The sequence below is a fragment of the Phoca vitulina genome, unplaced genomic scaffold, assembly GCF_004348235.1.
Source record: "Phoca vitulina isolate PV1807 unplaced genomic scaffold, GSC_HSeal_1.0 scaffold25, whole genome shotgun sequence".
Lineage (NCBI taxonomy): Eukaryota > Metazoa > Chordata > Mammalia > Carnivora > Phocidae > Phoca > Phoca vitulina.
The window spans coordinates 46,080,699-46,141,646 of record NW_022589728.1 but is presented as its reverse complement, the minus strand read 5'-3'; the positions used below and the strand labels follow the sequence as shown (position 1 = coordinate 46,141,646).

The 60,948-nt window shown below is 41.3% G+C and overlaps 1 protein-coding gene across 2 annotated transcripts; it reads left to right on the top strand.

The window, feature by feature from the left end:
- The first annotated feature begins 801 nt into the window (after positions 1–801).
- Positions 802–36,667, top strand: ANKRD46 (ankyrin repeat domain 46). 2 transcript variants are annotated; one of them, XM_032421677.1, is made up of 5 exons: positions 858–880; positions 18,255–18,361; positions 28,584–28,921; positions 30,097–30,255; positions 34,442–36,667. In XM_032421677.1, the coding sequence occupies exons 3-5, from the start codon at positions 28,611–28,613 to the stop codon at positions 34,656–34,658; spliced, it is 687 nt and encodes a 228-aa protein (XP_032277568.1). In that variant the 5' UTR covers positions 858–880; positions 18,255–18,361; positions 28,584–28,610; the 3' UTR covers positions 34,659–36,667. The 2 variants fall into 2 exon arrangements, with proteins under 2 accessions (XP_032277567.1, XP_032277568.1); XM_032421676.1 differs by lacking the exon at positions 18,255–18,361 and having other exon boundaries at positions 802–880.
- Positions 36,668–60,948: the final 24,281 nt, after the last annotated feature.

The window sequence follows — 60,948 nt, the reverse complement described above, 5'->3', positions numbered from 1 at the left end:
ATCGGGACTCAGATGCTCTACCAACTGAGCCACCCAGGTGTCCCCTGAAATCATAATTCTTAATGAAATAAATTTGAGAGAGATTCTCTTGAATTTGACAATCATCCCAAACACTTACATGACTTTACCAAGAACAAACTGTTAGACTGAATGATAGCGCTTGAGTGGATGGACATGAGACATCCCAGAGGGTGGCCTGGTTGAGCCAGTGGTACTAGAATTCAGAGAAGGGATAATCACTGTGCAGAGGATGTCTGTAGGAACAATATATATATATATAGAATTTTATGTTTCCAGTAAATGAACTTATACCACCCCACTACCCACCACATTTCTAGTGAGTTTTGGCTGTATACATGTTGCATTTAGTCCAGGAATCCTAAAATATGGGATGTAAATATCCAAACCATTAAAAAAAGACCTTTGCATCATATTTTAGAATTAGAGCAGTTACTATTATGAATATGTCCATTTGGGTTATATATTAGCCTTACCTAGAGACCAGTGACTATTAATTGATGCCTACAGCTCTTAATAAAACGGTCCTTGCTTTGAAGCCTTCATTTAGCTGACGGGGTGGGATGTATATTTAGAAAAGGATGTGAATAGTGCAAAGTGCTCCTGGACTCAGGTCGGAGAAACCTCTTTCTAGGCTGTCATTCTTTTCTCCCCACGCCAGGTTTGGTCCTTGCCCTCATTCTTGAGTTTCCAGTTCTGGGCAAGCAGAGCAGCCGCTTGGGCCTCCCGCCTCCAGGGGGCGCGCCGTCCGCCGCGGCGTGAGGCCGCTCTAGCCCGGGGAGAGCTCTGCCTGTCTCTATGGCCTCTCCTTCCCTCCGCCTGCTGCCGCCGCCGCTGCTTCCTCTGCTCCACCGTGTCGAAGGTACTTGGGCCGGGGCCCGTGGGCGGCCCTAGGACTGAGCCGCTGACACTTCCCCTGGCGGCCCTGACGCACCGGAGAGGCCCGGGCCGGGGCCTGGCCGAGGGGCCAGGGGACCCCCCCACCCCCGCACCTACTCGGCGGCGGGAGGGAGCCCGACTGGGCGTCGCGGGTCCAGGGCTCTGCCGCTCGTGAGGGCTGGGAAAGGGCCTGCGAGGGTTCTTGTTTGTTTTTGCGGCCAAAGGCCGTGGTCGCTCGCAGGAGGGGGCCAGCCCGGGTTTGCGGGCCGCGGCGGGGCGGGCCCGGGGCGGGGCGCGCTCGCGGTTAATCGGGAGGTCTGAGCCGCAACCCTCCGCCGGCGCTCTGTTGTTGCGCCCGGACCGAGCATGTGCTTTCGCGGCAGCAACGGGGCAGTCCGTGGCCGATCGTAAGGAGCCCGCAGTCTAGGTGTAAACAGCTGTTGCGGTGTGACTGAACAGTCCAGAATGGCACATGGCCCCGTGTTTTAAAGAGCCATTTGTCTCTTAATGTGCAATGCTAGGAAGCGGGTGGTTTACCCGCCAGGTTTTCCAATACAGCGCCCTGCCTCGAGGAAAAGATATATTTATTCTTTAAAATTGGCTACTGAACATAATTAGGAAAAAAAAAAATATACCCCTGAATAGTGACACCTCTCACTCTTTAAAAAAATAACAATGGTACCAAGGAGCTCCTAGCTTAAACAGCTGTAATACCAGTGGTATAGGAATTATAGTAATAACTATTTTCAGTGCTTACTCTGTGTCAGACATGGGGCTGAGTGTTTGAAATACCTAATACCTCTATTTAATCCTTGCAGCAACCCTGTGAGGTTCCATTTCCATTTTACAGATAAGGAAAACTGAGCACGGAGAGTCTGAGTTAACTAGTCGAAGGTCAGACAGCTAGCAGAGGGTGAGCTGGGATTTGAGCTTCATCTGCCTTACTGCGGTGTTCTTGCTTCTGTTACCTGTCCATACATGTTCTAGAGATTTTTGTTTGTTTGTTTAATTTGATTGTAGCCTGAACTGATTTCTCTCAGGCTTAATTTTCATGGTTATATGCAAGAACCCTATACCAACTTCTTTTTAGTTTTTAAGGAGTGTAATGAGAAAAATGTTTGCTCATTAAAGATTAAAATGGATAATAAGCTTGGACTAAGGCCCTCACCACTACCAATGCAGTTTGATTTGAAATAAGAGTTGGGTTTATTTGGTTGTTTGTATGCTTCATTACTATTCTTCATTATTTGTGTTTCGATACCATTTTTAGTGAGTTCACTTTGCCTTTGCAATATGATGACAGTAGTACTGAAGGGAAATGAAAGATTTTTCAATGACAATAAGTTAATATTTTACTGGATATAGAAAAGGCACTGGAGAGAGACTGAAGTAAAAAGGAATGAAGAGACTTTTGGCATGTTGTTTAGAGCAAATTGAGTTACTTACTATGAAGGATAAAGAATTTCCACTGTTCCTATGAACATCAGAAGGGAAGTCCTATTTCCCATGAGGAAAGAGGTTGGATACTAGAATCTCCCAAATCTCTTAGCCTTATCAGGATATAAGAATTTCCATATTCAACATTCTTGTAGCAAATGTATATTGAATGCCTTTCATGGTCGGGCACTGTTCTACACATTGGGAATGCAGGGGTGGGAAAAAAAAAATCTTTGTCTTCATGGAGCACTGGAGGAGTGGGTACAATAAACAAAATCATTTGAAAAAATTAAAATATATCCAGTCAGATGGTAACTTGCTAAGAAGAAAAATAAAGCATCTAAGGGGGATAGAAGACCCAGAGAAGAAGCAGATGCAGTTTTAAAATAAAGAACAGCGTCATGGAGAAGATTCTTGAACAAAACTGGAGGGAGTGAAGGACAGCCATGGAGCTACCTAGGGGAATAGTGTACCAGGCAGGTGCAGAAGCCCAGAAACTGCCAGTCTTACTGGAGGACCAGCAAGGAGGCCAGCAGGTTTGAGCAGAGTAAGGGAGCGCAGAATGGGGTCTGAGAGCTAACTGGTCCTGGTAAAGACCTTGGCTTTTTCTCTGAATAAAGAGGGGAATGGGTGGAAGGTTTTGAGCAGAGGAGTTGGGGGATCTTACAACGTTTTAAAGAGTCGCTCTGGCTGCTGTGTTCAAAATCGACTGTGGGGGCAAGGATGGAAGAGGGGAGACTGGTTAGGAGGTTGGTTCAGGAATCCAAGGGAAAGATGATGGGGGCTTAGACCAGCTGGTAGCTGCCAGGGTTTATTGATGGATTGGATGTGGAGTGGACGGGTAAAAGAATGAAGCATGACTCTAAGGCCTTTCTTTGGCCTGCTGTTGGAAGGATGGATTTGCTGTTTACTGAGATGGGGAAGATTTAAGGGTGGAGAGATAAGGGGAGGTGGGTAGAGTGGGAATTAAGAGTTAGTTTTAGATGTGTCCGGTTTGAGATGCCTGTTCACATGGGGTTATAGGAGACTGGAGTTGATGGGAAAGATTGCAACTTGAAATCGAAATTTAGGAGTCTTTAACAAGTAGATAGTATTTAAAACCATGAGCTTGTATGAGATCTGGTCTAAAGAACTGAGGATTGAGCTCTAGGCTTTCCACATTCAGTGGTTGGAGAGATTAAGAACCTCAAAGACTGAGGAGGAAAAAAAAGCCTTTGAAGGTAGGAATGTGGAGTGCTGGAAGCCAAGTGAAGAGAGTGTTTCAGGAAGGAGAAAGTGATCATCTGTGTCTCCTGCTCAGTTGACAAGTCATGTAAGATGAGGACTGTGAAATGGCCATTGGATTTAGCAACGTGAAGGTCCTTGGGGACTGCGCAAGAGCACTTTTGGGAGAATAGTGGGGGAGAAAACCTGGGGGAAAACCTGGTTTTACAGAGAGAATAGGAGAGGAATTGGAGTCTACAAGTATAGACAACTCTAGAAAAAGTTAGCTGTAAATTTTTTTCATATATAAATTAAATGAAACACTTGTCATTTTTTTTTTTGTTTCAAAGTCTTTTTTATTTTTTTATTATGTTATGTTAATCACCATACATTACATCATTAGTTTTTGATGTAGTGTTCCATGATTCATTGTTTGCATATATCACCCAGTGCTCCATGCAGTACGTGCCCTCTTTAATACCCATCACCAGGCTAACCCATCCCCCCACCCCCCTCCCCTCTAGAACCCTCAGTTTGTTTCTCAGAGTCCATAGTCTCTCATGGTGTCGTCATTTTCATGGTGACTAATTTTATTTCCAGCTTCACTTACTTAGCAACTAGGCTTGGATTATTTTATCAATGGCTGGTGGAAGTAAATAACTATACTACTACTACGGATAATAATAATGTGTTATTAATTAACCTTCAAAACCAATACACCAGGAAGCTTGTCCTTTTTATATAACACATTTCAGGACTCATAAAAGTGCTTGGGTTGGAGTGTGTTCTTTTGCTACTTTGTTCTTACCTTAGGTTAAAAAATTAATTTACAAGTGTTACAGCTGTGCATTTAAAATCAAAAATACATGCATCCAGAAATTGAGAACTAGGATTTATTTTGGAGTATGTTGTCTCAGTAGTAGTAAGAACTGACTGTGCTGATATACATCATTTCTGTTATAAGAATTAATTGATAAGTAACAAAATACACTTGGCCTTTTTTATTTATGAAGTGTGAAGACTTAATACTTCATTGCAAGTGAATAATAATATAAGACAGCATGTTTTAAAAAGGGAGTAAATGTAAAAAAAAAAAAAAAGTACAATTTTTATTTGAAGACACCAGTTTAGGTTCTTGTGTTTGCCCTGAGTAACTTAATGCCCACATACAAATACAAAGTAATCAGTGAGATACACAGCTTATGGCATATTTACACCATCTTAGCTGTGGATATAAGCTCTTTCCATGATCTTGTGTACTGTTTCCATGGTAGGTACAGCCATTGGTTGCATTGTAAAGATTTAGAGTGATTAAAATATTTCAAAGTTTAGTGTTATAGCTACTGATTTTTTTAATCCATTAATCCTATCTGGAAGATGACAGCTTCTTCAATCTTTTTTTTTAGTGAGGGAAGTAGTTTCTTAAGTTTGTGCCTTTTGTTTTGTTTTTTCATTTTTTTTCTGTGGGAATTTTTCATGGGTTAGCTCTGGTTTCAACTTGTATTAATCATGTCACACAGCCTTAACTTTTTTCTTTTCTTTTCTTTTTTTTTTTTTTAAAGATTTTATTTATTTATTTGACAGAGAGAGACATAGCGAGAGCAGGAACACAAGCAGGGGGAGTGGGAGAGGGAGAAGCAGGCTTCCCGCAGAGCAGGGAGCCTGATGCGGGGCTCGATCCCATGACCCTGGGATCATGACCTGAGCGGAAGGCAGATGCTTAACGACTGAGCCACCCAGGTGCCCTTTTCTTTTCTTTTGTACCGCTTCTTAAGCAGGCCTTTCTGTCCCGGATTTGATTTTCTGCAGTATTTCTTCTGTTTCTTACTGCTCACAAATTGGATTTTAAATTTCTTTTATGTTTTTATTTTACTTGCAGTTTTGTTTTATCCCAATCTCCTTCTAATACTGTTTTTTTTCCCTCACCCTGAGTTCTTAATTTTTTGCATATTCCTAAAGCACATTTTTTTCTGGATTTTTTTTTTCAATTTCTTACTTTAAATAATTGTCAGTGGTATGCTTTTCTTCATGTAGAGCTGATGAATCTCTTCTGGTGCAGAATTTTTCATTGACTCCATGTTGACTTTGTTTTGTTATTCATCCTTTAAAAATGAACTTTTGAGATTGTCACTATACTATTGAATTGTCATGCCAAATTTGCTTAGTACCATTCTACTGAAGACTTTTTCTAGATTTCTTGCAAGGAAAATAATTAGAGAATTGGATTGTGTGTAGGCATTCCATAAAGAACTCTGTTGTGGTGTGGGCAAAGAATTTACCTATTTAAAATAATTTTTGCTATTATTAAAACTTAAGTTTATAGTTATATCTTTGTAATAAAGTCCCTTTTTAATGATTCAGTAAGTAGACATAAGAATGATCAATTTAGCTTAAACTTCTATGTACAAAAATAAAATCAGTGACAAAGGAACAGCTAATTTCCAGATTAAAAGTATGCTTGTTCCTTTTTCTTCCAGCTTTATTGAGGTATTAGTGACAAATAAAATTGTATATATTTAGGTTGGACAACATGATTTTTTAAGGGGTACAACATGATGATTTAGTATTCTTTTTTTTTTTTTTTAAGATTTTATTTATTTGACAGCGAGAGAGCTAACACAAGCAGGGGGAGTGGGAGAGGGAGAAGCAGGCTTCCCACTGAGTAGAGAGCCTGATGCAGGGCTTGATCCCAGGACCCTGGGATCATGACCTGAGCCGAAGGCAGAAGCTTAATGACTGAGCCACCCAGGCGCCCCGATGATTTAGTAATGTTTGCCACAGTCAGGTTAATTAGCACATGCATTACCTCACATAGTTAACTTTGTGTGTGTGTGTGTTGAAACACTTAAGATCTACTCAGCAAATTTCAAGTATACAATACAGTATTACTATAATCACCATACGGTACATTTGAACTTCAGAGCTTAGTCATCTTCTAACTGAAAGTTTGTACATTTTGACCAACATTTTCCTCTACCTTTCAGTCCCAGGCAACCACCATTCTATTTTCTGGTTCTATGAGTTAGGCTTTTTAAAATTCCACATATAAATATGATCATACAGTATTTGTCTTACTGTGTCAGTATTATTTCAACTTAGCATAATGTCCTCCATGTTTAATCATGGTATTGTAAATAGCAGGATTTCCTCCTTTTTAAATATCTGAGTAGTATTCCATTGTATATATATATACACCAGATCTTCATTTTCTGTATTATTTAGCTGTCGACTGACACTTAGGTTATTTCCAAATTTTGGCTATTGTGAATAATGCTGCAATGAACATGCAGATACTTCTTCAAGAGAGTGATTTTATTTCCTTTGTTTACGTACCCAGAATTGGGAACTTGTTCTTGTTTTAGTGCTGTTCAGTTTTTCTGAAGCTTCTCTTTGTTCACTAAGATCTTTAGCAATTCCTCCAAGGCAGTGTTTAGCAACCTTAAATACTTATTTATTATCTTTATTGCCAGTAATTATTAGAGAAACAAAACAATTCTAAGACCAAAACATGTCCAATAGTAGAAATATACCCATTTGATTAAAAAATGGACAGTTTATTGTCTCTAGCTCTCTTTCATGTAACCGTAAACACATATATATCAAAAAAATAGTGATATTTGTAGGTATTTGATAAGCTATCCAATAAGTAGTACTTTTTTTCCCCTCTGGAAGTTTGTGCCTCTTAATCTCCTTCACCTATTTTGCCCATTCCCCCCCTTCCCCCCTCCCCAGAGGCAACTAGCAGTTTGTTCTCTGTATTTATTTCTATTTGTTTGTTTTAGATTCCACATATAAGTGAAATCATATGGTATTTGTCTTTCTTTGTCTGATTTATTTCACTTAGTGTAATACCCTGTAGGTCCACCCATGTTGTTGCAAATGACAAGATCTCATTCTTTTTAATAGCTAAGTAATATTCCGGTGTGTGTGTGTGTGTGTGTGTGTGTGTGTGTGTGTATACACATATACACACACCCATATCATCTTTATCCATTCATCTATGGATAAACATTTGGGCTGCTTCCATATCTTGGCTATTGTAAATAATGTAAATAATGCTGTAATAAACATAGGGTTGCATATATCTTTTCAAATTAGTGTTTTTATTTTCTTTGAGTAAATACCCAGTAGTGAAATCACTGGATCCTATGGTATTCCTATTTTTAATTTTTTGAGGAACCTCCATATTCTTTTCCATGGTGGCTGCACCAATTTCCATTCCCACCAGCAATCCTGGAGGCTTCCCTCTTCTCTATATCCTTGCCAACACTTGTTATCTCTTGTCTTTTTGTGACTAGCCATTTTGACTGGTGTGAGGTGATATCTCATTGTTTTGATTTACATTTCCCTGATGAGTGATGTTGAGAAGCTTTTCATTATTTGTCTCTGGCCATCTGTATGTCTTTGGAAAAATGTCTATTCAGCTTCTTTGCCCATTTTTTTTTTTTTTTTTTAAAGATTTTATTTATTTATTTGACAGAGAGAGAGATAGCGAGAGCAGGAACACAAGCAGGGGGAGTGGGAGAGGGAGAAGCAGGCTTCCCGCCGAGCAGGGAGCCCGATGTGGGACTCGATCCCAGGACCCTAGGATCATGACCTGAGCCGAAGGCAGACGCTTAACGACTGAGCCACCCAGGCGCCCCTTCTTTGCCCATTTTTAAACTGGATTATTTGTCTTTTTTTGGTGTTGAATTCTGTAAGTTCTGTATATATTCTGGATGTTAACCCTTTATTGGATATATCATTTGCAAATATCCTCTCCCATTCAGTAGTTGCCTTTTGTTTTGTTGATGGTTTCTTGTGTAAAAGCTTTTTATTTTGGTGTAGTCCCAAGAGTTTATTTTTTTTGTTTTTGTTTCCCTTGCCTGAGGAGATATATCCATAAATATGTTGCTAAGTACTAATAAGTAGGACTTTCCACAAATTTCTGAATATAATCACTTAAAAGATACGTGTACAATGTTATTTAGGGATGGTAGCAAGTCAGTCAGAAAGAACTGCAAGAATACAGTTTACTTAGCTACCTTTTCCACATTGGGTCTTTATGAGACTAGATACTTCGCTGCATTTTACATTTTAAACTAAATATATTAGGGGCGCCTGGGCTCAGTCGTTAAGCATCTGCCTTTGGCTCAGGTCATTGAGCCCCGCATCGGGCTTCCTGCTCGGCGGGAAGTCTGCTTCTCCCTCTCCCACTCCCCCTGTTTGTGTTCCCTCTCTCGCTGTGTCTCTCTCTGTCAGATAAATAAATAAAATCTTTAAAAAACAAAATAAATATATTAAAACTAGTCAAATAACCTATGTATTTTCTCTTACTAATTACAATGTCTTTTTTTCCTTTAACATAAGCTTAATTTTTTTTTTTAAGTAGGCTCCACACCCAGCATGGAGCCCAATGTGGGGCTTGAATTCAGAGCCTTGAGATCAAGACCTGAGCTGAGATCAAGAGTTGGACGCTTAACCAGCTGAGCCACCCAGGCATCCCAACCTAAGTTTAATTTTAAAATGAAATGTCCTGGGGCGCCTGGGTGGCTCAGTCGTTAAGCGTCTGCCTTCGGCTCATGTCATGATCCCAGGGTCCTGGGATCGAGCCCCCATTGGGCTCCCTGCTCTGCGGGAAGCCTGCTTCTCCCTCTCCCACTCCCCCCTGCTTGTGTTCCCTCTCTCGCTGTGTCTCTATAAAATGTCCTGAGTGTGACATTGTTGGAAGAGTTTAGGCATTTGTAACTTTGGTGGCATTTTTAGTTCTAAAGTCAAGTCAGTCACTTTTTTCCCAATTGCCAGATGGCACTGCTTCTTTCATTTAAATCTTTCTCTGCCCCTTCCCCATCTTTTGGCTGTGTTTTACTGTTACGTTGATTTTTTTTTTTTTTTTTTTTTTTTAAAGATTTTATTTATTTATTTGAGAGAGAGAGAATGAGAGAGAGAGCACATGAGAGGGGGGAGGGTCAGAGGGAGGAGCAGACTCCCTGCAGAGCAGGGAGCCCGATGCGGGACTCGATCCCGGGACTCCAGGATCATGACCTGAGCCGAAGGCAGTCGCTTAACCAACTGAGCCACCCAGGCGCCCTACGTTGATTTTTTTCTTAAAAACAAAAACTGGTATTGCCTGTAAAAAAGAGTATCTTTTCAACTTCTTCTCTGGGTTATCTCCATGGTCAGTTCCTAGAATTTACCCAGCTCTCAGTCAGCATCCGATTCTTTGTGCTGTTTGTTCCATTTAAATGTGGGATTTCTTAGGCCTTAATTCATCTCATTCTTGAAGCAAGTTAGATATCATTACACCCCACCCTTCCTTTGACCTTTGTCTTTTCCTGAAACATGTAACAAAAACAATATTTTTTCCTTCTTAGAAAGCGGTGACAGGCGCAGATAGCAGTAGGTTAGGTATCAAGTAGTAATGACCACTTTAGGTTCTCTGTTAAGTATTTGGCTCTAAGTAACAGAAAACCTAATTTAAACTGTCTTAATAAAAAAATGGACTTTACTGATGCCTGTATTTAAAAAGTCCAGAGTTAATATGTGCTTCAAATGAGGTTTAATCAAGGCTTGACTCCCATTTTTCTCTCTACTCTGTGTGCTTCCTGTATGTGTGTGCACGCACGCATGTGTGTGTGTATGTGTGCACATGTATATAAAATATATGTCAAAATGACTAAAGCAATTTTAGGTGTTATTTACAGTACACCATATCTTTAGGAAAAAAGAATATCTAACTCTACCATTCCAAGCAGAGTCTTATTGGACTGGTCACATGTCTGCCTCTAAATAAACCACTACAGCTAGGGAAATGTAATTATTACATGGCTTAATATAATCAGGACTGACCCCCTCAAGGCATGTGGGCAGTGAAGAGTTACACCGTTGAGTACTATGGGGCAGAAAAACGTAGGAACAGATACTAGGTAGGCAGCCAATGTGTCCACTACAGTGGCAGTAGGTTTCTGAGGATAGAAAAACACATATAGTTGGTTTTAGATCAAAATGGTACATTAAGTGCATGTTTCAGTACATGGCAATAATTAATCAAACATAAAAAGAGGGAACCAGAAAGATGTAGTCAGAACAATACATAATATACACATATATACATATTCTCTGTAGAGTAGAAGCACAGTATGATGAGTGGAGCTGCAGCTGTTCTGGAAGTGGGCAGTGGCAGGCAAATATTTGGCTCCTGCTGGGTGATGAGGATTAAAAGTGCTCTGCATAGGACAAGAGTGGAGTAAGGTGATGGCTCAAAGTCAAGGCTTTGGGTAGAAATTCCCTAAGCAGGAAAGGAGTCCAAATAAAACAGTTCTTGACTGCTGGAATCAGATGGCTTAAAGAAGCTGGACCTAGCAAGGCAGAAGGACATGGCAGTCTCAAGGCCAGGAACTGAACTGGACTTCAGCTCAGCGACTAAATCTGTAATAGCCCCACTATCACTGAGAGGAGTTCAACTTACCTTTTGTAAGACCTGGTTCTGAACTACATTCCCAGGTGGCAAAGTGGAGGCAGCTATCAGAAGGAGTGAGCATGGGGGAGAAAGAATGGAGAACAAAAACAAACAAATAAACATTTCTCTCAAAATAAGCTTGCAGCACAAATTCCAAAAGGAATGAAGAAGATGCTAAATGCTAAGAAGAACTCATCCAATAATATTAGCATTGGAACACAAATTCAGTCCTGACATAAAAAATTTTAGGAAACCATCCAACAAAGACTTTTAATTAAGTGTCTATATGCTCAAAGAGAAAAAGGACTCACATTTATTAAAAATGAACAGTAAATTATGAAACAAAAAGTAACAGGTGGATATGAAGAATTAATTAGAACTCTTAGAAATGAAAAATGACAGTAGTTGAGAATTTTTTTTAAGTGTAATAAACTTTTAGACTCAAACCAGCCTGAGCGTAAGTGAATTAGAAGATGGAGCTGAGAACTGCACCTAGAAGTAGCACAGAAAAACTTTTTTTTTTTTAAGGTTATATTGATCTTTGAGTTTCCAACATATATTTAATAGGAAGATATGGTTGAAAAGCACTATTTGAAGAGAATTTGCCAGAATACAAGAAAGGGATGAGTACTTAGATTACAAATACATTCTGAATTCCAAGCAGGATAAATAAATCCTCCTAAATAGATCCCAGTAAAACTGTAGAACATTAAGGATAAAGTGAAAAATTTTAAATGAAATAAAGAAAAATACATTCCTACACAAGAACAACAATTAGACTGAAGCAGACATCTCCTGGCAGTAATAGATGCCTGGAAGCATCAGAGTGAGAGCTTGAAGGTACTGAGGGAAAACTGGCAACTACAACCTCATGATCAACTGAACTGTTATTCAGGAATAACATCAAATCAAGTCATTTGCAAATTTGCAGACTGAAAGAATGTACTTCTCACAGATCCTCACTAAAAGAAGTGGAGAGTGAACTTCAGCCAGAAGAGTGAATCCAGAAGAGAGGCATGGGATTTTTTGAAAAAGAGTGATCTGATTGATAAGATGTTGATAAATTTAGGTAATTTTTTTTTTTTTAAGTTTTAGGGGTTTGGGAGAGGTATTTTTTAAAGGTAAAGCTAAAACTCTTAGCAATCATGGAGTGGTCTGTGGTGGTTATAGTGCATTCTGGTCATTGTGTTCAGAATAAAATTCTAGATAATCTTAGACTTTAAGAAACATTAGCATGTATGTCAACATTTTTAAATAACTAGTCGAAGGAAAAAAATAGAGGAAAAAGATAACAGAAAACGAAAAAAGATGATCAACAGAAGACACACAAAGAAGAAAAAGATGATAAACAGAAAACATAAAATAGATGATAAACAGAAAAAACACAAAATAGGTGGAAATCAGTCCAAATAGGTTAGAAATCATAGAAAATATAAGTTGATTAAATTCACCTATGGGAAAAAAATCTTCAGAACTGTTAAAAAGCCATCTAGTTTCCTGTTTAGCGGACATACACCTAAAACAAAACTATACATAAAGGTTGAAATAGGAAAATATCCCCCCAAAGTTATAACCATAGAAAGGTAATACAATAATGTCAATATCATTAATGTCAAATGTTGAGGCAAGAAACATTAATAGGAATAAAGAAGCACACTAATAAAAGAAACAGTCTTCCGGGAAGATCCATGTACCTAAACATAGTCTCAAAATGTAACTCCAAATTAGATGGGATTACAGAAAGAATCCATAAATTCACAATCAGACATTAAAACTGTTAACATTACTTTCAGAAACCAATATATCATATCACAAAAAACTGGAAAAATACAGAATTAACAAGAATTGATCAAATGTATGTATATAGAGAGTAGAATTCTATCTTCAACTAATGCTTCATACATTCTTTTCACATACGCATGGCACATTAACCAAAAGAAAGTCTGTAAATTTTAATAAATTCTTGCCCCAAAGACCATTTTCTTTTGCCACAGTGCAAATAAATTAGAAATTAACAAAAAAGGTTTTCAAATCCCTTACGTGGGTATTTAAAATATAATTAATAGGCTTAAAAGGGGACATCACAGAAATTATATAATTAAACAACAATGTGAAATACTGCGTGTGAAAACCAGTGGAGTCCAGTTGACACTTCAATGTAAATTTATAGATTTTTTTCTTTTTTTTAGATTTAAATAAATTTGTTAAAAGGTAAGATTAAAAGTGAGTTAAGGATACAAATCAAGAAGGTAAAAAAAAGAAACCACATAAAAAACTTAAAGTAGAAGAAATGAAGAGAAACCAGAAGCAGTAAAACAGCAGAACTGGTTCTTTTTTTTTTTTTTTTAAGATTATTTATTTGAGAGAGAGCAAGCACACCCATGCAGGGAGAGGGGCAAAGGGAGAGGGAGACATACTGTATTGGCACAGTAACCTGACCTTCCTGTCCTTTTTTTTTTAAGTTAATTTTTTTTAGTAATCTGTACATTCAACATGGGGCTCAAACCCAACCCTGAGATCGAGTCGCATGCTCTTCGACTGAGCCAGCCAGGTCCCCCAGTGCCCTCCTTGTCTTTATTATCTTACAGATGTCATCCTACCAAACTCCCAATCACCATCTACACTGCAACCAGATACGGATTCTTTGATTCAAGGCCCCTTTGCCATTAGGCTTCAAGCAGTCTTCCTTAGCTTAATTTCCCTGATACTGCTCTCTTCATTCTCCTAAGGATCTGGCACACCTTACCCCGCTCCCCAACTCCCATCTTTTTAAGACCAGTTTAAATATACATGCTTCATTCAACAAATAGAGTGCTGGTTGTGTGCAAAAAGAACCCTCAAGCAGACTCCCCACTGAACTTGGAAACGGATGGGGATGCAGGGCTCAATGCCAGGACTGAGATCATGACCTGAGCCGAAATCAAGAGTTGGCCGCTTAACCAACTGAGCTACCCAGGCACCCCAGAACTGGTTCTTTAAAAAACTAAATATACAGACTTCTCCCAATAATGATCTAGGAAAGAAAAAACAAGAAAAAACACAAACAGCATCGGAAACAATGCAGATATAATAGAGATTTGTTTTTTAGTCATGAGCGTATGTAATGAATAACTTATGCCAATAAATTGGAAAAGTTTAAAATAATAATGTCTGTGGGTCAGGAATTGGAAAGTGGCTTAGCTGAATGGTTCAGGCTCAGAGTATTTCAGTCAATATCTCAGCCAGGGCTAGCCATGTGAAGGCTTGGCTGGCTGGGTCTGGAGGATCTTTCCCAAGGTGGCTCACTCACAAGACTGTTAGCAAAAAGCTTAGGTTCCTTGCTGTCTACTAGCAATGCTTCATCACAGGAACCTCTATAGTACTGCTTGGGTGCCCTCATGACATGGCAGCTGGCTTGTTTCAGAGTGAGTAATCCGTGAGAGAGTAAGGAGGAGGCCGCAATGTCTAATTTATGACCTGTCTTACAAGCCACTTCTACTATATCCTATTTGTTAGTAGTGAATTAGTAAGCCCATACTCAGGGGGAGGGTATTTTAACTCAAGCTCTTGAAGAAAGATGTAGTGAAGAATTTGCAGGCTTGTTTTTAAACTAACACACTGTACTTATGTAAGTAATACGGTAATACATAGAAAATTCAAGAGAACCTACAGATATATTAATAGAGTTAGTAAGAATTCAGCAGGGTTGCTGATGTGAGTCAGCACATATGCATCAGTTTCATTCTTTGTACTGGTAATAACCAAATTAAAACTGTAGTTAAAAAAAGACCTCAATCACAGCAGAAATAAAAACAATAAGTTTTTAAAAAATAAAATGTATAAAAGATGTACAAGACCTTCATGGGGAAAATTATAAAAATGTATTAAAAGATAGCAAAGAATATCCAGATAGTTCATCTTCAAGGGTATGACTTGGTATAGTAAACAAAATTTCCATGTCAAAATAATCCTGACACTCAGATGGGATAGAAGATTGCAAATAGGCGCACCTGGGTGGCTCAGTCGTTAAGCGTCTGCCTTCAGCTCAGGTCATGATCCCAGGGTCCTGGGATCGAGCCCTGCATCAGGCTCCCTGCTCAGTGGGAAGCCTGCTTCTCCCTCTCCCACTCTCCCTGCTTGTGCTCCTTCTCTCGCTGTCTTTCTCTCTGTCAAATAAATAAATAAAAATCTTTAAAAAAAAAGATTGCAAATAATTTTTTTTTAAAGATTTTATTTATTTGACAGAAAGACATTGTGATATTGGTACATATATATCCCACGGACTATTAGAACAGAGTAGAGAGCCAGAAACAGACATATGTAGACAGAAATTTGTTGTATATTAGAGTTACATTATCCAGTATTGTGGCTATTTAAATTTTAAATGTAAAGTGCCTAGCATTAATAACTACAGTACTGGTTTTCAACATTGTGGTGTGCTAATATTTAGTGCTATTTTTAAGTATTTTTGATGATATATCGTGGGGTTTAGAGGTATTTTTAAAACTAAGTATTTACGTCTTGGGGCATACCAAGGGAATTATATGAAGAGCCATGTAGCTGAAAACTAGAGATCCTTAGTCACTAACCACTTTTTCTCATGTTGGTCCCAATGACCTGGGAGGTCTCTGGGCAGTCTGTAAAAATAGTTCCATGGGAAACTGATACAGGGATTTGCCAGCCCTACTCCCGTTTCTGAAAGATTCCCTAGAACTCTGAGTACATAGACTTAAACCGAGCCAACTCACAGATCTGCCATTTTAACAGGAGAGGTTTTGTGGGGGCCAGGTCTCAGTCGGAAAGAAGATTGCTGGAATTCATTGTCCTTTTTACTCGGAATTACTGTTATATTGACAAAGCTATCAAGACTGCCAATTAAGCTCTGCCTCAGAATACTGGCATTTCCCACCTTGTGCCCCGCATTTTAGGTTCCTAAGTGGCAGCATGAGGAAAGCACCAGCCAAAAAATACAACTTCTCCCTGTAATTCTTATTTTTAATCCTCCTAAAATGGGCTAAAAAATTTAGGGGAAAAAGAATCCCTATTTCTCTTTTCTTGAACCTAGAGTCATTTGTATGTCATTCTCTATTTTCTTTTCTCTGGGTATCAGAAGATGCCTCCCCAAAATAGGTTGCCCCTAGTCCAAAGGGGGGGGCAACAGGCAAGGAAACAAAAGCTTCCCTTAAAGTCTCAGACGTCTACTCTTCATCTTTTACTCCCTTCCTACCAAAGGTCTTATCCTTAATTCTTAGGGAATTAAGGAAAAAGAGGAAATGTCTCACACCCCAAATGGTGGTCCTTTTGTGGCTATACATAACCATGCCATTTTTAGAGGCTATTTGGTTAAGTTGGTTCCTTAGTCCTCTCTTCAGTCATTTTTTTCATCGTATATCCTTACTTACCAGGGTCCCTAGAGGTTGGAATAAGTGAGGTAGGATGTGGGTCTAATAATGATGTGTCAGGAGTTCTTGAATTTTAAGGGTCTACATAGGACATCACTGTAAGCAGTATGGAGCTCTAGACCACAGTGATTCACATAGCTTCACATGCAATCAGAGCACACCTCAAAGAAGTCTACTAGATCCTCTGTGGGCTTGTATAGCCTAGGGAGGGCCCTTGTCCATCCTATGTCACTAGAATGGATGTTTTGTGTGAAGGATGCTGTACATTCTAGCATCCATCTGGTGCACAATTTAAAGTATTAGATGGGGACAGATGACAAGAGAATTGTTACAAACTGTTACATTGAAGATAATGTACCTTGTATTTCCACCGTGAATCATGAATGGAGCTAGAATCTTGAGGGTAAGGGGTAGTTTGCTTGTAAAGTAGCATGTTAAGTTAGAGCTTTTCTGATTCTCAGTATCTTTATATGTAAAATAAGGAGATTGGGTTGGATAATCCAAAATGGCCTTCCTGGCCATAAAAACTTTATGGAAAGTATTCAAGTTTCTCCTAAGAACAGTCTTGTGCCTTCAAACTGTTTGAGGTGAATCTGGTTTACATTTTGTGAACTATTTAGAAAATGAGTAATTTACAAAAGTTGTAGTTCCTGTATTTTTGAATAACACCAAATAAATGAATAGTAGGAATGTCATTTTTTTAGAGGGGGGAGGGGCAGAGGGAGAGAGAGAATCTTGATTTCACAACCCTGAAATCATGACCTGAGCCGAAATCAAGAGTCAGATGCTTAACTGACTGAGCCACCCAGGCATCCCAGGAATGTCATTTTTTTAGCACTTTAATTTTGTATAAATGAAGTCTGCTAAGGCGGGTTTAACGAGATTTAGATCTCCGAATAGTCCTGGAATCATTATTTATGCTATTAATTTGCTTGGTTAATTTTTTAATTGAGGTATAATCGACATACAACATTATGTTAGATAAACTTTTTTTAAGGAAAATTGAGCTTCAGCTCAACTCTGAATTTTCACTAATTAAGAATTATTGAGAATGATAATGGTAAGTAACTGAAATAAAACAAAGAGAGGAGAGCCTGGCTAGTTCATTCAGTAGAGCATTGGTCTCTTGATATCAGGATCGTGAGTTCGAGCCCCACATTGGGTGTAGAGATTACTAAAATAAGTAAGTAAGTAAGTAAACTTTAAGAACAAAAACAAAACAAAAGAAAAAAACAAAACAAAAACTTCCAAGGTGCTCCCTCCTCTTGCTGTATTCTTGTCTTGGATGCTGAAGTTGCACTTGAAGCCCAGGGAGCCCACAAGGTGGCACCATTAGTTCATAAATAAAGTGCTGCTGTTGCAGGAAAAACCTGATTTTTTTAAAAAAAAATCACTTTATTACAAAAATAATACATATGCATGAAAGACTTCAGATTGACCTTCCAGTGCTTATTTACTATCTTTATTATATAATTACGAATTATAAACTGAAGACTTCCTATGGGGGCAAGTCCCTTGCTAAGAATTTTAAACAGGCTAAAATTACACAATAAAGATTTTGGAAAATATTGAAAGGTATTAGAGTAAAATAAAATATCCACGGTACCAGTACTCCATTTGTGAACAATTAATTTTTATTTTAAGCCAATATTTTTCCAAAAGTTGAATTGAACTGTTAAAATAATGCAAAGATACAAGTAACACAAACATTGGAAGAAATATATATCAGAAATCCTTGTTTGTTTGTTTTCTGATGGAGAAAGAAAAATTTAGACAGGTGTTTTCTCACTATCCCAATGAGTAAGAAATACATGAGAATAATGACTCCAGGGATTTAGTCACTTCCTATAAAGTAGAATGTATTTCCAAATATTTTGATGTTGTTTTCTCACACTTAGAAAAGATTACTTTGAGAAGATTGCAAAGAGTTAATTCAGAATATATGACTGAATGTTTCCTGTAAACATGTGACCGGTGTTTCCTGCAAAGTAAGAAACAGTTCCAGGTATTTATTGTTTTTCTGCAGTTCGAAAAATTTACTTTGAATGAAATGATTATAAGGAGTTAATTCAGAGTGTGTGGGCTAGACTGTTTCCCTTTATGTAATCTTTGATGAAAAATTTCCTAAACTAATTCATTATATGAAAAAGAATCTTATGAAAGCAAACTTAGTGCCATTTTTTTTTTGCCCATAAAATGAGGATAATTGATAATACTTACCTTATATATAAGGCTTATCTGAGGATTAAATCAGTCATTCCAGGAAATACACTTAAATAGTGCCTGGAATATAATAACTTAATAGATGTTAAATATTATGTATCATGTTGCTAAGTAGTTGCATAGTAATAGCAGACATATAAACAAATCCTTGTTTTTTTTTCATTAAGCTTTCTTTCCTAAGAACTAAGTAATGCCTGATTAGCCTACTTTCAGTTATTATATGAACTTAAACATAATGAACTGGCCTTTAGTAGCATTCTGTAATTCACACATTTCAAATTAACCTCACCTTTATTGCTTTAATAAAGTTTTAATTATGAAGTAATTGGTAGCTTGGCATTGAAGAAATCACAACATTGAGAATTTTAAACAAATCAAGTTAGACTTGGAAATACCACAAAATGAGATGTAAAGTAAAAATGTGTCTGTAGTAGATCCAGATATATCTAAAAATTACTCTTTTTGAACTTCTGTTAATTATTTTTGAGACTTGGAAGTAAAATTCAGAAGGTTCTACTTATAAACTTCCTCCTTGGGGCGCCTGGGTGGCTCAGTCGTTAAGCGTCTGCCTTCAGCTCAGGTCATGATCCCAGGGTCCTGGGATCGAGCCCCGCATCGGGCTCCCTGCTCGGCGGGAAGTCTGCTTCTCCCTTTCCCACTCCCTCTGCTTGTATTCCCTCTCTCGCTGTGTCTCTCTCTGTCAAATAAATAAATAAAATCTTTAAAAAAAAAAAAAACTTCCTCCTTTACATGTTCTTCATGGTGCTGGAATATCCTGAAAGGATAATATTCTCAATTCTTTTTTTAAATTTACTTCCATGCTTTCAAAAAGGCGGCTACCTTTTTTCTTTTTTAAGAACTCAAAACAAATATCCACATATTTTGCCTTTATTTTGGACAGATACCTCAAAGGGTAAGAATTGAGATTCTAGACATACGATCTATGAGAATTTATTTCCCCGGCCCTTCTAAGACAATCTTCCAAAAAATCGATAAGTAAGAATTCTAAAAGGGATTCAAATTAAAGTGAACTGTAGTTTAAGATGAACTGCACATTTGACGTTTTATTGTGAGCAAAGCAAGCGTTGCATCAAGATTGCTGTCAAAGTAAAACTATTGTCCATAAAGAAATAAGACTAGGGGCATCTGGGTGACTCAGTTGGTTGAGCATCCATCCGACTCTTGATTTTGGCTCAGGTCATGATCTCAGGGTTGTGGGATCGAGCCCCAAGTGGGGCTCCGGTCTCAGCAGGGAGTCTGCTTGAGATTTCTCTCCCACTCCCTCTGTTCCTCCCCTGCCCCCCATTCTCTCTCTCTCTCAAATAAATAAATAAATCTTTAAAAAAGAAAAAAAAAAAATTCCACATCATAGGTGGATCCATCTGTGTCACATCTTTTAAATACATTGCCTGAGAATCTATTGATAGTCAGATTTTGACCAAAAATACTGTTTTAAAAGTCTCTTAGACTATGCTTTTTTTTTTAAGATTTACTTATTTTAGAGAGAGTGAGCAGGGGGAGGGGCAGAGAGAAGGGTAGACAAGCAGAGTCCCCTCTGAGCGGGGAGCCCCACGCACGGCTTGATTCCAGGACCCTGAGATCATGACCTGAGCCGAAACCAAGAGTGGTCACTTAACCAACTGAGCCACCCAGGTGCCCCTCTTAGACTATGTTTTGATTGGCTTAAAATGTCAATGAATTTAAATTCGGGTAAGAGGAAAAATGCAAAGCAAATTTTTTTAAAGTGCTAAGGAATTTAATAAGAAAATTACGGAAAATTATACAGTCTTTATAGAATACAACCATTAAAAATTGTTTTTGGAAGACTGGTAATGTGGAAGGATGTTCATGATATAGTAAGTAAAAAAGTTTAACATTTGTATTTATAGTATGAATTAAATATATATTCATATAGAAAAAAAGGCTGGAGGACCATAGCACCAAAGTAGTAATAATAGTTATTTCTAGTTGGTAGGATTATGGGTAACTTGTATTTTCTTCTCTTTGTTCATATTTATTTTCTTAATAAACTTACAATAAATTATAGAATTGGTCATAAAAAATGTTACCTTAAAATCCAGTTAAGATGGGGGTGCCTGGGTGGCTCAGTCAGTTAAGCATCTGCCTTCGGTTCAGGTCATGATCCCGGAGTCCCAGGATCGAGCCCCGCATCGGGCTCCCTGCTCAGTGGGGAGTCTGCTTCTCCCTCTGCCCCTCAACCTGCTCATGTTCAATCTCTCTTTCTCTCTCTTTCTCAAATAAATAAAATCTTAAAAAAATGAAATCTTGTTAAGATGAGCTTAATTGAGTGTATAATCCACAAAGAATTATTTGGATTCTCCTATGTCTAGATTTCAAAAAAAATGTGCCAGGCACTATGTAATCTGCAAGGATACACAGACATCTCAGACCCATTTCTTGCATTTTAGAGACAAGGTCTGGCAGGAATTTTTGCAAACAGTTGTGAATATGGAACCGAGCTTTGTATGAGCCATTTCCTGCTGATTATCTTGATAACTATGTAGAGGTGGCATGGCATATTAGAAATATTGTAGACTAAATTTGAAGCCCACTCTTAACAGCAGTGTGGCCTTAGATTCATTAACCTCTCTGAGCCTTGGAAATTATTAAGACCACTCTATTAGAGAAATACAGCTATTGAAGATAAGCAGGCTGAAAAAATATATTATTAACGTTTCGAGAAGGAATTAAATTGTTAAAATTTTTACTTCTGCAGAGCTAGATTTCTTTTAGATGTGGCTTTTTCCCCTTGCCTAATATCTGGATCTGTACAGCACTTGGATTTTAAGAACAGTAATTCTAAAGTGCTAGCAGTTAGGATTTAATGACTTCATTGGAAGTTCTTATTTTATGGTTCTTTGAGGTTATTTTTATATTTTTAAAACAACTGTATCCTTTTAAAAGGTTAAGAATAACCACATGAGGTATAGAGAATCCAGATTTGGGTTTCCATTTACTGTATATGCTCTAAGTTTTAGTACTTTTCTATGACATTAGAAAATGTAGGCAGTCCCCTCTGATAATGTGTCTCTCCAGGTATGCCATTTTTCCCTTGCATTTTGCTGAAGTGTCTGGTGCTTTGATCTCTGAAGTTGCTTGTAGGCATAGTGTCATTCCACTGGGAACCAAGAATATGGCACTTAGTCTTGCCTTTCCCAGTGGCTTTTCAAAATGAAAAGTAAATCAATACGTTATGGTTGGTGATATTAGATATAGAAGACCAATTTAAAGTTAGGTTTAATGAGTATATATTAAAATATTACAGGTTTTCTCCATTAGTTCTTAACCATCAAGAATACTATCTTAAAGTTATGTAGATATGACCCAATATTAACATAAAAGAAACATTTAAAAGAAAAAGAATATTAACTAGAACTTCCCATCAGGTCAGTGACTCACATGCTTCCACTGAAACCTCCTTATTGTTTTGTCATTTGGCCTGAGACAAGCGCTGTGTGGTGTTAGGAGCTCTTGTTACTGATATCTAGGAAACTGCTTCATCCTAAAGTATGAGTGGCTCCATCCTCATAAAGTCTTTTAGGCTGTGCCAGCCCTCCAAGACGTGACCTCCCGGAGTTCTCCTTTTAACAGTCCCATGGAATTGGCCTCTGAAGTAGTCACCGTCCCTCATGGACACTGTCCCTTAGGAACATGGTGAACAAGGAGAGGATTTTCTGGGGCTTGACTGTTCCCACAATTGACTGTTCTTGTGGGTTTTCCTCTGCCGGGAACCAGTTCTCTTTTCCTTTCTTGGACTTCTTTACTCTCCACTAGAGGTCACCCCATTGCTAGATGCTGCTCTGTTAGCAGGGGATCAGTGCTCAATGTTCCACGCAGGCTATCTTCAATACATAAACAACTGTCTCCCCAGAGCTGTGCCCATCCTCAGGAAGGTAGTAACTATTAATTTTTGAGTACTTAAATCACACAGCTAAGTAGCTGAACCGGTGTTCAAACCCCAGCAGTCTAGCTCCAGATACATTCTGGGTGAGGTAGCCAAGCTCTTTCTAGTGTCTTCTGACACTAGAAAAACTGCGTTTCTGGAGTATTGTACGCTCCTGAAAGTAGTCCCTCAGGAAGTCAGACCATATCTTATCTCTCTGTCTCCTGCTCTTCCTACCTTGAAAACCAGTCTTCGCTATGCTTAGCTTTTATGTTCATTTACAGGGGAACAGACTCAGCCCTCTGTGAATCTTGAAAGATACCAGGTCAGTGTTCATAATCACACATTAATGTTTCTAACTCTACTTGTGGAATGGTTCTTACTACACACTACCTTTGGTAAATACTAGGGCCCTTATTAATGCTTACTCCAACAAACTCTTCCATAAATAACCTCTTACTGTCCTGGTTGCCTGAGCCATCCAGACAGATGATCCCAAAGAAGACCTTACTTTCTCTTTTCTTTCCTTTCCTTTCCCTCTTCTTTTTTTGCATGGGGACAGTAGGCACCTTCAGACTTGACTCTCTCTCCTTTTTTTTTTTTTTTTAAGATTTTTATTTATTTGAGAGAGAGAGCATGAGAGAGCACAGGTAGGGGGAAGGGCAGAGGGACAAGTGGACTCTCTGCTGAGTAGGGAGCCGGATGCAGGGCTCAAACCCAAGACCCTGGGATGAGGACCTGAGCTGAAGGCAGACACTTAACCGACTGAGCCACCCATGCGCCCCGTCAACTGTCCTTCAGTCCAAACCTTTAAGCATCCGTACCAGCAATTGCACTTCTGGCCATTTGTCCTAGAGCAATGAAGACGTTCGTTCACATAAAAATATGTACCTGAATGTTTTAGAAGCTTTAACATAACACCCCCAAACTGCAGACAACCACATGTCCTTCAAAAGGTGAATGGCTAACCAAGCTGTGGTACATTCATACCATGGAACACTACTCCGCAGTAGAAAAAATGATACTATTGATATACACAACAACCTGAATGAATCCTCAGAGAATTATGTTGAGTGAAAAAAAATAAAAGGTTACATACTGTATGGTTCCATTTATATAACATTCTTGAAATGACAGAATTCTAGAAATGGAAGACAGGATAGTGGTTTCCAGGGGATAAGGTGGGGTGGGGGTGGGAGGGAAGTAGGTGTGGCTGTAAAAGGGCAATATGAGAGAGCTCTGTGGTAATGGAAATGTTCTAGATCTTAATTAGCAATGTCAGTATCCTAGTTGTGATATTATAGTTTTGTGAGATATTAACATCAGGGGAAACTGGGTAAAAGTACATAGGATCTCTGTGTACTATTTCTTTCAACTTCGTGTGAATCTATAATTATCTCAAAACGTTTAATTTAAAAATCTTTAGTCCTCTTCACTCTTTGAACCATAGTTAATATGTGTTCTAAGTTTTACTCACTTTCATAACTTCTTGAGAAGCTATTAACAGATTTCTAGTGATTAAGTTCTAATTGGGGTCTTAGACATTTTCTTGGAGGTTTCAAGTATAATTAGGTCTAATGCATTTGTGTAATAAGTTTGAAATCACATAAATCTGTAATTTGATCAAATGTACTTTCTTATGGGGCTTGTCATCAGAAGAAAATGGCAGAAGCATTGTCTTGTGAATTTAAAGAAATTTTCTTGTGAATTTTTTTTAAGTTTTTATTTAAATTCCAGTTAGGTAACATATAGTATAATATTAATTTCAGGCATACAATATAGTGATTCAGCACTTCCATACAGCACTCAGTGCTCATCACAAGTGCACTCCTAAATCCCCATCACCTATTTAATCCATCCCCCACCCATTCCCCTCTGGTCACCATCAGTTTAGGAACTTTCTTATGAATTTAACAGGTCATTTGAAGGGGTAACTATATAATCTATAATTCTGTCTCCAAATGAGAAGCAAAGCTTGACCTTTTCGTAATGTGAACCCTACTATTTTCAGAATTCTAACACCTGTACCATTTTAACATTGAAAATCATATATTAGAGGTAGGCTTTAGCCGTAAAGATCCAGCCCCCAGTGGTCATGATAAGAAAGTAAAGGTACTATACTTTGGGCGAATTCAGAATATTCGTGCAAGGAAATTAAGTGGTGCAGTAATCTGAAGTTTGTCTAAATTGGTACATACAGTTTGTCAGCCCTCATCTTCCAGTCTAGCACTGATAACCCTTATGGTACAACCTGACTTATGTATTTAAATGGAGCCTCATAAAATACCATTAATTATTTCTCATACAAGTTTATTTAAAGGGATTTGATAAAAATTGAGCATGAATGACCAGTAAAAGCTTAATCTGAATCTCAACCTGAGCTATAGATTCGGGATTCAGTCTTTATATCCTACCACTTAGCATAGTATTTGCCATATTTTGAGTACATAGTAACTGTTAGTTTCATGGATTAATACTGATTTTTTGTGGTCCCTACTGCCTGTGCATGGCCCTTGTTCCACAGTCCCTCACAAGAAGAGTATAGTGGGGCAGACAAGGTACTTGAGATGTCTGAGTGCAGAGGGGATACCTGAGGGGGTCCCCGCAAGAGCATGAAGGTGAGGCAGCAGCACATTTCAGGAGAAGCAGGGTCTGGCATGTGGAAAAGTCTGCAGATAGATTTGGGCCAGTTTTTCTTTCACACTGAAAAGCAAAGGGGGCAGAGGATCAATCTCCTGGGGGAGATTTAAGTACCAGCATTCAGGATGGATTAGAAATATTTTTTCTTAAATGTATCCTGTTTGGTTTAGATATAAGTATTGGTTCTTTTTACTTTCCCCCCATGCAAATAGCATTTTATTTCTAGAAATGCTTTTGTGGGCTACTCTGAGATCTAACCACCATTTATAATGTGAAATATGTGCATTCTGAATTCCAGGGACTTAGCATGAATTTTCAGAGTCCAGTTTGTTCTCTTCTGATGGCACATAATTTGATTCTTTTTCTTTTATCTTTCTGACCTGCGTTCTTGTTTGTGGGCAACAGAGTCACTCCTTAGGAGGCCTTCTGTGCTCCCTTTTCACTACTTTCTTACTTGTCAGTTACTACTAGCTCACAAATTGATGCCTTACCCATAGATTTTCTGGAGAATATTCACAGACCCCACCAGCTTGTCTGTGTTTAATAGAACAGCTAGACTTCATGTCACACCCTTGTTATAACTAAAGTTACTATTTACTGTAGATCCTTGCTGTCACATTTCTGGATATTCTCTTGAACCTTCTTAAGAATTCAGAGAAACTGCTGGCTGACCACTGAAAGAAAGATATAATCTTCAGGCTTACATGAGTATTTTTCTGCCGTCAACTTCCTCAGAGTATGTGAAAGCTTCGATGCCTTGCTTTGTGGCAGATTCAGTTCTGTGATCAAGATGAAAAATGTTATCTATCATTGGCCTTATTAAATTTGGGGGTAAAGTTAGTTTCTCAAGGACACAAAGAAAAATACACCATACTTATTCTCACTTAATAAACAAGGAAGGCTTTCCCCCCCCCCCCCCCACTGAGCCAACATTCAGAAGAATCCCAAGTCTTCAAACCACAAGAATTCTTACTGTGTTAGAAACAAAAATATCAAGTAGCTTGTTTTTCATTATCTATTCTTACAGAATTCAACCAAAACATGTTATCTCTTGAAAAGCACTTGATATGTGGTATTTTAGTTTTTTAAAAATGCTTCTGATAGCTTTGTCCTTTTTTTTTTTTTTTTTTAAAGATTTTTATTTATTTGACAGAGAGAGGCACAGCGAGAGAAGGAACACAAGCAGGGGGAGTGGGAGAGGGAGAAGCAGGCTTCCCGCAGAGCAGGGAGCCCGATGTGGGGCTCGATCCCAGGACCCCGGGACCATGACCCGAGCTGAAGGCAGACGCTTAACGACTGAGCCACCCAGGCGCCCAGCTTTGTCCTTTTTTTTTTTTTTTTTTTTTTAAGATTTTATTTATTTATTTGAGAGAGAGAGAGAAACCACATGAGAGAGGGGAGGGTCAGAGGGTGAAGCAGACTCCCTGCCAAGCAGGGAGCCCGATGCGGGACTCGATCCAGGGACTCCAGGATCATGACCTGAGCCGAAGGCAGTCGCTTAACCAACTGAGCCACCCAGGCGCCCTGTCCTTTTTAATGATCTAATCCAGGGAATACTATAGGGGAAAATAGGGAGGCTACCCTCAAAAGAGAATTCTTGACTATTTTAATGAGCAATTTCTTCTCAATGGGTTAATTTCTTTAAAAACCATTATATAGTGTCATAATCTGAAGTCTATTTTATCTTGATCTCTGTAATTCTTAATCCTCAGCAGATTTTTCCCATATTTAGAATTAGCCTTAACAACTCCTTCTCACCTGTTCTATGCAGCGGGTCATTAAGTTGTGCTAATTCTGTCTTCTTTATCCGTCTCCATTGTGCTCCCTTTTCTCTGACACAGCCTCAGATCCGGCTGTCATCATTTCTTGACTGGATTTCTGCAGTGACCTGCTGATTGATCTCCCAGTCCCCGGCCTTGACCCCCTCTAATCTACCCTCTCCCTGTTGCTGACAGAGTAATCTTTCTGAAAGACTAAAAGACCATGCCATTTCCTTGGCTTGAAATCTTTCAGTGACTCCTTACTAAAATTCAGTATAATAACCCTTACCATAGAGTTGTTAGGAAGATGAAATAAAATGCATTAGGCACCCTTGGTATGGTGCCTAGCTTGGAACAGGCCCTCAGTGTGTGTGACTGTTTCCCCTTTGCACAGAGAACCCGTGGAGGCAGCAGAACTCTAGGGGCAAGTAGCTCATGTCTAGAGGGACCGTGGCTCTGCTGGGAAACCAGGCTAAAAGGAGTGGGGGCCAAGAATCTCACCAAACTCCGTAGCCATGTTTTCCTGAATCCCCTTGAGGTCAGACACAAGAATAGATTGGTCTAACATCCAGTTCCATCAGTGTTCCAGAAAGAAAGACTTTGTTTGACAAATTACAAGCCAACCCTGTCTGTGACTCAGCTTTTGTGACTGTAGAGTGAGGGAGTCATCTCTATAAACACATTGGTCTCTGCCTTTGTGTTTTCTTCTTTTGGTTTATTTTCTCTTCAATTTCTTAGTAAGGTTTCTTTTGTCAGACTTTAACTTTCCTTAAATGAACCAAGAGGAGGTCAGGGAGACAGACACACACACACACACACACAGACCAAGAGACTGCTGGAGAAGAAGTATCAGTGAAAGAGGTGTGGACGCACTGGAGAGGCTAGGTTACTCAGATGGATGAAATTTGTGGGGTGGACACAGTTGGGATTGCTGCCTTTGTCCTGCCTCTGAATTCCCAGACAGACCTGTTTTTCTTCATCTCTCAGTCTTCAGACAATGGGAGTTTGGCAAAATCAGATATTTAGATAACCACAGAATAGAATCAATACTGTAAAAAAGACAGTCTGAATTGATTTCATGGTATTTCCAATTTTTAAATTCAGTTTGTTGCTTTTCTTAGCTTTTCTCTTTCCCCTGAAAATTGAAGTTTGTGCTATAGACAAAACATTCAGCAGGTCTTTATTGAATATGAATTAAGTTATTTCATTATTTTCTTGCTGATTTAGTTAACTTTTGAGCAGATAGTTCTGTTTACCATGTAGAATATATCAAATATGATAAAAGGCAAATATGTGAAAGAGAGTTACTTTGTTTTAAATAAGAATCTCTACCAGCAGTAGCATGTGTTTGAAGTTTAAGGATCATGTTATATATGTCTTCTGACAATGCAGTAAACTTAAATCTAAGTGATTATATTTTCCTTACCTTTAAAAATCTCTCTTAATCTTTTTATTTAATGAAAAGCAAAATAGAGCTTTATAGTAATTTAATTGCAATTTTGATCAAGTGGATATGAAGAAAATAAGACATTTTATTGAGAAATAAAACATAATTGATAACTTTGTTGTTGTTTCTGTTTGGTGAGGTAATTTATTAGAGGCAGGAGGCCAAGAAGGATAAGAAATAGTGCTTCTCTAAATGACTTCATTGTCTTCATTTAGTTTGGCTTCACCGAATCTCACCTCATATTTCATTACAGGCATAGTCCATCCGCTCCATCAGAATAATGTCCTACGTTTTTGTAAATGATTCGTCTCAGACTAATGTGCCCTTGCTACAAGCCTGTATTGATGGAGACTTTAACTATTCCAAGCGGCTTTTGGAAAGCGGCTTTGACCCAAATATTCGTGACAGCAGGGGCAGAACAGGCCTTCACCTCGCAGCAGCCAGAGGGAACGTTGACATCTGCCAACTGTTGCATAAATTTGGTGCTGATCTTCTGGCCACAGATTATCAAGGAAACACAGCCCTGCATCTCTGTGGCCACGTGGATACTATTCAATTCTTAGTTTCCAATGGACTCAAAATTGATATTTGGTAAGTCCTCTGTGGTTTTTGAAATCTAGTCATTTCTTCCCATTAGTTTGTCAGCCAGTGGTCCAATCTCAGAGTCTATTGATTCTGCTTTCTCGTTGATCATCTACAGTGACAAGTTCAACAAGGCATGGAGGACAAGGTAATCTTGTTAGGGGAGTGAGGAAACAAGAGGCTGACTTCTAGATTTATGCTGAAGCGGTGCAAGTTTTTCTATGAAAACAGTGGTGAGGTTCTGCTACCAATAATTGTGTATTGTCAGATAAGGGAAAAAGAAAAGAACTAACATTTGTTGAATATCTGTTATGGACCAGGCGCTGTGTTTACTTACCTTAGCTCATTTAATCCTTAGAATGAATAGCTCTTGAGGTCCGTGTTATCTTCATTTTACAGATGCAGTAGTTGAGACAAGAAGGGTTTAAACAAAGAGGTCACACAGCTGGAATTTGAACCTAGTTCTGCCTGATTCCAAACTGTTCGTCTTCTATCATATAATATACCATGCTAGCTTCATAATCTCTCTGGGGCTCAGAGTCCTTTTTATGCTGAACAGTTTGAAGAAGTGTTTGTTTTAGTGATACCTTGTCTCTAGAGTGGAAAAGGTGTGAGACCATCTTTAAAACTGAGCTTGACATTTAGACTACACTTACATGTTGCCTTGATTTATTGGTCCCTAAATCTGAAAAAGACAGCAAATGTGATGGACAAGTGTGGTGGGAATTGGCTATGGGAGTCACTGTTACTTGGCTGTCTTCTCTTATTAGTGTTAAATAGGTAGGTGAACCAAAGCAGCTTATTTGGTTGCTTTGGGCTTTTATTTGTTTTTAATTCTTAGACTTTTCTTTTTTTCAATATGCTCTATTGCCATAAAATGTAAATGTCAGGTAAGAATGAATCTAGAATCTAGAACTTTCCAGTTAGTTTCTAAGAAAATGTCCTCTTTTTCTTTTATTTATTCTCATGTATTTACTCTTTTGCCTCTACATTCTTTTTCCTCTTTCCCTACAAGGAAAAAAAATAGGTTTACTCAAAATTCAAGTTCCAGTTCAGCCATTGGTTCTGCTCTGGGCTTTGAGTTAATTAGGCCCATGCCTTTGTCACTGAGATCTACACAGGTGGGTACTAACAATATAATCCAACTGTTATGATGACCTGTTTATATTTATGAACTTTTTTAGTAATCATCAAGGTGCTACACCCTTGGTCCTGGCAAAGCGCAGAGGAGTGAATAAAGATGTCATCCGATTGCTGGAATCTTTGGAAGAACAAGAGGTAAAAGGGTTTAACAGAGGAACTCACTCAAAACTGGAGACCATGCAGACAGCTGAGAGTGAAAGGTACTTAACAATGTAATTTTTTAAGGGGCAAGTCACTTTAAGTCTTTGGATCTTTTATGACAACTTTGTGAGCTTTCTATTTATTTGCTTTCAAGTACAGAGCTTTGATACTTTCTTTGAACTTTATATAGGTCCGTATGGCTCCAGATTACAATTGAGAAGCTATTAACAGAAAGTACTACGTGCCCACATGCACGTAATGTTCTCTTAGTCCCTGTGCAAGGAAGGCTGCAGTATTGTCAGCACAAGGGGGAAGAGGTGGTTAAGAGCTGGATATGAGGGAAGGAAGCAGGAGTTTGAGAATTTCAAGTGCAGGTCACAAGCCAAATGGAATTGCAGAAAGGAGGAGAAAGATAGCTAGAAACTTGGACAGTATTAGAAAAGACCAAAAAGGCCATTTCAAAGGCAGGAAAGTGGAGTGCTGAGGAAAAGTAAAACAGGAAGAGAGAAATGAAGATTTAGCACACAATTCAGTAATGTGAAAGTGAAAGTAACTTTCCCATGAGTTGGAACAAATGAAATTTGGGCTCCTGTAAGTAACTGATGCTAAGATGTAGTAACTGACAGGGTCTTCAGTATCTCGTCGTTTCTCATCTCGAAGCAGTTTACAACACGGTTCAGGGAGCTCTGAAAAGGTGACAAATCGTCTTTTCTCCTGGCCCCACTAGCTCCACAGGGAAAGTGCATAGTCCAGACTGAGTTGTACTAGCATGGAGTCTGGTTGATTGCCACGGAGTTTCAGCCTTCCAGATAATTACGAGGTAGGACAGATGATGAACCTACTATTGTCACTTCCCAAAATTTTCAGTGGAATATATTTCAAGGGCCCTCATTAGCTGTTGACCCAGTAGCTTGACTGATCAGACTGTTTAGATACTTTCAAGGACTTACTACTGTCCAAAGAAATTAGAGCTTTACTTCTAGAACAGTGCATGCTAGTCATGAGTTATCACTGAAAGCTGACAAGTAGATAAAATAAGCAAGAAGTCCAAGATAAATTTTCTCTCACCTGTGTACTCTGGATTGACAGAATGCCATAAGCAATATGGTAACATTGAGTTTTCTATTATTTGTTAAAGATCGTGTTCTTCCAAAATAACTTGAAATTTATTTTCATAAATACTTTAAGCTTCTTTCCATGAAAAATGTCCAAGAATGTGTTTTTGCTTGGTATGTTCTGGGGACCTTGCTTGCTATATTTTGTTAATAGCCAGTGTCTTGGCACCTCCGTATCAGAAATATACTTTTTTTTTTCCTTTATTATAGATTTATTTATTTTTTTTAACTTTATCTTGCCTAGGTTGTGATTACTTACTAAGTAGTAGAAATGAGTCATTTGAGCTGTTCCGTATGAAATACTTACTCCTGCTTCTCTCGTATACCTGTCATTTCCTTTAGCATAAGGATTTGTATTATTTATAGCATTGGGTAAAGCCAGTTCTTAAAAAATTGAATTACTAGTATTTGTACTACTTGGCTGCCTTACCTTATTCCTGCCCCTCAGTATCATGGTAGACATGTGATGGTTGAAGTTTAAATTAAAAAACTTAAAGACAGCATCATTGGTCATTAGGGAAATACAGAGCAAAGCCATAGCGAGTTACCACTTCAAAGCAGTAGGATGGCTGTAATCAAAAAGATGGAACAACAACAAGTATTGGTGAGGATGTGGGGAAACGAACCCTCGTACATTGCTGGTGGGAATGTAAAGTAGAGTAGCTGCTTTGGAAAACAGTCTGGCAGTTCTCAAAAAGCAACACAGAGTTACCATATGACCCAACAATTCCACTTTAGGTATATACCCAAGAAAATTGAAAACATGGGTTCACACAAAAACTTGTACGCGAATGTTTATAGCAGTATTATTTATAATAGCCCAAAGGTGGAAACCACCCAAAAGTCCATCAACTGATAAATGGATAGACAAAATGTCATCTGTGCATCTAGTGGAATATTCCACCATAAAAAGGAATGAACTACTGATATGTGCTACAACGTGGATGAGCTTTAAAAGCATCCTCCATTAAAACACTTTCATTTAAAATAAATAAATAAATAAAAGCATCCTCCATAAAAGAAGCTGGTCAAAAAAGCCATATATTGTATAATTCCGTTTATATGAATTGTCCAGAATTGGCAAAAAGAAAGTAGATTAGTGGTTGCCAGGAGCTGATGGAAGGGGCAATGGGAAGTGATTGCTAAAGGGTACAGAGTTGATTATAGAGGTGATTAAAATGTTCTGAAATCAGTGGAGATGGTTGTATAACTTTGTCAGTATACTAAAAACCACTGAATTATACAAGATGAATTTTATATGTGAATTATACCAAAAGAAAAAATTAGAGAATAAAGCTTAATGGGATTGGCTAGCATGTGGCATTGTGGCAAAGCTGTGTGATGATTAGCAGAGCATAAAGCAAGTTTTGAATGTACTTAGTATTTTCCATCACTGTTAGGATTCTCTGAGACATAGCATAACTTAAGGGCCTATAAATCAAGATGATGAAATTTTCCCACTCCCCCATATATCCTAAGTTTAATTTAGTTATTTTTAAGTCTGTGGGTATAGGATGACAAAGACAGTGTAGATGACACACGTACAAAAAAAATATTGCACACGCACATTCAGTAGGAAACATTTCACTGGATAAGGTCACTATGGAAAATTCTGATTGGCAGAGCTTCATGAACTCCTAGAGATTGCTCAGCTGAATCCTCATTTTATATCTAACGTCTTTGACTATGAGAGCACATCAACTCGGACATAGTCAGTATATTTCATACAAGTCAAAATTAACCTCTCCTGAGCTTCTTTATATATTCATGGTATTATGTGTTTAAACCTTCTCAAAGTTCCAATCTTATTTTTGAACTTGCTTCACTTTTCTTAAATTTTTGTATTCATGTAGACTTCCCACTGAAAATGTCTTTTCTTATTTAGAGAATAAACATCTTTTAATATAGAAAGAAGAAAACCTCAGGTATCGAGCAGAGTGGCCCATTAGGAAGTCAGCTTCCTATGATGAGAGAAGACCTCTAATACTAGTAAATGCTGAAGGATGTCTGGTTAAGTGTCAAGAAGTAAAGTAAAATTGTAGGTTAAATAAAATGCCAGTTTTTGCATGATGAACCAGACTGTAAGACACTTTTATTCTGTTTCCATTGTCCTATGCCCAGATGGTTGGAAGAATATGAAGAGAAAGGGTTTAGGAAGGGTGGTAAATTACCTTTTATAAGCAACAGATAGTTGATACATAGAATTATGGTCATTGTGGCATTAATCTAAATGATACCCTGTTATTGGACCTGCATGTTGTGACATAATTGTGGGTGCTAATCCCTCCGAACTTTGAATTCATCACAGTATGGCCATCCACATACCAAAGTCAGATACCCTGTTTTCTACTTGTAGGGGTCATATTTCTCTTTGATAGAGTTCTGAAAACCAGAATCAAGAATCGTTGTTTTTTATGGCTTGTGGTATCTTATTTTCGACTAGATTCAGTCTTTATGCAGAAGTGAGATAAACTTATTTTGTATTATTGTACAAGATAGAACTACAGCCAGTTGGAGGAAGCTGTTAAGAAGAATTCCTAATGGCTAGGCCTGTTCAGATGTACAACAGACTGAACTAAGTGTCTGTTTTTAGAGGATTACAGTTAAAAGAAGTAATTCCTTTATTGGTCAGGTAATTGAACTAAGTTAGTGAAAATTCCCTTTTAACTTTAAGATTCACACACTGTATAAAAGTGACTCTAAAAATCATTTACAGATTTACCCATCTTTGCTTATTTTCATTAACATGAATTCTTAAATTATGAATCTTTGTTTTGAACTTTTCTAAATTTAAAGTAACCACAATTTGGTTACTTAGATACTAGGAGTTTGAAACAACTCATTTGACCTATAGTCAAGACTTCTGCTTGGGACCTTTTCATTAGAAAAGGATTTTTAACTCTGACTCTGCTGGATACTAAACCAAGAAACATAATCATTGCAGCTTAATTGACAGTTGAAGGTAGATTACCAGATAGATACATGAATGTATGAGAGCACATTTGTCAGTTTTCTTCTTGTAAGTGTTGTGTCTTGTCTTTTCTAAGTAACGTGGTTGCTGTTGTATCTTTCTGAAATGGGTGGAATGTGTTGTTCATGCCCCTTTCCTTTGTCTTTGCTCCTTTCACAGTGCCATGGAAAGCCATTCTCTCCTCAATCCCAACCTGCAGCAAGGGGAAGGAGTCCTGTCCAGCTTCCGAACCACATGGCAGGAGTTTGTCGAGGACCTGGGCTTCTGGAGGGTGTTGCTCTTGATCTTTGTCATTGCTTTGCTATCTCTTGGCATTGCATACTATGTGAGCGGGGTGCTCCCCTTCGTGGAGAACCAGCCTGAACTGGTGCATTAAAGGAGCCCATGGGGATGGGGCCAGCGCCTCTTTCCTGGCTTCCACGGTTTGTTCTGAGTTTCTCAAACGTTTTCTCTTAGTGCAAGGCAGTGAGGGCTGTACATTTTTTCCTTGTGCATTTTTATGTGTTGTAATCCTTTTCGAACAACGTGTTCATTTGAACTAACCACATACCGTAGTCAAGTATACTTCATCCTAAAGCTACCTCTGACTCAGCCCGATTTGTTAGGAAAGCCTTCACATAGCCTTGTTTGATAAAAATATGGAGGTCCGTGACTGAAGAATGAAAGATTAAGGAAGAGACTAGGGAGTCTTGCTACAGAAACCTTACCTAATATGGGACCAACTAAAGTGAAGTGTTCAGAAAGAGAAAGGTTTTCTTCTGTGATTACTTTTTGTTAGTTGGTTGGTTTAGGTTTTGTTTATTTTTGCAAGAGCCCCTTTTTTTCTTTTTCTTTTTCTTTTCTGGGAATAGGGGAGAGAATGAAACATTAAGCTTAAAACTTGAAGTGCTTTTTTCACATCCTGTATAGCAAATCAGTATGTGGGACTCTGTTTGGTTTGTTTTAATATTTTCAAGTCTAGTTACAAACCAAACAGAACTTTTGAAAATGAGCTATATTTTCTTCAAAAATGATTGGTTTGATATTTATTTGTTTATAGGATAATTTGGGTTTTTTTTTTGTAAACTGCTTTGCTTGTTGTTAATATCTGTGAAAAAAGAACTTGAGTTCATTTTGTTCACTTTCCAGTTTCCCCTAGTGTTTATATCAAAGAACTCCTGTTCATCAGAAATAGTCAGAAAACTCTTTTTCTACTCAGTAGTTAGCAGGGAAAGATCATTCTGACATCTGTCACTGTAATTCTGTAGTGCTATTATTGTGAAAAATTCAGTCCTACAGGCTAGCTGCGTCGTTACAACTGGATCATAGTTGATAATTATTTCCTTTTACATGCAATCCTGCTTAGAGGCCCCGTTAGAATTGTCTTAACAGTCTCATCCGTATCAGTAATTCTCTGATGCCAGAGTGGATGGAGCATTTCTGAGGTAACGGTGCTGAGCACTGCTGTACTGGGTGCCATAAACTCTTTACGGATGGTGATATTATGTAAATTGAAATCTGGTCCCCAAACTATATTGCAGCTTTCAGCAGTATGTTTGAAGGCCTCTTCTGTTAATGAGTCTGTTATGTATAAATCATATTCTTGAGTTTTTAAAAAGTATATAAAGAGTTGATAATTATTCACTGAGTATAGTCAGAAAATTGTAGTGAAAGAACTAATGGTTTTATTTTTTAGAACAAAGGCATCTAAGCTACTGCTAATTGAATTGTTGCTACAGGTAGAAATTATACTTTAGAGTAGGATTGACATTTCTGTGATTCTTGTTGCTTCTTGCTATTTTCTCTTGTATTTATATATGTAGGATTGAGGTGTTTTCTTTCATGTGGCTTTATCCTCTCTTAAAGAGCTGTTTAAAAATTCCTGATTTAACTGACTGCTTCAGGATCAGCTCACAGAGTCTTGTTTTTAGGGTAGAAACAAAATAAATCATACTTGGTAAAATACAACAAAATAAAAGCCGACTTCAGAATGGAGAACACTAGAACTCAAAATCAGAGTATATTCAGAATGAAAGCTTTGGAATTCGCTTTATGTTTGTAAATCTAGATAAGCAGAATTGGTTAACATATATGTAAAGATACTGCATTTTTTAAAGATTTTAAGTGCTGATTTCTTTGTATTTTAATCTCTGCATTCAGCATTCAGTAATACTACCAATAAATGCATTTATAGTATCTTAATCACAACCCATTTTCTTAGTGTGTCATTGTTTTCTTTTGATTTAGGGCTCTTTGTAATAGGTTGCAATTGCCAGTTTAAAAAAAGTTTTTTTCAAACCTGCTGTAACAGGTATATTGAATTTCACATATGTTTGCCTTGTAAGTGCTCTGAAACTAATTGGGGTGAATTGCCTGTGGATTCAAGAGTAATGATACCTACCATGATTAAGCACCTTTCTGTTGCGTATTTTACTTAACATGCCTCATCTCATGCCGTCGGTCAGCCCCCCGACCCAAGCTACATTTTCCCATTTTGTAAAGTGAGAAAACTGACACAGGGAGGGTTGTGACTTGTCCAGAGTCAGACAGATAGGTCATAGTGGAACAGGGATTCCAAGCTGAAGCTCTATCCCCAATTAGAAGTTTCTGTTTTCCTTCTGCCCCACTGTCTGTCATGCACCTGACAGTGGAGTCATCTAGAACCCTGCCTGCTGCCATCACAGCAATACATTACTAAATTTTCCACCCACATTCCTAAAAACTTTTCCTCCTCCTATAATGCGCCATTTCCCACATCCTCTCAGTATTGCCAGCCTTTAAAATTAAAGGTCTAACTCTGGCATGTTCGGAAGACCTTCCCTAGTTAACCTTGACAGCCCATTTCTCTGCCTCTTATTTCCTCATCAATTACCGTACTAAATAAACATGTTTTTTTTTTTTCATTTGTCTCTAATTACAAGCTTCACGAGAGCAGGGGCTTAATACATGTTACTACCCGTTTGTGCACAGTGCCTCCTACGTTGTGTAGAACTCCTTGTACACACGTACTGACAGTATTACTTTTTCACCTGTAGCTGTATTTTTTCTTTTTAGATTTAAAAGCTTTTTACCTTTCACATGTTCTAACGGCTGCATGTGCGAACTATGTTGGTCATTCTTCTTCCATGGTATGCCTGTCGCTTGATGGAAGAATTGCACACTCGTGAACGGTGTAGCTCCTTTACCTAAGAGCATGCAGGCTCATTTACCACAGGTTAAAAAAAAAAAAAGTATAATTGGTGTATACTTGGTATAGAAGTCTGTAACAATATTCACCTTTTGTTGTTTTGGGGGGTTTTTTTTGTTTTTTTTTTTTCTCAACCAGGCCTTATTCTTTGTCTTGCAAAGTTGTTCATGTATGTATCAAAGTGCTTTCAGTTGCAGGAGACCAAAATCCAAATTAAAAGTGGTTTAAACCATAGGAAATTACTGATTGATGTAACTGGAAGTCTAGAGGTAGAGTAGACCCCCAAGAGTGACAATCCAAATTTACCTGTTTTCCTGTGCTTCTGGCTCTGCCCTCCTGCTTGTTCACTTCATCCTCCAGCTGCTTCTGAAATGAGTTTAGAATTCTCAGGCCTCACATCCATTTGTAACCATGAAGAGAAAAAGAAAGAGACTGTCTTTCCTGTGGTTTTCTCCTAGGAAACTTCCTGCCAGGCCCCCAGCAAACTTCCTCTGTGTTTCATTGGCTGACATTATGTCATGTTCCCTATTCTCAAACCAACCATGGCCATGCACTGACAGTGAAGCCTGGATTGATGAGCCAGTTATTGGTGAGGGTTGGAGTGATAGAACTCATATGATTGGCTTGGAGCAATGGTTTTAGAAATGATTGGAGGTACGGCTGGCAATTACTGGGCAGGGGCCAGAGATGTTTTATGTCCCACAGCACATGGGAAGGTTTAGCACAACAAAGAATTGTTCCATATGTCATGATTCTTGAATGGTCTATTGAACATTCAAAAAAAAAACTTATCTGAGCCTTAAACGCAAATCCATTTTTTTATAGAGTTTTAACATACACTGAATTTTCCAAGAATACAACCATGAGATCAGTAAGGGAGGATTCTACTTTATTTTGTTAAAACTTGACCAAGAACCACACCTGTCTCAAAGAATCTTGTTACCAGTGCTACTGGTGATAGTTGAGTTACCAACACAATTCTGTATATAGGTACTGATGACTTTATTGCTTCTTGTGTGGCTGTGCCTATGCATTTATATATCGAAATACACATTTTATTATCCATTACTTTCCCTTTATTTTGCCTTTATATTACATGACTTATATGAAATCATTATATTGATTTTAGCAATTGTTACTTTTATCTGGGACTCATATGCATACTATACCTTCTCTCATTTGGTCATCTTGATGTACCTTTTCCAAATAGTTTATCTTATAGGGTACACCAGGAAATAGCATTTCTCAAAGTTAATAGAACACCGGGCGGGGGGCGGGGAGAAGAAGCCAGCATCTGGTTAAACTACCCTTTAAAATTGTTCGGTTCCAGAGTGCCTGGGTGGCTCAGTCGGTTAAACATCTCCCTTTGGCTCAGGTCATGATCCTGGGGTCCTGGGATCTTGGGGTCCTGAGCAGGGAGCCTGCTTCTCTCTGCCCCTCCCCCTGCTTGTGCTCTCTCGCTCTCTCTCGAATAAATAAGTAAAATCTTAAAAATAAAAAATAAAATTGTTCAAGTCCAAACAATTCCAACTGTGCTGATCAAAGTAGAACTCTGGGATCAAGCCCATTCCTTTGTGCTCTGAAGTAGCTTCAAAGCAGTTTCCTAGGGATGATCTTGGCCTTGCCATGGATACCTCCTTGGCTTCCCTCACAGCACAGATAGGTGGGCATTCTGTTTAGTCACCTTGGACTTTGCACATCAGAAATGGAGGTCCACAGTCCAAGGCGTAGGGGCTGTGTTTATGTGGCAATGGAGGTGGCCACACTCCAGTTAGATGTCAAGGAATACAATCTGGAGTCCTTGTTGCCAAATGCCCATCAAAAACTTACAATGGTATTTAGAGAATATTACTTGGAAGATATTTATAGATCAGTACTATTCAAACTTTCTGAAATTTCTATATCTGTGCTGTCTAGTGCAGTAACCACTTGTTACTTGTGGTTATTTAAATTAAATTAGAAATTTAGTTCTTCATTAGCACAGTTATCTGAGCCTAAAACCCAAATCCATTTTACATTTGAAAGCAAAACTATCCACATTTCTAGTGCTCTATATCCACAAGAGGCTATTGTATTGAATAGCACAGATTTTTGCAGAAACACTTTTGGACAGCACTGTTCTAAAAATCTGTGGGGTCAAGTCAGATCAGTGTAGAGCTAGATACTGAATTGTATTATGGCAGTACCAACCCCAGTTACTTCTACTAAGCTCTTCACTAATAAGTGGTAACACTATCCAATGCTCATTAACTTGCTTAATCTTTGCAAATTGCTGTTGTTATCCCCACCTCACAGTTAAAGAAACTAAGGCACTTGAGCCAGGTCGGAATAACCTGCCCAAGGTCACACAGCAGAGCTGGGATTTGCACTCGGACAGTGTAGGACTGGAGTCTCTCCTAACCATCGTGCTGTGATGTCTCCCTCTGCTTGGCTGTGATGCCATCATTTTCAAGTAAGAATTGTCTTGAGGACTAGCCCTGTGTACCCACCCACTGCATCTACTTAAGGAAAGTTACTGAGGATGCTGTTGGCATAATTCTTTATGAAGACCCCCAAAGAGGAGCTTTTGCTTATTCCACTGCAAGCAACTGCGTTTCCGCTGAGCTTTTGCTTTCATCTTATTTTCTCTATGAATTATGTAATTGATCAGGTAGACTTCCTCATTCATACGGGATGTTGGAAAGCTTAATGCCAAATTTGGGTTCCACTAGAAGCAGTTGTAATGGAGGCCGTTAATGGTGATTTATTAGAACCTCATTCCTGGCTTATTTTGTATGCTCATCTTTAGTTTTATTTTCCTGTTCTAAATGTTCACTTTTTATTTATGCAATTCTGTATTATTTAAGCCCCCTTAATTTATTTTTGGATCATGATAGGGGATGATAGATAGTTATTTTTATTAGTATGAATTGATAGGGCTACAACAAAACTGTCAGTTTCTGGAAACTAACAGCAGAAAATGCACTGACCTTTTGCAATGGAAAACAGTAGTTTGTTGCCTCCTATTCAAAATACAATTATTTCAGCCCCTAAGAAACAAAAATAGGTTTCTGGCATAGCTGCCATTGTTAGTTTACTTTATTCATATGTCTCTGTGTTCCAAAAAAGGATTTAAGTTCTGCTGAATAAGCAGGTATTATTCTAAACTATGGAAATCGAATGTCCTGGTTCTCTTCTAGCATTCTGATGAATCGTGAGTGAAGCCTGAAAAATGAACATTGTAACAAGTTACTATAATCACAAAATTTTAGAGATGAAGGGACATTAGGAGTCATCTAGGGAGGGGAAAAAGACCAAGAGGGATGGAATGACTGGTCCCACAAGTAAGAAAGGGGCAGAACTGTTTTGTGAATCCAGATGTAGTGTATTACTCTTATCACACTTCCCTTACCCACATCTCCAGCTTCCCCATAGACTATCGGAAACGTTACTTAAAAATACAAGTATCTGGTGTTAGATACATAAATACAAACTTTCTTGCCATGGTGTTTTGGGTACTTAAATAGTTAACCGAAATACTGATCTAATCAGTAAGTTGATCATGTCATAAGCCAAGAATGTATTTTTCTGTAACCCCAGTCTATTTGTTTATGGGAGAATCATCATAAACCTATCATTTTCTCTTGATAAACACTTTGAGAAATCTTTCACTTCTAAAAAAAAAAAAAATCCACATCAGATAATGCACGTTCTCGCTAAAGCACCTTATACCGTGGAAATGCTGTGGGGAAGCTAAGCAGAAGGCCCCAGAGTTTCCGTCGGAGGCATGGTGTTGTTTGTGTCTCACTGGTCAGCCACAGTACTTTTTCTTATTAGAACAACTATTTCTTCAATCCCGTCGTCTGCTGTATACTTTCAATTCAAGGTAGGGGGTCGATGGCGGCAGGACTAGGAATGTGAGCCCTGAGTTATAAATGCCCTGCTTGAGGGTGCTTCACACAGCTGTTCTCTGCTTGGTTCTCTCGTGTATCAGACATGTCTTAGGCATGTCAAGTGAGCTCTTCAGTACGTGTTCCCATGTGTCCTTTCCCACATCTTTGGTAGTATTTTTTAAAAAAGCAGTGAGAAACGAGTGAAGATAGGAGAATAACCCACAGTCAGAAGAAAACTATCATTGTATCTACTTAGGAATCACTCACTTAGGGGTGGTCAGTAGATTCTTCTTGCCCCCTTTTTCTTCCTAAAGGTTTTGTTTTTAATCTAGGTTATTTTTTTCATGTCCAAATTAGTCTAAGGATCAATTTAATAATAAGCTGACTTAGGGTAATTCCAACTTGAGATGTACAATAGTTAATCTACTCTTGAGAAAAAAAAATACTAAATGGATTAATTTTTTATTTGTAGGAATCATCACAAGTTACTGTGTGCATATATTATTTTATGGACAAACCTATTTCAGCAAATTTCAGTTGTTTATCTTTCTCTTTTTTGCAGTATTCTTCTTTGTGCTTTTAAAATTGTATGGCATGCAGCGTTAGCTCTACAGAATACTTGTGTGTTTTTGTATGTGTCCATAAGCCATAAAACCTTTTTGGAGGTTAAAGAACAATTGTCAGCCTACTTCTCTTGCATCTTCATGGTGCAAATGGCAAGTATTTAGAAGTGTGGCATTGCGAGTTAGTTATTTCTTCCTATAATTGAGCTAGGAGAAGGTTATTCTCTGTCACAATAAAAATTAATGTTCCCTTTCTTTGGGGATTAATTTCTAAATTTGAAGACTCTGGGTCAGAGTTGGCTGGGCTGTTTCACTGAAATTTCAGCCCCAAAGAAACGAAAATAGGTTTTGGAATAGTTTCTAGGTCACTGGCACAGAAAGCTGGCAAAAAGCTATAACTTACTTTGGATAGTCCTAGTTAGTACAATTCCATCAGCACAGGCTGTTCTTTAGCCTGTGACTCAAGTTTAGGAGAAAATAAAATGTAGGGATCCCCAAATTCTTACTGTGTAGTAAACGTTTAGGCTTGGATTCTCCTGTATTTTAGTAGAACCCCTGACTTGAGGGGAGGGAGACATAGTTAATCAGATGTGAGTTCTATATTTTACCTTACTGAACTATTCACATTCATCTGTTATTTTAGCTTATGTTCCAGTTCTGGATCAGACAGTGGAGGCTGTGGTTATACTGAAAAGCATGCAGACTTGGGAGGTGATAGATCTCAGCTGTACTTAGTGTGGACTGACCTTGGTCAAATAATGTAAGCTTTCTAAACCTCTGTCCTCATCTGTAAAACAATACCTACCTCACAGACTTAACAGTGAATAAAAATAACTTGAGTGTTGTGTACCTGCAAGTATGTGTGCCTGGCCCTATAAATGTTGATAGTGTTGTTATTCCCATAAAGAAAACAAGGCTTAAAAAATTTAGTATGTTTCCTGAGGTCACGGAGTAGACCAAACCAAGAGTCTGTCTAATTCTGGCGATTTTGTGCGTAGCCATTAGAACATGGTGCTTCTCCCATTAAGTGAGTCACCATATCTGAAAGTATTTGGTACTCAGTATAGGGACTCAATATAAGTTCTCCTTTTCTCTTGGCAGAATAAATTGTGTGGTTTATTGACTGAACTCTCACTTTTTATGTGCAAATGATCTACACATTATCACATAATTTCTGATTTGCTGAAGAAGCTTTAATAACTGCTTTATTTTTTTTTTAAGGATTTTATTTATTTATTTGACAGAGTGAGAGACCGCGAGAGAGGGAACACAAGCAGGGGAGTGGGAGAGGGAGAAGCAGGCTTCCTGCTGAGCAGGGAGCCCGATGCGGGGCTCTATCCCAGGACCCTGGGATCATGACCTGAGCTGAAGGCAGACGCTTAAAGACTGAGCCACCCAGGCACCCCAATAACCGCTTTATTAATTAAAACTCCTATCCATGATTTTTCATACCTGCAGCCTTATAAGAGCTCGTAGAACCTTCCAGGCATCATCTCATTAGCTCTGGTTGCCCTTTCTCGATAAAGGAACTTCTCAGCCACAAAGAGAAAGCCCCGAGATCTCTCCAGTGACAGGAAGAAGAAAAATGCTTAGGCTCATGACTGCTGGACTGTCCATTCTCAAGTTTACATTGAGAAGGGACGTGTACCTTTTAAACCAACTATGAAGTTGTAAAATGCCAAATGCACACCATGTAGGCCTGAAGAGGATGATTTCCATTGAGTTCCATGAAAAAAGGTCTAGATGTGGGTAGCCACGTTGACTATATTCTTTGAAAAGGGGTTCTTCTAATAGAACTACTTTTGAAGATAACAGAGTAAATGAGAGTTATGGAAGCTTATATTTTCTTTCTAGTTGAGCTCTTTTTTCTGTTTGAGAAGCATGATATTTTTCTCTCATGATTTTTGTATCTGCGATTATGTTGGCCATGTCAGATCTCCAGAGATGTGGTGACATCATCTTGCCTAATTACAAAAATGTTTTAATGGCTGAGCTTAGAAACCCACTATACTTCTTATGATCTTCAAAAAGTTTGTGTTGGTCACATGAACTGGGAATGCACTAGATTTTCATTTAAACCTTCAGCCATACTGGAATTCCCATTCTGGAAAGTGGCAGTCCCAGGCCCCAGCACAGGAGCTCTGCCCTATCTTATTTCCCCTTTGACAAACCCTACACCCTTCCAAGGCCTTCTTCCCTGCCCTAGTCTTGAGCTGCAATTGGAAGAGAGAAAGACTTGAAAAGCAAGGAGTTCTTGTTCTTTTGGTCCTGACTCAAAGAATGCTATAAAAAGAAGGGGCCCAGAGCTCCCATCCCGCAAAATTACGATTCTCTTTGGACAGACTAAACATCTGACCCTCCTCACCTCCTCAGAATACAACTTCTATTTAATCAGAAGTCTTATTCTTATTAGAAAGAAATAATTGCAATTCCAGAGTTAAGTGGGTAAACCCCTTTTCTCCTGCTGATTGAGATTCTTTGTTGTCGTTAATAGAGCCCTATTACTCAACACTGGGGCCAAACTTTGGTTCGCTGGCTTACAACTGCTCAAATAGCATTTCCAGCTGTGGAATAAATACAGATGGTCAACTTATTTCACACGTCAGCCTTTTAAAATATGTATGGATGTATGATGTTTCTTGATAATTTAATTTGGATAAAATAAGTTATAACAGACCATCTGTTGCTTTTGGGGTTTCTGAGTTGCAAGAATAGATATGAAGGGATGAGATAAGATGTCCCACCTTCAGCATTCCAAGGGAAACACACACACACAAACACACAACTTGGTCTCTCTATCTCACTGTTTGCCAGGTTTATATGAAAACAAAATGAACAAGGCACACCTTTCCACGGACACCCTCTATTTGTGATTGGGAGACAGAATGGCTTAGTGGGTAAGCATGTGGGCCTTGGAGTCAGACCTGGCTATGGATCCCAAGCCTACCACTGTAGTGGAGTGGCCTTGGGCAGGTTACCTACCCTTCTTCCCTAGCCTCAGCTTCATCTGTTAGATGAAAATGGTAACACTAACCAGAGACTCAAATGAGATAAAGACTGTAAAGTGCTGGATGCAGGTTCTGGTAACTCTCAGTTATTAGTGTATTTATATGATTACTTCCCTTTAGGCCAACCACTACCTAGAACTGTTCCAGCCCCCAACGCTACACTTTAGGAAGCATTTATTTGCAGAAAGGACAACTTCTGTTCTCTTGTAATTGGTCAGGCCCTCAGGCACTGGCTGATTGGTTTCCTGGATGACTGGATGGCTTCCTCTCTTCTTTGAGCTTTCTTTAAATACCTTAATTATTAGCTCAAGAGGAGGTTCACCCCAATCTCTGCCCATCTCCCTGAACCTTCCCTGTAGGAAGCCCAGGACATTTGAGGACCTACAGAGCACTTCCCTCTGAATGTTGAAAGATCTAAGGGCAAGAACTGGAGAAGCAGGGCCTGTGCTTGCCAGGTCCAGACATTCATTCTCTTATTTGGTCCCAGTGCATCTCTGTAGGGTAGCAGAACTGGGATTTTTTACCCTCCGCACTTCTATAGAGGAGGAAACTGAGGCCTGGAAGCTTTGCAAGACAAGACAGAAGCGGAGTCCAGACCATTTAACCCAGGTCCATGCTCTCTGTACCTGGCTATTATCACTAAGCATCCGAGGCTGAGAAAGGAGGGACACAGACATCAGTATCCCTGTGCCCACGTCCCCATCATGACTGTGTTATGGAGCCGCATCTCCAGAGCTCTGCAGTTAGAGAAGAAGCAGAGAGACCTCCCCACCAGGCCCCTCCTGCCCCATCCTGCCCTGCAGTCCGCCTGGCATACCTGCGGCCCTCCCAGTTCCTCCAGCTGAGCCCAGAGGACCATCCCCTCTGCTGAGGCAGGATGCGACCTCCACAAGGCAGATCACATCCATTTGATCTTGAACAAAAAGCTGCGACCGTGTCTGAAATGACAACTCCCCGGCGGGTGATGTCATGCTGTTTTGTCTCCATGGACTGTGGGGATCTGATTTCAGTTGTGAAGAAAAATGGTCTGGGGAAAAAAGTTACTTCATTCGGAAAATTCCGAGAAGCCATAAATACAGTGTACAGCTGATGAAAGCACATTCACAGGCAGACAATGGCTCTGGGATGGAAGAAGAGCCCTCTCGAGAGGCCAGGCCTTTCACCCCCACCCACGGCCCGCAGCGGCCCTGCTTCTCCCGGGCCTCTGGCAAGATTGAGAGCAATCCCTCTGTTCGCTGAGGAGACTCTCCACCCCCCAGGGGCAAGGCGACTAGGGACAGGTTTTCCCTGGTTCTCATCCTCAATTGCCTCCTGCCCAGTTCACTCCTGGAGCATCTTGTGCAGCTGTGTCTACCTCCCTGTCCGAAATGGCCGACCTGCACTCCTGAGGTCTGAAAGCAAATTAAAAATAACATTTTGTTTTGTGGTTTTCATTTCTTACTCACTTTCTAGCCTTGCAATCTCTCTTGAATCTTTTTCACTTTGCATATTCTTTTCTCTTTTTCCTATAGTTGGCACAGTGAGAAAGAGGGAGAAAACAGAGGATGGAATTCTATTTTGCTTTTCATAAGAAATTTAAGAGTATAATTCCTAGTCCAGATCCTCAGGCCTGAGTCAGGAAGGAATAACCATTGCCAGGAAAGACCAGAGGCAGAGAGCTTAGAAGTGGGGGTAAGTTTTCAAGAGATGTTGCATCCCCCTGCCTAGCTCCCTCCGCCGCCCCCCCGCCTCAATAATATAAAAACAATATGGCAAGATTACAGAATTTGGGGAGATCAGAGAAAGTTTTCCTAATCCAGCCCTTCCTTCCATCATTGTGTCTTCTGGTGCCAGGTCCTTAGGTCACTGAGCCCCTCATTCTGTCTTCCCTATTCCCACAACCCCCAGCTTTGGGGCGCCCTTCTCTTGGGGCCTGGCCTCCAAGAAGTCCGTGGTCTTCCCAGACCAGTGGGAGCTGTTTTTTCCTTAAACTCACTCACAGCTTCTGATTTCCATGCCAAAACTGGTTTCTAGAGACAATGAGCCCCTTGCGTTTAGTCCTGAGAAGAGGAATCCCTTCCCTTTGGCCCTCAGCCTGGGTGCCTCCCACACAAGTCTGCCCCAAGTACCTGCAGCCCCACCAGCTGCCCATCTACAGGTCTGAGCTGGGCCATCGTGGTGCAGACACCGCCCCAAGCATGGCAGGCCCCACCCGCTTCCTGCCTCCACCCTGTGAGCCTCAGTGACCTGCCAGGCCACAGGTTCAGGCTCTTGGAGAGTCTAGTTCCTGGAGCAGGTGCAAGTACAGTGTCACAGGAACCTTGGGAGGAGACCGCATTTGTCCTCTGGGGGGCTCTCAGTCCCGCAGGCACAGCATCACCAGATGATAGGAGAATAAAAACAAAGCCAAAGCTTCTTAAAAAGTCCCCATTAACCCAATTAATCAAATCCTGAAGGGGCTTTTGTCTTGATGGAATTTGACTATATCTCAATAGTACTTGAAATAAAAAAACATCAGTTCACATTTAGGAAATGTGGATTTTAAGCTCCTGGGATTTGATTTCTAGACGTGAGTAGTTTTACCTCATAGATAGGTGTCGCCCCATAGAAATATAATGCAAGCCAATTGAGTAATTTTAAATCATCTAGTAGCCAGCCACATTTTTAGAAAGCAGTAAGAAATAGATGAACTTAATTTTAATAGTGTATTTTATTTAACCCAATATATCCAAAATAGCAACATGGAGTCAATATTAAAAATTATTAATGAGATAGGGGCGCCTGGGTGGCTCAGTCGTTAAGAGTCTGCCTTCGGCTCAGGTCGTGATCCCGGGGTCCTGGGATCAAGCCCTGCGTCAAGCTCCCGGCTCAGCGGGAAGCCTGCTTCTCCCTCTCCCGCTCCCCCTGCTTGTGTTCCCTCTTTCGCTATCTCAATTTTTTCTTGAAAAAAATTATTAATGAGATATATTCATTTTGGTACTAAGTCTTTGAAACTTTACCCTTTTAATGTACCTCATTTTGGACTGGCCACTTTTCAAGCACTCAGTAGCCCCATGGGGCTAGCAGCTACTGTGCTGGATGGTGCAGTTATAGGCAACTGTCGTCTCGCCTGGGAAGGTTCCCCAAGAGAGATGATCCTGGCAAGTGGGCAGTGACTCTGAGAACACAGCTGCAGCCCAGCCAACCGGAGGTCCGCGCTTGTCAGAGATCACAGGGTACAATCAAAAGCAATGCAGGAGTCCTGTAGAAAGTAAGTGCTATGGGAACAAAGGAAAAAATAGAGCAAGGTAAGGAAATAAGTGCTGAGGTGGGTCAGGTTGTAGTAATAAAGAGAGTAGGTCTCCAAGAAGGTGAGATTTGAGCAAGTCTGTATGCTAAGAGTTGAAGGAGGTGAAGAAGTGGGCCAGTAGAGCATCCTGACAGGACAGCTAGAGCATGCATATACCTGGCATGTTTGAGAAATAGCAAAAAGACCAGTGTGTCTGGAGAGGAATGAGCAAGGGGGAGAGTATTACGAGATGATATCACAGAGGTAAGGTGGTGGGGGGCTAGATCATGTCGGGCCTTACAGGCCATTGCAAAGACATTGGCTTTTATTCTGAGCAAGAATCACTATAGAATTTTGAATGACATGGTCTGACTTAAATTTGAACAAGGTCACTGGTTGCTGCGTTGAGAATAGAGTGTAGGAGGGCAAGAGTGGAAGTAGGAGGACCAGTTAGGAGTTTCTTCCAAGATGATGGCAGTTGGACCAAGATAGTAGTAGTGAAAATGACAAAGAATACACACCTTATGGATATATTTTCAAGGTAGGGCCAGTGGAGTGTGAGAAAAAGAGTAGTCCAGGATGCCTCCTAGGTTTTTGGTTTGCATAAAGCATGATCTGTCAGGGCCATCTATGGAGGTAGAAAAGGCTGCAGGGGGGCAGGCTTATGGGAAAAGATCAGGTGTTCGGTTTTGAATGTATTTCATGTGAGATGTCTGTTTGACATCCCAATAGAAATGTCAAGTAGGCAGTTGGAATTACGAAGCTAGAATTTGGGAGAGAGGGCTGGGCTTGAGATACAGATTTGGGAGTTCTCAGCATATGCATAGAATTTAAAGCCCTGAGATTCCATGAAATCAAATCATCTGAGTACGTACAGGACGAGCACCCTGAGGCACTCCCGACAGTAGATGGTTGGAAGGTCAGGAGAACCAGTGAAGAATGCTGAGGAAGAGTAATCAGAGATGGAAAGAAAACCAAGAGACTATCGTGTCCTGGAAACCAAAGGAAAAGAGAGCTTCCAAGAAGAAAGGGTGAACTGGATGGGATGTCCTGACAGGTCAGGTCAGTTGAGAGAAATGGGAACCGACCATTGGATCTAGCAGCATGGAGGTCATTGCAGTCCTGATGGAGCAGTTCCATGCGGGATGGAACGAAACGGGTGTGAACAGAAGAGAGAATCTGTGGGGCAGAACTGCAGACAACTCAGGAGCCTTGCACAATAGCTGGCATGGTGAGGGGGAGCAAGAGAAAGCGTTTTTAAAAACCAACTTTATTGAGGCATAATTTAAATTTATGTCTGAAGTATACAGTTCAGTGTTTTGAGAAATGTATACACCCATGTAACCACCACAACAATCAAGATATATAACACTTCCACCACCCCAAAATTCCCTCTGCCCCTTTATAGTTAATCTCTCCCACCCCCTCCTCCCAGTCCCCAGCCCCAGGCAACCACTGTTTTGCTTTTTGTTGCTGAGCTTTGTTCCACCTTTTCTAGAATTGCATATAACTTGAATCATACAGGATGTCCTCCTGTGCCTGGCTTCTTTTGCTCAGCATGTATCAGTAGTTCCTTCCTTTATATCATTGAATAGTATCCTGTTGTACAGATATACCCCAGTTTGACTACCCATTCCCTTGTTGGACATTTAAATTGTTTCTAGTTTGGGGCTATTATGATTAAAGATGCCAAGAACATTTGTATACAAGTCTTTGTGCAGACATAAATTTCACTTCTTTTGGGTAGATAGATATCTAGTAGAATTGCTGGGTCATATAGTAATGTATGTTTAGTTTTATAAGAAACTACAAAAATGTTTTTCTAAAATGACTATATAATTTTCCATTCTCACCAACAATGTGTGAGTTCCAGTTGCTTCACAGATTTACCAACACTTGGTATTGTCAGTCTTTAAATTGTAGATGAAGTTTTTTTTTTTTTTTTTTTTGGAATAGACTTTTGATTTTAGAATAGCTTTAGGTTCATAGACAAGTTGCAAAGGCAGAACAGAGAGTTCTAGTACACCCTTTGCCCAGCTTTATCCGATGTTACCTTCTTATAAAGCTGTAGTTATTTGTCAAAACTGACATTGGCACAATTTGAGTAGCCCCACTATGGTCTCTACTTACATCTCACCAGTTTTCACATTAATGACCTTTCTGTGTCCCAGGAGACCACACTGGGTCAGGCCTTAGTCTCTCCAGTCTGTGACCCTTTCTCTGTCTTTCCTTGGTTTTCATGACCTTGACAGTTTTGAAGAGTACTGGTCAGGTATTTTGTGGGATGTCCATCAATTTGAGTTTATCAGAGGTTTTCTTATGACTTGGCTAGGGTGATGGATTTGGGAGAAGAATGCCCCAGGGCTGAAGTGCCTTTCTCTTTGGTTCACATCAGGGAGCACATAACAGCAACATGGCTTATCACTGGGGATGTTGTTACCCTCATCACTTGGTTAACATGCTGTCCGCCGGGTGTCTTCCCTAATAAAATTTCTGTTTTCCCCTACATACCCTACTTTCTAGAAGCCAGTCACAGAGTCCAGCCCACCCTCAAGGAGAGGGGATCCAAGTTCCACCTCCTGGAGTGGGTAGTATCTACATGTATTGCTTGGAATTCTTCTCTAGGGGAGATTTCCCCTTCTCCTTTATTTCTTTGTTGAATCATTTATTACAGAGAAAACTTTCTTTTTAAAAGATGGGCAAATAACAGCACATTTGTATGTTGGTGGAAATGATCCAATAGAGCAAAATATTGTGAGAGTTTCTTTAGTTTTTTCAGCAAATGTTGAAAAAAATTTTCACTGTTAGAGTTTCTACTGCATCTTTTCTCATGTCATTTTAAACATCACTTTTACCCATAATTCAGCTTCCATAGGCCTCATTGGAAGTCAGAGGACCTGTGGAGGTCAGGGCAGAGTTTTCGTAGATGGCCCAGGAGTCCGGTGTGTTCATCCAGCAGAACTCCTGGGTCTTGTGAAAGGATGGCCCCTCTCCCCAGCCCTCACCCTTCCTACCCTCTCCCTCCTCAGCCTACAGTAGCCTGGGCAGGACGGGGAACTCCAGAACTGGGGAAGAGCCCATGTTTCCCTTGGGTAGGAAGGAGCCAGACATCTGCCATGGGGAGCTGTGGCAGCTGGAGCCCTCTTGAGGGGACTCTAGGGGCTGATGGTGACTGAGGGGGAGAATTCTAGGGGAAGGAAAAAGCAGATGGAGCTGCTTTGCTCCAACTCAGAATCCAGAACAGTGGGCTCTGTTTATTCTGTCCCCTCATTGGGAGGACAGAGCTCTGAAGACAATAGCCAAGGCTCTGAGCCCGGGCAGGAGGCTCCAAGGAGAACCAAGTCTGAGCACCCCAGGGCAGGGGGGATGAGATAGGAATGATGTTGGAGGTTCAGGTTAGAAACTCAGTGGTGGAAGAGACCCCCCCAGGAGAGAGAAGCCCAACAGGCCCTGGAAGGGACTTGGGCCACTGCCAGCCAGCTTACCAGCCCCACTTCCCCACCCCTGCCCCCAAATCCCTGCACACAGAGACTCTCATCTGGCCTCCAACTGGGGAACCCCAGGCCCACACACCTGGGCCCGCAGGGTGTGGGGGTGGTGTAGAGAGTGGTTGTGACAAGAGGTGACGTATTCTGGGCTGCAGAAGTTATCTCCAGGCTTGTATTCTGCAGAGGCTAGCAGTATGGTGTCTACACAGATACATATATTTGTAGATGAATCAAGCCGTACCCTGCCGTGACACCAGAAGCATTGCCACCATAAAAGAAGGTGGTAAATTCCCTCTCATTCAGAGAATGCCTCTCTCTTCTCAACCAGCTGCCCACGGGTTTCTCATCAAGATAGTAATTCATTGTACAGGGAAGGGAACTTACCCTGTGGAAATTCCCGCTTCCTCCCGAGAACAGGGTGCACAGTGTTAACCTCGGTGGGTAAGAACTGCCCCCCCGCCCCCCACGACCCCAATTGCCGCTTTTCTCTTTGAAAGCCTGCAGCCACTCTAAGTCTTATCCAAACCCTCTGCACAAGTCTGCAAACTGCCCAGGGCAGACCTGGGGGTGAGCTCAAAAGCGCCGATAATCCAATTGATAGGAGCAGATATGACAACGTTCTTCCTGCCCAGCATCTCCTCCTTCGGACGGCAGCCCGTGGGTTTTCCTTTGGGGCAGCAGCTCTCCTGTCCATATGCTTCCACAGGCCCAGGCTGCAGGGATGGACACAGGCTGAGCCCGTCAGAGCCTCGGGCAGGTACTGCTAGACTGGAGTCCAGGGCAGAGCCTGCCTGAGGACAGAGCTGATGCCGAGGGAGGGAAAGCTAAGGGGTGGACGGACACCTGGTCGCACCCTCCTCAGGGCACCTGGCTCCGGCTGGCCTTTTCAGTTACAGATCAAGCAAATTTCTTTCCTCCCTTACCCCTTACCCCTCCTTCTCCCCCCCGCCTCTTTATTTTGGCTCGGTCCAGTTTGTGGTTTTTATCTCTTGCACTAAAATTGTTCCAACACATACCCTAATGGCATTGCCACCTCACATGCCTGCCCATGCCTCCCCCCCTCGCCCCCCCAACACTGTCTGAGAGGCTCAAACTCTGGTTTTTCTCAGGTGCCACAGGACTACTGTAGGAACCATTCCACGGTCCAACCCACAGCCCCTTCTGCCCCCTATGGCATAAAGTGAGAATGTATTTTTATAAAACTGAACACATGTATCTTTCTGTTATACAAGAACTTATTGTTTTAATTAGAGAAAAGGGGGAAGTTATTCATAATGCAGCTGCCGTGAGGGTTTTAGCTTATTTCCTTGCAAATGCTTCCCCAGTACACACGGACACAGTTGTAGCCCTAGTGCACAGCCTGGCATCATCACTGGCATTTCTCTCTGTTTTCAACGGCTCCCCTTCTCAGAGGTCCAGCTGTAAGACTGGGAAGGCAGGAGCTCCCCTAGAACAAGGTGAAGCCGCTTGTTCGGGTGGGGGCTGTTCCTGTCCCTCTTTCCGAGAATCCAGCCATCCTCAGCTGGAGTCTGACACTGATGCCTGGGCCGCACCCCTAGACGTCTGCTTCCGTAGCTCCAGGGTGGGTTCCAAGAATTTGTATTTCTGAGCAGTTGCCAGATGATACTAATGCTGCAGGTCTGAACATGCAGGATTCACGTGGGAGCTAAAATGCATTTGCTATTCGGTGACCTGTAGGCCCATTCAACTTGGAGAAGCCCAGATAGAGACATGCCCTAAGTTTCAACTTAATAGTCACTTACTGAACACTAACTCATGCCTCTGTGGTTTTTCAGAAGCCTACCTTTTTCTTGGGGGCCAAGTTTCCGAGTGGAATGGGACCTACAACTTCACGCCTAAAGCCCCTGGGAACCCCCAATTTCACATAACCTAAAAAGGGAGGGTTATGTGAGGGTTTCTTTCACTGTTCTTTTATAACCCTCCTCCAGTTGGTTAGAGATGAAGGGGCAGGCTATGGGGGATTGGAGCCTCAGGTCAGTTTTGTATTTATTGAGTGTTGGGGACTGTGTCAAGGGATACAAAAATAAATGAAACATGGTCCCTGTTCTCTAGGAGCTGATGGATAATGGAAAGGTAAACACAAAATAAAAAAATGCTCATAAGCTGAGAAGGAGCAGGGCAGAGGAAGGCAGTGTTCCTGGAAGCAAAGAGAAGGGGCACTCAGCTGGCTGTGCGGGATGGGGAAGCTGAGCCGAGGAGAAGTTTGCAGTCAGCCAGTGAGGGAGCATGGGAAGGGCATTCACGGCAAAAGGAACAGTGGAGGCCAGGGCGCTGGAGACATCCTGGTGCTGTCAGGTGTGGGATTGTGAGAAATGGAGCTGGGGGGTGAAGTGGGCCAGACGTAGACCCCCTGAGCTGAAAGCACACTTTAGAACCTCCCAGATCTCCGGTCCTCCAGTCCAAGAGCCTGACATGGAGCCAGCATAAGACTATTGGAGGATTTTCCGCCAATCCACTGAGTGGAATGACTTGGTTTCTCTTATTGCTTATAATTTCACTTCAAAGGCACCAAGTTTGATCAATAATTTCCCAAGCCTCAGGGGCACGTGGGTGGCTCAATCATTAAGCATCTGCCTTCAGCTCAGGTCATGATCCCAGGGTCCTGGGATCGAGCCCCGCATCGGGCTCCCTGCTAGGCCGGGAGCATGCTTCTCCCTCTCCCACTCCCCCTGCTTGTGTTCCTCTCTAGCTGTCTCTCTGTGTCAAATAAATGAATAAAATCTTTAAAAAATAATAATAATAATTGCCCAAGCCTCATTGCGGCCTGCACATACGTAGCCACCACAAGATCTCACCAATGGCTCCTACAACTGTAACCACGTGTCCGCCTAAGAACAAGGACAATGGGTTGGATTGGGCTGCTAGTTTATAAAGAACCAAATAGCAGTGAGTTCATTGAAAACCAGTCATATTTTCTCCAGAAAGCAGTCCAGGATTCATGTGGGGGCCCCATGGTCAAACTCAAGCCCTTCTGGCATTCAAATTCATCATCCTTGACTGCCTTGCTACTCAGAGTGTGAGAACTTGTTAGAAAAAATGAAAAGGGCCTGCTCCAGACCTGCTGAACCACAGCCTGCATTATAATCAATCCCCAAGTGATTGAAACACCTGTAGTTGAACAAGTTGGGCTTATCCTCACTGTGGTGAGGGAGACCGCACACCTGGGGCAACGGTGGACCATCTCAGTAGGAAGGGTTTTGACAGGACTTGCAGGACTTGGCCTTTGGTTGGGTGAATTTAGGGAGGGCCCAAGAAAGCAGGCATTTGCTCTGGATTGGGTTTTGTCAGGAAATGGGACAGTTCTATGACTGAGTATCTTAGTAAATCTTATCGATAAGGAGGGTAAACCAGATCCAAGCTAAATGTGTAATTGGTAAAGAAGCAGCCACCACTCCTATTAGCAAGGAAAGGAAGACATTTAGTATTTTGTGGTTGTTTTTGTCTGTGCTTAAATAAAATTATGAGGCAGTCCATTTTGACTCACTTCATCACAGTTGCAGAGTGACGTTGACTGATGGCATTCTGTGAGATCGTTTATGTCCAACAAGAAAACATCTAGGCCAGCTTCAGGCAAGCTAAGGCCTAGCTGAAAGTGTCAGGCCAGTTCCCAGATGTCAGGAGCTGCTTTCTCCTTTCTCAGCCTTAAAGACTGAGAGTCAGTGTTTTAGAGTGTGGCGTCCCTTTTCAGGGTCGTCTCCTGGTCCGATATGGTTGCTGGAGCACCGGCAATCATAGTAGTGTTCAAGGGACAGAGGGTAGAGAGTTGAGAGCACATTTCCCAGCTCCCTTTAAGAAGCTGTTAAGAAGCCCCATCCAGCTCCTTGCATTTATACCTCATTGGCTATCCCTAGTTTCAAGAGCACTGGGAAATGTAGACCTTTAGCTGGCTGTGTTGCTGCCCCTCCCCGAATTAGGTACTTTTCGGTAAGGCAGAAGGGCAAATTGGGTACAGAGTAGGCTACTGGCAGTCTCTCTCAGACAAGGAAGACTGGGCTCAGGAATGGGGAAATTTTGGGCCCAGGAGGGTAGCAGGGTTTATCTTCTCCTCCTTATCAGTATTTAACATTCCAGCAACCAGAGCTGGCCAGTCACAGTGAAAAAGAATCAGCCAGTCTCCGGTGTCTGCAAGAAATTCTTATTAAAGGTAGAATTTGCTTCTCAAGTTTTCCATACCACTGGCTGGGGGAGCAAGAGTGATGTAAATCTATGAGCCAGAACTGCCCCACAGCCACAGGTGGGAGAGCTATCGGAACGAGAACGACATCTGTGAGGAGAGTCAGTCTGCTCTGTTAGAAGGCTTTATCCCATCCCTAGGGAGAGGAACAGTGGGAGGAGGGCAAGATGACTACCCAAAACAAGGTATCGGAGCTAGTAAGATGGAGGCATGCCTTCGCTTTTTATTCCATAAACTAGCCCAACAGCCAGGAATCCCAGAGGTCACCGGCCTGGACACACAGTAGGGTCACACTGATGCCCAGGTCGCAGTGACTCACCCCCACCCCACCCCACCACACACAGAACACCACCTGAAGTAGAACGGCACTTCTTCAGAGTGCCCCAGTCATTTCCCAGAAGCCCCAAAGGGACCCTTCACAGGTGCCCTTGGCAGTATACCAGCTTCCCGCTTCATCACCTCGTTTAACACGTTTGCTGAGCACCTTCGAGACCCTAGGCCCCATGCCAGACACGAATGATTCAGGTGTCAGTAAGACAGACACACCGTTACCATAGAGAGCTGACAGCTCGTGGCAGAAAACACACAAGAACCTAACAGACATAAATTACAAATTGTGCAAATGCTGTGTTAAAGACAAAAACCTGGTAGTGACCAACAGGAGCTAGGGTATTCCTTGAAAATACCCCGAGCAGCCGGGGGTGTTCCCACTTCAGGGCACAGCTGCTGTTCTTTCTGCAGGAACAAATTTTCCCCTGCAATCCCCATGACTCACTCCTTCGCTTCCTTCAAGTCTTTGTTCAAATGTCACCTTCCTAAAGACGCCTTCCCCGACGCCCACCCCCAGCCCCTGCTCTCCCTACTTCCTGGCCTTACTCTGTTTTCTCCACAGGTTTACTATCTACCATCTCATATATTGGTTTACTGACTGTCTGCCCTCCCCTCCACTAATACTTTGTTCCATGAGATCAGGGGTTTTGTGTTTTGTCACTGTTCCCAGTCCATAAACAGTATGTGATCGGGCTTTGATGAATGTGTGTTGAATGAATGAATGAATGAGTGAATGAATGAGTCAGCCCAAGAGTGGGGCAGTCAGGGAGGGCCCCTCGCGCCCTGCTGACCGGGAGGCAGAGAAAAATGCGAGACAGTGATTTGATTTCTGTTTTATCACTGGTCGTCTGGCTGTTTGGGGAGGAACAGGCTCGGGAGAACTACGTGTGGCAATGGAGGCCACTGCAGTGGCTGAGGCAGAGAAATCAGCCGGACGTGGCCCTGCAGGAAAGTGGGCGGCCGAGGGCCGTTTTGGAGGTGGACAGGATAAGACTTTGAGTTGTGCCCCTGAGGCCTGCAGTGCTGGCCTGCGCTGCCCGAGATGGGGCAGACGAGGGAAGAACAGGTGTGGAGGAAGCCAAGCGTTTCCCTCTCGTGCTCTGCCCCTACTGCGGACCTCTGTAGCCCTGAAGCGGCTTGCGGAGGGTCTCAGCGCTGCTGCTGGGACACTGCCCCCTCCCCCCGGGGAAGGCCCAAGGTCCTGCAAGGTTGGGCCCTGACCCCTGCTGAGGCTGCCAGTCCTTGGGGAGCCTGGGTGATGCCGGGTCCACGAAGAGCAGAGGGTGTGCCCACCCCCACCTCTGGCCACTTGTGCCCACCCCTCTGGCCACTTGTACCCACCCCTCTTGGCCACTTGTGCCCAACCCCTGCTGGCCCTCGCCCCTCCAGGGTGCATGGGGACGGGAAGGGAGCAGATCTGCCCCTTCCCGCTCCCTCTGTGCTCTGCAGCACCCACTGCTCCAACCTGACCTACCTGGCTCAGCTGACTAGAAAGCCCTGCTGCACAGGCCAGTGTCCACAGGGGTGAGGCAAAGAATTAACTAGCTGTGCAGCAGGCACCACGGCCAATCAGGACAGGGGCCTGGCCCATCCACCTGGAAGCTGCCCAGATAACCGTCAGCCCCCCAGACACCCTCATCAAACCCCATCCGCCGAGTTGGAAAGAGCAGGATGGTCAGACTCCCCAGAACCCTGAACCCAGCAGGTGACAGACACCCAAAGGCCAGCCCAGCGGCCTTCTCCAAGGACTCTGTCCCCACTTCCAAGGCAACCAAAGTGGCCTCTGAGGAGCCCACGTGCCACCACACTGAGTCCAGTTTCCTCAAGGTTTGCACCTTCTCCCTTTCTCCACTTGCTTTCCTGCCCCTCCCTTCCCCAGACATTCTCTGATCCCATCCCCACTCTGCCTCCTCCATGAAGTCACCCCTGGCTGCCTCTCCTTTGTGTTTCTTTTCTGGGTTCTTTGGCATCTGTATCCTTATTTCAGCATTTCGGGCTGTGTGTTTCATCTCCAGGCCTTTTAATTCCTAGAGGCTGGAGGGCACTTGTTACATGCTCAGAGTGGTGGTGGCGAGCACAGACTGCCGCAGACAGAAGGTGCATTCAGGTCCCACCTGCTACTGTGTGGCCTTGGGCAAGGAACTTAACTTCTCTGTGCCTCATCGATCAAGAGGATATTCGTGCCCCCCTGAGAGGTTCCTGGAAGAATTAAATGAAACCCTGTTTGCAAAAGCCCAGCCTGGTGTCTTGCGAACAGTAGGGACTCCACAGATGTCAGCTATTGTTCTAGTGTGACAAGTCCCTGTGATATCTGACATCACACCAGGCATTCAGGAGGTACCCAGGAAGTGCTCAGTGGCTAAATGGGCTGAATCTCTGTCTTTAGCTGCCTCACATGGGTTGTGCATTAGGGCATCTGTTTCCATTTCTCTACAGACATGGGTCACAGCTGCAGGACTGGAGAAGCACAAGGCTGATCTCTTATTTCCTTAGAGCCTGAGCCAGCAAAGAGAAAGCAGGTCAAGTTCTCAGATAAGTGTAGACATTGGCCTTGGGCCCCTCTCAAGAGGTGGTGAGAAACTTTCTCACAAACATGTTCACTATTCCTCCCATCCTTTTCCTCACAGACATCCCTAAAGCAAGAGTAGTCTCTGTGGGAACCCTCTGCTTCAAAGACAGATTCTAGGAGCACTCTGAAGACCCTTCAGGTCCCACGTGACCTGTTACAGTGACTGAGGCTCTATCAAAGAATGGTGTGGCACTTCCCTTATTGATCTGGTTCCTGGAACCAGCCATTTTTATATACATATGTCTCTTGTCATCTTCATGAAAACCCCATTCTACAGTTAAAAGAGACTGAGAATTGGCAAGGTTAACAAACTTGCTCAAGGCCACACAGTTGGTAAATAGCAGAATCAAGTGTGACTTCTACCAGCCCGTGCTCCTGCCTCTGGGCCACTCCCTTTTGTAATGGGGCAGCCACTGGCCTAGAATCCAGAAACCCAGCTTGGGGCCGGGTGATGGACTCTCCGGCTGGAACCTCAGCCTTATCCCTTTCTAGACAGGGGAAGGAACGGCCACCCTCCCACTGCCCAGGTGAGAGCTCTTGGGTGGGCTCAGGAAGAGAGTAAAGAGTAAAAAAACCAAAAAAATTATTTTAATTTATGGCTAACTAGATTTCTCTCTTGCGACAATTTATATCCATTTCCCCTAATTCAGGCAACTCTGAATATGAGAAAAGCATTCAGCCGTTTGAAGAATGCTATTCAACTCATGACAAAGAACAATTCTTTTGAATCTATGAGAATTTTCTGGAAGTCACATGTCATTTTCACTTTCACCTATTAAAATCGAAGCTTACATTCAGCTTTTTTTAAAAGTTCCTCAGCATGGAGGCAGCCAGCAGCTGGTGGAGCAGGGTGGGTCTCAGGCCCTTGCCAGAGGTCATGACTCTCTGAAAGCAGAGACCAGCTCAGCAAGCCACAGGTTTGGGCTTAAACCCGAACTGATCTTGAAAGAAAGACCTGCATAAAGATCACAGCGAACCAACAGAAAATATTCAACATCTGTCATTATCTCAACTTACTGGGGGCTTGGGAGTGGGATGTAGCACATTCCAAGAGCTCCTAGAGAGAAAACTGAGCCACGAGGAAATGGAGCTCCTTGGCTGGACAGGAGCCTGGGGCCGGGATGAGGCCTCTTCACACATCTGCTTCCCTCGTAAGGGATCCCTGACTCGCAGCCTCTGCCAGGTGGAAACCAAACCAGCCCTGGGCCAGGGGCCAGAGCCAGGGCTTACCTGGAAGAGACATCTGCTAAGCAATTCGAACCACATGCAAATGCTGCTATTTTAATGATCCTAAATTCCTACAGCAGGTTCCCCCAGTACCTTGGCTACCATGTTAGTGGAATCATTCTTCAGTGTACTTGGTACAGAGGAGACCTAGTGCACAGGGTCAGGCGGAGGGTGTGCGTATGCGTGTGTGTGTGTGTGTGTGTGTGTACATGCCTGCATTTTTCGGGAGTGAGGATATTTGCATAACACAGATATCTTTGCAGATACCAGACAAACAGGAAGTTTCAGAACCTATGCCATTTCCTTTCACTGTGAATCAGCAGCCTCTTTCTTCTCACTCAGAAATTATGCAAATCACAGGGTATGGAACTGGAACGTGAAATACAAGAGAAGAGCACAAAGGCCTCTCAAGTCACCTTCTTTCGCGGGGGGCTTCCCTGTCACCCACCCCTACCTGCACTCCTCGGGCCATCCCCTCCCACCTACCCAGCTTCCTAGAGTGCTTCAAGAGATGTTTGGGTGCCAGCCCTAAACACATCAGTGAAACAGTCTTCAGCCACCCAGCCTATGTTACACCAGTGCTTGGGATGAGGCCCAACCGGGCTGTAGTGGGGACCTCCCGCGGTCTAGTTCCCGGCCCCAGGACTGTATCCCAGAGAGGCTCTGTGGAGTAACAAGCACGCCTTGGACTTGGCCCCAGACTACCGGGGCTCAGATCCCTGCTCTAGCCAGAGAGGCCCTGGGCAAGCCACCTTCCCCTCTGAGCCTTGGTTTCCCTATCAGTTACATGGGACTGATAGTGACTCCCTGCAGGTTTGGGGCTAATACTACATGTGAAAGGCAAGGAGTACAAGGCGGCAAATAAAAACACAGGCTTTGGAGTCGGATATCTGAGTTCAAAACCCAGCTCCACGGTGTATTGGCCATGACACTTCGGGCAAATTACCTACCTTTGCCAAATCTTACTTAACTTGCTCATTTGTAAAATGGAGATAATGAGC

Bases quoted from the DNA above. Each gene is read 5' to 3' on its own strand.
- ANKRD46 (XM_032421676.1), top strand. From the start codon at position 28,611: ATGTCCTACGTTTTTGTAAATGATTCGTCTCAGACTAATGTGCCCTTG. The intron at 28,922-30,096 runs GTAAGTCCTCTG...GAACTTTTTTAG, and splicing joins GGACTCAAAATTGATATTTG to TAATCATCAAGGTGCTACAC. The intron at 30,256-34,441 runs GTACTTAACAAT...CTCCTTTCACAG, and splicing joins CAGACAGCTGAGAGTGAAAG to TGCCATGGAAAGCCATTCTC.